Source organism: Oncorhynchus kisutch, unplaced genomic scaffold, assembly GCF_002021735.2.
Source record: "Oncorhynchus kisutch isolate 150728-3 unplaced genomic scaffold, Okis_V2 scaffold3906, whole genome shotgun sequence".
In the NCBI taxonomy this organism is placed as follows: Eukaryota; Metazoa; Chordata; class Actinopteri; order Salmoniformes; family Salmonidae; genus Oncorhynchus; species Oncorhynchus kisutch.
In genome coordinates, this window is record NW_022265851.1 from 241,520 (window position 1) to 305,262 (window position 63,743).

General features: G+C 39.5%; 2 protein-coding genes across 2 annotated transcripts; one reads left to right on the forward strand and one right to left on the reverse strand.

Annotated features, from left to right (window-relative positions):
* Positions 1-22,974: 22,974 nt before the first annotated feature.
* On the reverse strand, positions 22,975-25,288 carry LOC116372087 (piggyBac transposable element-derived protein 4-like). Its single transcript, XM_031821177.1, has 2 exons — positions 24,343-25,288; positions 22,975-23,993 (listed from the first exon to the last, which is right to left on the reverse strand). The coding sequence occupies exons 1-2, from the start codon at positions 25,286-25,288 to the stop codon at positions 22,975-22,977; spliced, it is 1,965 nt and encodes a 654-aa protein (XP_031677037.1).
* A 2,366-nt stretch (positions 25,289-27,654) lies between these two features.
* Positions 27,655-52,698, forward strand: LOC116372088 (interleukin-17 receptor A). The gene is made up of 14 exons (XM_031821178.1): positions 27,655-28,040; positions 29,249-29,273; positions 30,233-30,379; positions 31,793-31,914; positions 32,005-32,131; positions 32,269-32,316; positions 33,599-33,753; positions 36,556-36,630; positions 36,778-36,844; positions 37,300-37,434; positions 38,903-39,144; positions 40,969-41,298; positions 50,478-51,186; positions 51,308-52,698. Exons 1-14 carry the CDS (start codon positions 27,942-27,944, stop codon positions 52,042-52,044), a joined length of 3,018 nt encoding a protein of 1,005 aa, XP_031677038.1. The 5' UTR covers positions 27,655-27,941; the 3' UTR covers positions 52,045-52,698.
* Positions 52,699-63,743: the final 11,045 nt, after the last annotated feature.

A 63,743-nucleotide genomic window follows, 5' to 3' on the forward strand; every position in this document is an offset into this window, starting at 1 on the left:
TTAACTGGCCTAGGAACAGTGGGGTTAACTGGTCTAGGAACAGTGGGTTAACTGCCTAGGAACAGTGGGGTTCACTGCCTAGGAACAGTTGGTTAACTGGCTAGGAACAGTGGGTTAACTGCCTAGGAACAGTGGGTTAACTGGCTAGGAACAGTGGGTTAACTGCCTAGGAACAGTGGGTTAACTGCCTAGGAACAGTGGGTTAACTGGCTAGGAACAGTGGGGTTAACTGCCTAGGAACAGTGGGTTAACTGCCTAGGAACAGTGGGTTAACTGGTCTAGGAACAGTGGGTTAACTGGTCTAGGAACAGTGGGTTAACTGGTCTAGGAACAGTGGGGTTAACTGCCTAGGCACAGTGGGTTAACTGCCTAGGAACAGTGGGTTAACTGCCTATCAACAGTGGGGCTAACTGCCTATCAACAGTGGGTTAACTGCCTAGGGAACAGTGGGTTAACTGCCTAGGAACAGTGGGGTTAACTGCCTAGGAACAGTGGGGTTAACTGCCTTGTTCAGGGGCAGAACAACAGATGTTTTACCTTGTCAGCTCAGAGTGTGATCTTAGTGCCAGCCTCAATTAGTGGTGGTAAATAGACAGCTACCATTAAAATATAGATGAAAACTCTGTCTGTAAATAGTGTGGTCTGCAGCTTATCATGAGGCACTCTATCTCGGGTGAGCAGAAACTCAAGACTTCCTTAATATTAAAGAACCAGCTGTTGTTAACAGAGAGACACACCCCTCCCCCCTTTAGCTTACCCCCAGCTACCGTTTGGGTCCTGCCTATGCATAGAAAAACCAGCTAGATGGACCAGCTCCACATCGAAGGTTAGCGATCGCTGTCCCGATGTCCTGAAACTCTTTCTGGTCGTAGGAATCGATGGTGGAAACATTATGTCAAAGGAAGTTCAAGATCAGTTCAAGACAAAAAAACACACAAGAAAGCAGAACTGGTCAGGAGCGAGTAAAACGGCAGAGCAGAGACTCTGTCATGGGGGCTGTTCAGAGAGATTGTTTAATGCCTAATATCAAACCTGGGAGTCACCGTGCCTCTCCACTAGAGCAGAGACTCTGTCATGGGGGCTGTTCAGAGAGATTGTTTAATAATGCCTAATATCAAACCTGGGAGTCACCGTGCCTCTCCACTAGAGCAGAGACTCTGTCATGGGGGCTGTTCAGAGAGATTGTTTAATGCCTAATATCAAACCTGGGAGTTGTGTGCTGCTACCCACAGCAGGTACAGGTGTTCTCACTGTTGTTATGGGACAGGACATGGGCTGATGAAGAGGAGCATCTCACTGTTGTTATGGGACAGGACATGGGCTGATGAAGAGGAGCATCTAGCAGGTGGGGCTGAGATGTTTAGACAGGGCTTGAAGTGTGTGTGTGTGTGTGTGTGTGTGTGTGTGTGTGTGTGTGTGTGTGTGTGTGTGTGTGTGTGTGTGTGTGTGTGTGTGTGTATGTTACAGTAATATTCGTTGTAGGCTATCATTAATCCTTATTGGAGACAGATTAGTTTCCACTGGGCAGCTGCTGTTTCCACTGGGCCGCTGCTGTTTCCTCCGGGCCGCTGCTGTTTCCACTGGGCCTCCTCTGTTTCCACTGGGCCTCCTCTGTTTCCACTGGGCCTCCTCTGTTTCCACTGGGCCTCCTCTGTTTCCTCCGGGCCGCTGCTGTTTCCACTGGGCCTCTGCTGTTTCCACTGGGCCTCCTCTGTTTCCACTGGGCCTCCTCTGTTTCCACTGGGCCGTTGCTGTTTCCACTGGGCCGTTGCTGTTTCCACTGGGCCGCTGCTGTTTCCACTGGGCCGTTGCTGTTTCCACTGGGCCGTTGCTGTTTCCACTGGGCAGCTGCTGTTTCCACTGGGCCTCCTCTGTTTCCACTGGGCCGCTGCTGTTTCCACTGGGCCTCCTTGTTTCCACTGGGCCGCTGCTGTTTCCACTGGGCAGCTGCTGTTTCCACTGGGCCATTGCTGTTTCCACTGGGCCGCTGCTGTTTCCTCTGGGCCTGCTACTGTTTCCACTGGGGCGCTCCCCAGGGCTTGAGTCCTGGGGGTGTTGATGGCAATTGTGTGTGTGTGTGTGTGTGTGTGTGTGTGTGTGTGTGTGTGTGTGTGTGTGTGTGTGTGTGTTACAGTAATATTCGTTGTAGGCTATCATTAATCCTTATTGGAGACAGATTAGTTGAATCATGAATCACTATTAATTTGCCTGTTTCCACTGGGCAGCTGCTGTTTCCACTGGGCCGCTGCTGTTTCCTCCGGGCCGCTGCTGTTTCCACTGGGCCTCCTCTGTTTCCACTGGGCCTCCTCTGTTTCCACTGGGCCTCCTCTGTTTCCACTGGGCCTCCTCTGTTTCCTCCGGGCCGCTGCTGTTTCCACTGGGCCTCTGCTGTTTCCACTGGGCCTCTGCTGTTTCCACTGGGCCTCCTCTGTTTCCACTGGGCCTCCTCTGTTTCCACTGGGCCTCCTCTGTTTCCACTGGGCCTCCTCTGTTTCCACTGGGCCTCCTCTGTTTCCACTGGGCCTCCTCTGTTTCCACTGGGCCTCCTCTGTTTCCACTGGGCCGTTGCTGTTTCCACTGGGCCGTTGCTGTTTCCACTGGGCCGTTGCTGTTTCCACTGGGCCGTTGCTGTTTCCACTGGGGCGTTGCTGTTTCCACTGGGCAGCTGCTGTTTCCACTGGGCCTCCTCTGTTTCCACTGGGCCGCTGCTGTTTCCACTGGGCCTCCTCTGTTTCCACTGGGCAGCTGCTGTTTCCACTGGGCCATTGCTGTTTCCACTGGGCCGCTGCTGTTTCCTCTGGGCCTGCTACTGTTTCCACTGGGGCGCTGCTGTTTCCATTGGAGTGCTGCTATTTCCTAACGGTGCCATATTCCCAACATAGTGCACTAATTTTGACCAGAGCCCCATAGGCCCTTGTCAAAAGTAGTGCACTAAATAGGGAATAGGGTGCCATTTGGGACAAAGACCTAGTGCTCCACCACATAAGATGGCATTATAATTAAAGCAGTAAGGCATGGGGGGGGGTGGTATATGGCCAATATACCACGGCTTAGGGATGTTCTTAGGCACAACGCAGGAATCATAGTCTTGACTGACAGGACTGTTAGGATGTTAGTAGTCTGGGTTGTCAGGTCATATAGAGGAATCATAGTAGTAACTGACAGGACTGTTAGGATGTTAGTAGTCTGGGTTGTCAGGTCATATAGAGGAATCATAGTAGTAACTGACAGGACTGTTAGGATGTTAGTTAATTTAGTAGTCTGGGTTGTCAGGTCATATAGAGGAATCATAGTAGTAACTGACAGGACTGTTAGGATGTTGGTTAATTTAGTAGCCTGGGTTGTCAGGTCATATAGAGGAATATATATGTGTGTTGTCACTTATTAAGCATCCTAAGTATTGGGTTGTCAGGTCATATAGAGGAATCATAGTAGTAACTGACAGGACTGTTAGTATGTTAGCTAATTTAGTAGTCTGGGTTGTCAGGTCATATAGAGGAATATATATGTGTGTTGTCACTTGTTAAGCATCCTGAGTAGTATATATGTGTTTTAGTCCACTTAAAGGATGACTGTAGATCATGAGTTAGTCGTTTTATTTTTTGCCATTATTTCATTTTTTGGACGTGTTAATTTTATTTTCTGAGATTTTCGAAGAATTCTGAAAATATTTTTTTTTGTAGTTTTCAATATCGGTCCGGAATATCAGGAAATCGTCTGCAAATTAGTTTAGTTTATATTCATGTTTACCAGTACTGACACCTGTTACGTTTGTGTCCTGTCTAATTATTCTGTAAGCGGTTCAATTGCCAGTGGAAACAGGAGGGGAGAGAGAGGACATCCCTGTCTTGTGCCCCTTTTCTAAAGTCATTTCATCTGATAATGTATTATTTGTGTATGTTTTGCTTTAGGACATTTTATATCATATTTTTATCAAATTGTATTTTTTCAGCTGGAAAATTGAAAGCTTCCAAAGTTTTGCTTTAAAAAAAGCGAATTTGATATTCTGGAAAGACATCAACAGTCGTGATTGACGAATCTATATCCTGTTTTTTAGCGTACTGTATTAAACTGAAACATGTTCTTGTGTTCGTTTGTCTATTTTTAACAGACAATTTAATCCATTTAATTGTCTGATTGATATGTACAGTGCTTTCGTAAAGTTTTCCCGATTTTATCTATTTTAGAATAAGGCCGTAAGAATAAGGCTGTAAGAATAAGGCCAAAGAATAAGTCCGTAAGAATAAGTCCGTAAGAATAAGTCCGTAAGAATAAGTCCGTAAGAATAAGTCCGTAAGAATAAGGCCAAAGAATAAGTCCGTAAGAATAAGGCCGTAAGAATAAGGCCGTAAGAATAAGTCCGTAAGAATAAGGCCGTAAGAATAAGTCCGTAAGAATAAAGCCGTAAGAATAAGGCCGTAAGAATAAGGCCGTAAGAATAAAGCCGTAAGAATAAGTCCGTAAGAATAAGTCCGTAAGAATAAAGCCGTAAGAATAAAGCCGTAAGAATACGGCCGTAAGAATAAAGCCGTAAGAATAAGTCCGTAAGAATAAGGCCGTAAGAAAAAGGCCGTAAGAATAAAGCCGTAAGAATAAGGCCGTAAGAAAAAGGCCGTAAGAATAAAGCCGTAACGTCAAATAAAATGTGGAAAAAGTCAAGGAGTCTGAATACTTCCCCGAATGCCCTGTATCAAGTCTGACTGCATCCTTATGACCCAATACCTCTGTGAATGTTCTGTCTCTCTGCACAAGGATCTATCTCATTCAGTCATTAACATGTCTCATTTTCAATGTGATTTAATAGGAAAAACTGAGACTGTGCAGGGGTCAGTTCAGGTTCTTTGTCATTCTTAAAAATAAAAATAAAATCTTCAATAGAGTATAGATGGAATCAGCTCAACTGTTCATTTTTCAGACATGGTCTTCTGCCACCTGGTGGCTCAATCGCTTGCATTACATCCCAGGCGACAAACTCATTCCACCGAGGGGCGAGTGTCTGCGGGTTTTCAACCCTCCCTTGTAATTGATTGACGAATTAAGGTCACTGATTAGTAAGGAACTCTCCTCACCTGGTTGTTTTAGGCCTCGATACTCTGACCCTGGGGGAATACTACCATCTACTGGTCAATGGGACGAAATGCACCCTACACTGAAAGCTCAGCAGTTGTCAAATATACAGTATGTCGGTGTTCTACTTCCTCTGGTAGTCAGCCTACACTCTTAGAATAAATAATCTAGTTCTACACAGTAGAACACAGTTATCTAGTTATATATATTTATCTAGTTATACATAGTTATATATAGTTATACATAGTTATAAATAGTTATATATCGTTATATACAGTTCTCTAATTATACATAGTTATATATAGTTATCTAATTATACATAGTTATATATAGCTATCTAATATATATAGTTATCTAATTATATATAGTTATATATAGTTATCTAATTATACATAGTATATAGTTATACATAGTTATATATAGTTATATATAGTTATATAGTTATATAGTTATACATAGTTATACATAGTTATACATAGTTATACATAGTTATACATAGTTATATATAGTTATATAGTTATACATAGTTATATAGTTATACATAGTTATACATAGTTATACATAGTTATACATAGTTATACATAGTTATACATAGTTATATATAGTTATATAGTTATACATAGTTATATAGTTATACATAGTTATATAGTTATACATAGTTATATAGTTATACATAGTTATATAGTATACATAGTTATATAGTTATACATAGTATATAGTTATATAGTTATACATAGTTATACATAGTTATACATAGTTATATAGTTATACATAGTTATATAGTTATATAGTATTACATAGTTATATAGTTATATAGTTTATATAGTCTATACATAGTTATATAGTTATACATAGTTATATAGTTATACATAGTTATACATAGTTATATAGTTATATAGTTATACATAGTTATACATAGTTATACATAGTTATATAGTTATACATAGTTATATAGTTATATAGTTATACATAGTTATATAGTTATATAGTTATATAGTTATACATCAGTTATATAGTTATACATAGTTATATAGTTATACATAGTTATATAGTTATACATATTATATAGTTATATAGTTATACATAGTTATACATAGTTATACATAGTTATATAGTTATACATAGTTACACTAGTATATAGTTATACATAGTTATATCGTTTACATAGTTATATAGTTATACATAGTTATATAGTTATATAGTTATACATAGTATATAGTTATATTAGTATACAAGTTATATAGTTATACATAGTTATATAGTTATACATAGTTATATAGTTATATAGTTATACATAGTTATACATAGTTATACATAGTTATATAGTTATACATAGTTACATAGTTATATAGTTATACATAGTTATATAGTTATACATAGTTATATAGTTATACATAGTTATATAGTTATATAGTTATACATAGTTATATAGTTATATAGTTATACATAGTTATATAGTTATACATAGTTATATAGTTATACATAGTTATATAGTTATACATAGTTATATAGTTATATAGTTATACATAGTTATACATAGTTATATAGTTATACATAGTTATATAGTTATATAGTTATACATAGTTATACATAGTTATATAGTTATACATAGTTATATAGTTATACATAGTTATATAGTTATACATAGTTATATAGTTATACATAGTTATATAGTTATACATAGTTATATATAGTTATACATAGTTATACATAGTTATATAGTTATACATAGTTATATAGTTATACATAGTTATATAGTTATACATAGTTATATAGTTATACATAGTTATATATAGTTATACATAGTTATACATAGTTATATAGTTATACATAGTTATATAGTTATATAGTTATACATAGTTATACATAGTTATATAGTTATACATAGTTATATAGTTATACATAGTTATATAGTTATACATAGTTATATAGTTATACATAGTTATATAGTTATACATAGTTATATAGTTATATAGTTATACATAGTTATATAGTTATACATAGTTATACATAGTTATATAGTTATATATAGTTATATAGTTATACATAGTTCTATAGTTATACATAGTTATACATAGTTATATAGTTATATAGTTATACATAGTTATATAGTTATACATAGTTATACATAGTTATACATAGTTATACATAGTTATACATAGTTATACATAGTTATATATAGTTATATATAGTTATATAGTTATACATAGTTATATAGTTATACATAGTTATACATAGTTATACATAGTTATACATAGTTATACATAGTTATATATAGTTATATAGTTATACATAGTTATATAGTTATACATAGTTATATAGTTATACATAGTTATATAGTTATACATAGTTATATAGTTATACATAGTTATATAGTTATACATAGTTATATAGTTATATAGTTATACATAGTTATACATAGTTATACATAGTTATATAGTTATACATAGTTATATAGTTATACATAGTTATATAGTTATACATAGTTATATAGTTATACATAGTTATATAGTTATATAGTTATACATAGTTATACATAGTTATACATAGTTATATAGTTATACATAGTTATATAGTTATACATAGTTATATAGTTATACATAGTTATATAGTTATATAGTTATACATAGTTATATAGTTATATAGTTATACATAGTTATATAGTTATACATAGTTATATAGTTATATAGTTATACATAGTTATATAGTTATATAGTTATATAGTTATACATAGTTATACATAGTTATATAGTTATATATAGTTATATAGTTATATAGTTATATAGTTATACATAGTTATACATAGTTATATAGTTATATATAGTTATATAGTTATACATAGTTATATAGTTATACATAGTTATACATAGTTATATAGTTATACATAGTTATATAGTTATACATAGTTATATAGTTATACATAGTTATATAGTTATATAGTTATACATAGTTATATAGTTATATAGTTATACATAGTTATACATAGTTATATAGTTATACATAGTTATATAGTTATACATAGTTATATAGTTATACATAGTTATATAGTTATATAGTTATACATAGTTATATAGTTTATATAGTTATAACATAGTTATATAGTTATATAGTTATACATAGTTATATAGTTATACATAGTTACATAGTTATATAGTTATACATAGTTATATAGTTATATAGTATATAGTTATATAGTTATACATAGTTAATAGTTTATAGTTATACATAGTTATATAGTTATATAGTTATATAGTTATACATAGTTATACATAGTTATATAGTTATATATAATTATATAGTTATATAGTTATACATAGTTATATAGTTATACATAGTTATATAGTTATACATAGTTATATAGTTATATAGTTATACATAGTTATATAGTTATACATAGTTATATAGTTATACATAGTTATATAGTTATACATAGTTATATAGTTATATAGTTATACATAGTTATATAGTTATACATAGTTATACATAGTTATATAGTTATATATAGTTATATAGTTATACATAGTTCTATAGTTATACATAGTTATACATAGTTATATAGTTATATAGTTATACATAGTTATATAGTTATACATAGTTATACATAGTTATACATAGTTATACATAGTTATACATAGTTATACATAGTTATATATAGTTATATATAGTTATATAGTTATACATAGTTATATAGTTATACATAGTTATACATAGTTATACATAGTTATACATAGTTATACATAGTTATACATAGTTATATATAGTTATATAGTTATACATAGTTATATAGTTATATAGTTATCATAGTTATATACGTTATACATATTATATAGTTATACATAGTTATATAGTTATACATAGTTATATAGTTATACATAGTTATATAGTTATATAGTTTATAGCATAGTTATACATAGTTATACATAGTTATCATAGGTTATACATAGTTTATATAGTTATATAGTTATACATAGTTATATAGTTATATAGTTATTATAGTTATATAGTTTATCATAGTTAATAGTTATACATAGTTATATAGTTATATAGTTTACCATAGTTATATAGTTATATAGTTTCATAGTATATAGTTATATAGTTATACATAGTTATACATAGTTATACATAGTTATACATAGTTATACATAGTTATATAGTTATACATAGTTATATAGTTATATAGTTATACATAGTTATATAGTTATATAGTTATACATAGTTATATAGTTATACATAGTTATATAGTTATATAGTTATATAGTTATATAGTTATACATAGTTATATAGTTATATAGTTATATAGTTATATAGTTATACATAGTTATATAGTTATACATAGTTATATAGTTATATAGTTATATAGTTATATAGTTATACATAGTTATATAGTTATACATAGTTATATAGTTATACATAGTTATATAGTTATACATAGTTATATAGTTATACATAGTTATATAGTTATACATAGTTTAATGTATAGTTATATAGTTATACATAGTATATAGTTATATAGTTATATAGTTATACATAGTTATACTAGTTATACATAGTTATTAATAGTTATATAGTTATATAGTTATACATAGTTATATAGTTATATAGTATACATAGTTATATAGTTATATAGTTATACATAGTTATATAGTTATATAGTTAATAGTTATACATAGTTATATAGTTATATAGTTATACAGTTATATCGTTATAGTTATATAGTTATATAGTTATACTAGTATATAGTATACATAGTTATAGTTATATAGTTATACATAGTTATACATAGTTCTATAGTTATACATAGTTATATAGTTATATAGTTATACATAGTTATATAGTTATATAGTTATACATAGTTATATAGTTATATAGTTATATAGTTATACATAGTTATATAGTTATACATAGTTATATAGTTATACATAGTTATACATAGTTATACATAGTTATATAGTTATACATAGTTATACATAGTTATATAGTTATACATAGTTATACATAGCTATATAGTTATATATAGTTATATAGTTATACATAGTTCTATAGTTATACATAGTTATACATAGTTATATAGTTATACATAGTTATATAGTTATATATAGTTATATAGTTATACATAGTTCTATAGTTATCTAGTTATACATAGTTATACATAGTTATATAGTTATACATAGTTATACATAGTTATACATAGTTATATAGTTATATAGTTATACATAGTTATATAGTTATACATAGTTATATAGTTATACATAGTTCTATAGTTATCTAGTTATACATAGTTATATAGTTATATAGTTATACATAGTTATATACAGTTCTCTAGTTATACATAGTTATATATAGTTATCTAATTATGCATAGTTATATATAGTTCTCTAGTTATACATAGTTATATATAGTTCTCTAGTTATACATAGTTATATATAGTTCTCTAGTTATATATAGTTCTCTAGTTATACATAGTTATATATAGTTATACATAGTTATATATAGTTATCTAGTTATACATAGTTATATATAGTTCTCTAGTTATATATAGTTCTCTAGTTATACATAGTTATATATAGTTATACATAGTTATATATAGTTCTCTAGTTATACATAGTTATATATAGTTCTCTAGTTATATATAGTTCTCTAGTTATACATAGTTATATATAGTTATACATAGTTATATATAGTTATCTAGTTATACATAGTTATATATAGTTCTCTAGTTATATATAGTTCTCTAGTTATACATAGTTATATATAGTTATACATAGTTATATATAGTTATACATAGTTATATATAGTTATACATAGTTATATATAGTTATACATAGTTATATATAGTTATATATAGTTCTCTAGTTATATATAGTTCTCTAGTTATACATAGTTATATATAGTTAACTAATTATACATAGTTATATATAGTTCTCTAGTTATATATAGTTCTCTAGTTATACATAGTTATACATAGTTATATAGTTATACATAGTTATACATAGTTATACATAGTTATACATAGTTATATAGTTATATAGTTATACATAGTTATATAGTTATACATAGTTATATAGTTATACATAGTTATATAGTTATATAGTTATACATAGTTATATAGTTATACATAGTTATATAGTTATACATAGTTATATAGTTATACATAGTTATATAGTTATATAGTTATACATAGTTATATAGTTATACATAGTTATATAGTTATATAGTTATACATAGTTATATAGTTATACATAGTTATATAGTTATACATAGTTATACATAGTTATATAGTTATACATAGTTATACATAGTTATACATAGTTATATAGTTATACATAGTTATACATAGTTATATAGTTATACATAGTTATACATAGTTATATAGTTATATATAGTTATATAGTTATACATAGTTCTATAGTTATACATAGTTATACATAGTTATATAGTTATACATAGTTATATAGTTATATATAGTTATATAGTTACACATAGTTATACATAGTTATACATAGTTATATAGTTATATAGTTATACATAGTTATATAGTTATATAGTTATACATAGTTATATAGTTATACATAGTTATATAGTTATACATAGTTATACATAGTTATATATAGTTATATAGTTATACATAGTTCTATAGTTATCTAGTTATACATAGTTATACATAGTTATACATAGTTATATAGTTATATAGTTATACATAGTTATACATAGTTATATATAGTTATATAGTTATATAGTTATACATAGTTATATAGTTATACATAGTTATACATAGTTATACATAGTTATATAGTTATACATAGTTATATAGTTATACATAGTTCTATAGTTATCTAGTTATACATAGTTATACATAGTTATACATAGTTATACATAGTTATATAGTTATATATAGTTATCTAGTTATACATAGTTATACATAGTTATATAGTTATATATAGTTATATAGTTATACATAGTTATATAGTTATATAGTTATCTAGTTATACATAGTTATACATAGTTATACATAGTTATACATAGTTATATAGTTATATAGTTATCTAGTTATACATAGTTATACATAGTTATATAGTTATATATAGTTATATAGTTATACATAGTTATATAGTTATCTAGTTATACATAGTTATATAGTTATACATAGTTATACATAGTTATACATAGTTATACATAGTTCTCTAGTTATACATAGTTATATAGTTATACATAGTTATATAGTTATCTAGTTATACATAGTTATACATAGTTATATAGTTATATATAGTTATATAGTTATACATAGTTATATAGTTATCTAGTTATACATAGTTATATAGTTATATATAGTTCTCTAGTTATATATAGTTATCTAATTATACATAGTTATATATAGTTCTCTAGTTATATATAGTTATCTAGTTATACATAGTTATATAGTTATATATAGTTCTCTAGTTATATATAGTTATCTAATTATACATAGTTATACATAGTTCTCTAGTTATACATAGTTATATAGTTATACATAGTTATATAGTTATCTAGTTATACATAGTTATACATAGTTATATAGTTATATATAGTTATATAGTTATACATAGTTATATAGTTATCTAGTTATACATAGTTATATAGTTATATATAGTTCTCTAGTTATATATAGTTATCTAGTTATACATAGTTATATATAGTTCTCTAGTTATACATAGTTATATATAGTTCTACATAGTTATACATAGTTCTCTAATTATACATAGTTATATAGTTATCTAATTATATATAGTTATATATAGTTATCTAATTATACATAGTTATATATAGTTCTCTAATTATACATAGTTATATATAGTTATATATAGTTATATATAGTTATATATAGTTATCTAGTTATACATAGTTATATATAGTTATATATAGTTATATATAGTTATATATAGTTATCTAGTTATACATAGTTATACATAGTTATATATAGTTATATATAGTTCTCTAGTTATACATAGTTATACATAGTTATATATAGTTCTCTAATTATACATAGTTATATATAGTTATCTAATTATATATAGTTATATATAGTTATCTAGTTATACATAGTTATATATAGTTATATATAGTTATCTAGTTATACATAGTTATATATAGTTATCTAATTATACATAGTTATATATAGTTCTCTAGTTATACATAGTTATATATAGTTATCTAATTATACATAGTTATATATAGTTATATATAGTTATACATAGTTATATAGTTATATAGTTATACATAGTTATATAGTTATACATAGTTATATAGTTATACATAGTTATACATAGTTATATAGTTATACATAGTTATACATAGTTATACATAGTTATATAGTTATACATAGTTATACATAGTTATATAGTTATACATAGTTATACATAGTTATATAGTTATATATAGTTATATAGTTATACATAGTTCTATAGTTATACATAGTTATACATAGTTATACATAGTTATATAGTTATACATAGTTATATAGTTATATATAGTTATATAGTTACACATAGTTATACATAGTTATACATAGTTATATAGTTATATAGTTATACATAGTTATATAGTTATATAGTTATACATAGTTATATAGTTATACATAGTTATATAGTTATACATAGTTATACATAGTTATATATAGTTATATAGTTATACATAGTTCTATAGTTATCTAGTTATACATAGTTATACATAGTTATACATAGTTATATAGTTATATAGTTATACATAGTTATACATAGTTATATATAGTTATATAGTTATATAGTTATACATAGTTATATAGTTATACATAGTTATACATAGTTATACATAGTTATATAGTTATACATAGTTATATAGTTATACATAGTTCTATAGTTATCTAGTTATACATAGTTATACATAGTTATACATAGTTATACATAGTTATATAGTTATATATAGTTATCTAGTTATACATAGTTATACATAGTTATATAGTTATATATAGTTATATAGTTATACATAGTTATATAGTTATATAGTTATCTAGTTATACATAGTTATACATAGTTATACATAGTTATACATAGTTATATAGTTATATAGTTATCTAGTTATACATAGTTATACATAGTTATATAGTTATATATAGTTATATAGTTATACATAGTTATATAGTTATCTAGTTATACATAGTTATATAGTTATACATAGTTATACATAGTTATACATAGTTATCTATCATACAGTTCTCTAGTTATACATAGTTATATATTATACAAGGTTATATAGTTATCTAGTTATACATAGTTATAACATAGTTATATAGTTATATATAGTTATATAGTTATACATAGTTATATAGTTATCTAGTTATACATAGTTATATAGTTAATATAGTTCTCTAGTTATATATATGTTATCTAATTATACATAGTTATATATAGTTTCTAGTTATATATAGTTATCTAATTATACATAGTTATATATAGTTATCTAATTATACATAGTTATATAGTTATATATAGTTATATAGTTATATATAATTATATATAGTTATATAGTTATACATAGTTATATAGTTATATATAGTTATATATAGTTATACATAGTTATATAGTTATCTAGTTATACATAGTTATATAGTTATATATAGTTCTCTAGTTATATATAGTTATCTAGTTATACATAGTTATATATAGTTCTCTAGTTATACATAGTTATATATAGTTCTACATAGTTATACATAGTTATATAGTTAATATAGTTCTCTAGTTATATATAGTTATCTAGTTATACATAGTTATACATAGTTCTCTAATTATACATAGTTATATAGTTATCTAATTATATATAGTTATATATAGTTATCTAATTATATATAGTTATATATAGTTCTCTAATTATACATAGTTATATATAGTTATCTAATTATATATAGTTATAATAGTTATCTAGTTATACATAGTTATATATAGTTATCTAATTATATATAGTATATATAGTTATCTAGTTATACATAGTTATATATAGTTATATATAGTTCTCTAGTTATACATAGTTATACATAGTTATATAGTTCTCTAATTATATATAGTTATATATAGTTATCTAGTTATACATAGTTATATATAGTTATCTAATTATATATAGTTATATATAGTTATCTAGTTATACATAGTTATATATAGTTATATATAGTTATCTAGTTATACATAGTTATATATAGTTATATATAGTTCTCTAGTTATACATAGTTATACATAGTTATATATAGTTCTCTAATTATATATAGTTATATATAGTTATCTAGTTATACATAGTTATATATAGTTATATATAGTTATCTAATTATATATAGTTATATATAGTTATCTAGTTATACATAGTTATATATAGTTATATATAGTTATCTAGTTATACATAGTTATATATAGTTATCTAATTATACATAGTTATATATAGTTATATATAGTTATATATAGTTCTCTAGTTATACATAGTTATACATAGTTATACATAGTTATATATAGTTATATATAGTTATCTAGTTATACATAGTTATATATAGTTATCTAATTATACATAGTTATATATAGTTATATATAGTTATATATAGTTCTCTAGTTATACATAGTTATATATAGTTATACATAGTTATATATAGTTATATATAGTTATCTAGTTATACATAGTTATATATAGTTATACATAGTTATACATAGTTATATATAGTTATCTAATTATACATAGTTATATATAGTTATATATAGTTATATATAGTTCTCTAGTTATACATAGTTATACATAGTTATACATAGTTATATATAGTTATCTAATTATACATAGTTATATATAGTTCTCTAGTTATACATAGTTATACATAGTTATATATAGTTCTCTAGTTATACATAGTTCTCTAGTTATACATAGTTATACATAGTTCTCTAGTTATATATAGTTATACATAGTTATACATAGTTATATATAGTTATACATAGTTATACATAGTTATATATAGTTCTCTAGTTATACATAGTTCTCTAGTTATACATAGTTATACATAGTTCTCTAGTTATATATAGTTCTCTAGTTATACATAGTTATATATAGTTATCTAATTATACATAGTTATATATAGTTCTCTAGTTATACATAGTTATATATAGTTATATATAGTTATATATAGTTCTCTAGTTATACATAGTTCTCTAGTTATACATAGTTATACATAGTTCTCTAGTTATATATAGTTCTCTAGTTATATATAGTTATACATAGTTATATAGTTATATATAGTTATATATAGTTCTCTAGTTATACATAGTTATATATAGTTATCTAATTATACATAGTTATATAGTTCTCTAGTTATACATAGTTATACATAGTTATCTAATTATACATAGTTATATAGTTCTCTAGTTATACATAGTTATACATAGTTATATATAGTTATCTAATTATACATAGTTATATAGTTCTCTAGTTATACATAGTTATACATAGTTATATATAGTTATATATAGTTATATATAGTTCTCTAGTTATACATAGTTATATAGTTATCTAGTTATACATAGTTATATAGTTATCTAGTTATACATAGTTATATATAGTTATACATAGTTATACATAGTTATACATAGTTATATATAGTTATACATAGTTATACATAGTTATCTAGTTATACATAGTTATACATAGTTATATATAGTTATACATAGTTATACATAGTTATCTAGTTATACATAGTTATATATAGTTATACATAGTTATATATAGTTATATAGTTATATAGTTATACATAGTTATATATAGTTATACATAGTTATACATAGTTATCTAGTTATATAGTTATACATAGTTATATATAGTTATACATAGTTATACATAGTTATCTAGTTATACATAGTTATATATAGTTATACATAGTTATACATAGTTATATAGTTATCTAGTTATACATAGTTATATATAGTTATATAGTTATATAGTTATACATAGTTATACATAGTTATACATAGTTATACATAGTTATACATAGTTATCTAGTTATACATAGTTATACATAGTTATATAGTTATCTAGTTATACATAGTTATATATAGTTATACATAGTTATACATAGTTATACATAGTTATCTAGTTATACATAGTTATACATAGTTATATAGTTATCTAGTTATACATAGTTATATATAGTTATACATAGTTATATATAGTTATACATAGTTATACATAGTTATACATAGTTATATATAGTTATACATAGTTATATAGTTATACATAGTTATATATAGTTATACATAGTTATACATAGTTATCTAGTTATATATAGTTATACATAGTTATCTAGTTATACATAGTTATACATAGTTATCTAGTTATATATAGTTATACATAGTTATCTAGTTATACATAGTTATATATAGTTATACATAGTTATACATAGTTATCTAGTTATACATAGTTATACATAGTTATATAGTTATACATAGTTATATATAGTTCTCTAGTTATATATAGTTCTCTAGTTATACATAGTTATACATAGTTATATATAGTTCTCTAGTTATACATAGTTATATATAGTTCTCTAGTTATATATAGTTCTCTAGTTATACATAGTTATATATAGTTATATATAGTTCTCTAGTTATATATAGTTATATATAGTTATCTAATTATACATAGTTATATATAGTTATACATAGTTATACATAGTTATATATAGTTCTCTAGTTATACATAGTTATATATAGTTATATATAGTTATATATAGTTATATATAGTTCTCTAGTTATACATAGTTATATATAGTTATCTAATTATACATAGTTATATATAGTTCTCTAGTTATACATAGTTATTATAGTTATATATAGTTTCTAGTTATACATAGTTATACATAGTTATATATAGTTCTTAATTATACATAGTTATACATAGTTATATATAGTTATACATAGTTATACATAGTTATACATAGTTATATATAGTTCTGCTAGTTATACATAGTTATACATAGTTATATATAGTTATATATAGTTCTCTAGTTATACATAGTTATATATAGTTCTCTAGTTATACTAGTTATATATAGTTCTCTAGTATACATAGTTATATATAGTTATATATAGTTCTCTAGTTATACATAGTTATAGATAGTTATATTATAGTTCTCTTTATACATAGTTATACATAGTTATACATAGTTATACTAGTTATACATAGTTATACATAGTTACTAGTTATACATAGTTATACATAGTTATACATAGTTATTAGTTATATATAGTTATACATAGTTATCTAGTTATACATAGTTATATATAGTTATACATAGTTATACATAGTTATCTAGTTATATATAGTTATACATAGTTATCTAGTTATACATAGTTATATATAGTTATACATAGTTATATATAGTTATATATAGTTATATATAGTTCTCTAGTTATACATAGTTATATATAGTTATACATAGTTATCTAATTATACATAGTTATATATAGTTATACATAGTTCTCTAATTATACATAGTTATATATAGTTATATATAGTTATATATAGTTATACATAGTTATATATAGTTATACATAGTTATATATAGTTATATATAGTTATCTAATTATACATAGTTATATATAGTTCTCTAGTTATACATAGTTATATATAGTTCTCTAGTTATATATAGTTCTCTAGTTATACATAGTTATATATAGTTATATATAGTTCTCTAGTTATACATAGTTATATATAGTTATCTAATTATACATAGTTATATATAGTTATATATAGTTATACATAGTTATACATAGTTATACATAGTTATATATAGTTTCTCTAGTTATACATAGTTATACATAGTTATATATAGTTATATATAGTTCTCTAGTTATACATAGTTATACATAGTTATACATAGTTATATATAGTTCTCTAGTTATACATAGTTATACATAGTTATATATAGTTATATATAGTTCTCTAGTTATACATAGTTATACATAGTTATATATAGTTATATATAGTTCTCTAGTTATACATAGTTATACATAGTTATATATAGTTATATATAGTTCTCTAGTTATACATAGTTTATACATAGTTATACATAGTTATACATAGTTATATATAGTTATATATAGTTATACATAGTTATATAGTTATATATAGTTATATATAGTTATATATAGTTATACATAGTTATATATAGTTATCTAATTATACATAGTTATATATAGTTATATATAGTTATATATAGTTCTCTAGTTATACATAGTTATATATAGTTATCTAATTATACATAGTTATATATAGTTCTCTAGTTATACATAGTTATACATAGTTATATATAGTTATATATAGTTATATATAGTTTATATAGTTCTCTAGTTATACATAGTTATATATAGTTATATATAGTTATATATAGTTCTCTAGTTATACATAGTTATATATAGTTATATATAGTTCTCTAGTTATACATAGTTATACATAGTTATACATAGTTATATATAGTTCTCTAGTTATACATAGTTATATATAGTTATATATAGTTCTCTAGTTATACATAGTTATACATAGTTATACATAGTTATATATAGTTCTCTAGTTATACATAGTTATATATAGTTATATATAGTTCTCTAGTTATACATAGTTATATATAGTTATATATAGTTCTCTAGTTATACATAGTTATACATAGTTATACATAGTATATATAGTTCTCTAGTTATACATAGTTATACATAGTTATACATAGTTATACATAGTTTATATATAGTTATATATAGTTCTCTAGTTATACATAGTTATACATAGTTATATAGTTATATATAGTTCTCTAGTTATACATAGTTATACATAGTTATACATAGTTATACATAGTTATATATAGTTATATAGTTATACATAGTTATATATAGTTATACATAGTTATATATAGTTATATATAGTTATATATAGTTCTCTAGTTATACATAGTTATATATAGTTATATATAGTTATATATAGTTATACATAGTTATATATAGTTCTCTAGTTATACATAGTTATATATAGTTATATATAGTTATATATAGTTATATATAGTTATATAGTTATACATAGTTATACATAGTTATATATAGTTATATATAGTTCTCTAGTTATACATAGTTATACATAGTTATACATAGTTATACATAGTTATATATAGTTATATAGTTATACATAGTTATATATAGTTATACATAGTTATATATAGTTATATATAGTTATATATAGTTCTCTAGTTATACATAGTTATATATAGTTATATATAGTTATATATAGTTATACATAGTTATATATAGTTCTCTAGTTATACATAGTTATATATAGTTATATATAGTTATATATAGTTATATATAGTTATATATAGTTATATATAGTTATACATAGTTATATATAGTTATATATAGTTATATATAGTTATATATAGTTCTCTAGTTATACATAGTTATATATAGTTATATATAGTTATATATAGTTCTCTAGTTATATATAGTTATCTAGTTATACATAGTTATATATAGTTCTCTAGTTATACATAGTTATATATAGTTATATATAGTTATCTAATTATACATAGTTATATATAGTTCTCTAGTTATACATAGTTATATATAGTTCTCTAGTTATATATAGTTCTCTAGTTATACATAGTTATATATAGTTATATATAGTTCTCTAGTTATACATAGTTATATATAGTTATCTAATTATACATAGTTATATATAGTTATATATAGTTATACATAGTTATACAAGTTATACATAGTTATATATAGTTCTCTAGTTATACATAGTTATACATAGTTATATATAGTTATATATAGTTCTCTAGTTATACATAGTTATACATAGTTATACATAGTTATATATAGTTCTCTAGTTATACATAGTTATACATAGTTATATATAGTTATATATAGTTCTCTAGTTATACATAGTTATACATAGTTATACATAGTTATACATAGTTATACATAGTTATATATAGTTATATATAGTTATACATAGTTATATAGTTATATATAGTTATATATAGTTATATATAGTTATACATAGTTATATATAGTTATCTAATTATACATAGTTATATATAGTTATATATAGTTATATATAGTTCTCTAGTTATACATAGTTATATATAGTTATCTAATTATACATAGTTATATATAGTTCTCTAGTTATACATAGTTATACATAGTTATATATAGTTATATATAGTTATATATAGTTATATATAGTTCTCTAGTTATACATAGTTATATAGTTATATATAGTTATATATAGTTCTCTAGTTATACATAGTTATATATAGTTATATATAGTTCTCTAGTTATACATAGTTATACATAGTTATACATAGTTATATATAGTTCTCTAGTTATACATAGTTATATATAGTTATATATAGTTCTCTAGTTATAACATAGTTATACATAGTTATACATAGTTATATATAGTTCTCTAGTTATACATAGTTTATATATAGTTATATATAGTTCTCTAGTTATACATAGTTATATATAGTTATATATAGTTCTCTAGTTATACATAGTTATACATAGTTATACATAGTTATATTATAGTTCTCTAGTTATACATAGTTATACATAGTTATACATAGTTATACATAGTTATATATAGTTATATATAGTTCTCTAGTTATACATAGTTATACATAGTTATATATAGTTATATATAGTTCTCTAGTTATACATAGTTATACATAGTTATACATAGTTATACATAGTTATATATAGTTATATAGTTATACATAGTTATATATAGTTATACATAGTTATATATAGTTATATATAGTTATATATAGTTCTCTAGTTATACATAGTTATATATAGTTATATATAGTTATATATAGTTATACATAGTTATATATAGTTCTCTAGTTATACATAGTTATATATAGTTATATATAGTTATATATAGTTATATATAGTTATATAGTTATACATAGTTATACATAGTTATATATAGTTATATATAGTTCTCTAGTTATACATAGTTATACATAGTTATACATAGTTATACATAGTTATATATAGTTATATAGTTATACATAGTTATATATAGTTATACATAGTTATATATAGTTATATATAGTTATATATAGTTCTCTAGTTATACATAGTTATATATAGTTATATATAGTTATATATAGTTATACATAGTTATATATAGTTCTCTAGTTATACATAGTTATATATAGTTATTATATAGTTATATATAGTTATATAGTTATATAGTTATATATAGTTATATAGTTATACATAGTTATATATAGTTATATATAGTTATATATAGTTATATATAGTTCTCTAGTTATACATAGTTATATATAGTTATATATAGTTATATATAGTTCTCTAGTTATATATAGTTATCTAGTTATACATAGTTATATATAGTTATCTAGTTATACATAGTTATATATAGTTATATATAGTTATATATAGTTATCTAATTATACATAGTTATATATAGTTCTCTAATTATACATAGTTATATACAGTTGAAGTCGGAAGTTTACATACACTTAGGTTGTCATTAAAGTCATTAAAGTCATTAAAACTCATTTTTCAACCACTCCACAAATTTCTTGTTAACAAACTATAGTTTTGGCAAGTCGGTTAGGACATCTACTTTGTGCATGACACAAGTCATTATTCCAACAATTGTTTACAGACAGATTATTTCACTTATAATTCACTGTATCACAATTCCATTGGGTCAGAAGTTTACATACACTAAGTTGACTGTGCCTTTAAACAGCTTGGACAATTCCAGAAAATGATGTCATGGCTTTAGAAGCATCTGATTAACCCTCCCGTTGTCCTCCTATTATGCCTAGCACACAGTGTCCCCCCCGGGTCACCCTGTCCCGTCTTGGCTAAAGGCCCAGTGGGCACAAGTTTGACAGTATGCGTGTGAACAGCCTTTGCAGATGTATTTGTTACACCTGCAGCACGCGGTGTAGGTCTTGGCGTCCTTCTTGGGTGGGCAGAGCTGACACCTCTTCCTCTTACTCGCCACCGGCGGGGCGGCTGGGGCGGCGGCGGCCGGGCCAGCGGCTTGCTCCCGGGCTGGCGGACGAGCCTCGGCGGTGGCACTCTGTAGGACTTTGACAAGTGCGGACGCGGCTTGGGTGCGGGGGAGCCGCTGCCTTCTTTGTATCAAGGGCTTCACGAGTGCCTTTCCGAGCTGCTCCAGGAACACCCTCCTCTTGTTCCGCTTCCCAGGCATCCAGTCGGGCTTGATCTCTCGCCATATGACAAAGGCGTTGTAGGAGGACACGTCGAGGATGTTGTGGAAGATGACCAGGGGCCAGCGGGCGGTCATCCGTCTGCAGCTGTAGGTCCCGACCACCTTGTCTAGGTTGTCCACGCCGCCCTTGTTGCAGTTGTAGTCTAGGATGAGGGCCGGCTTCCGGTCGCGGCGATCGCTAACGTCGGGCTCCGCGTGCAGCGTGCTCAGAAGTAGCACGTTCTTATTTCTCTTTGCCAGGTAGGACACTAGAGTGGCGGTGGGCGTGAAGGCGAACCTGGAGGACAGGACCTGTCTGCCCTTTGACTGGAGCAGCGCGGGCGGGAGCTCGGCCTTGTTCTTTCTCACCGTGCCCACCATGGTGAGGTTCCTCTCGAGGAGCCGCTGGCCCAGTTCGTAGGAGGTGAAGAAATTGTCACACGTGACGTTGTGACCGGCCGGCAGTCCCTCGGTCAGATCGAGGACGACGCGGGCGCCCTGGTTCTTCTCGGGGCCTCCGCCGGCCGCCTTGCCGGTGTAGACTTGCATCTTCCAAGCGTAGCTGGACTTGGCGTCGCAGGCCACCCACGACTTGATGCCGTATTTGGCCGGCTTGCTGGGAATGTACTGCCGGAAAGGACAGCGTCCTTTCGGTGGTGAGAAGGGAGGGGAGAGGAGATTAGCAGCGTCATCGTTAAAGCGGGGACACTGCGTTTATGTTACACAAATCAAATCAAATCAAATGTATTTATATAGCCCTTCGTACATCAGCTGATATCTCAAAAGTGCTGTACAGAAACCCAGCCTAAAACCCCAAACAGCAAGCGATGTAGGTGTAGAAGCACGGAGCCGCCGCCGCCGCCGCCGCCGCCGCCGCTTACTACTGCCCATTGCTACTACTGCGGATTGCTACTACTGCCAAATTGCTACTACTGCCCACGCTACTAGTGCTACCTCTCTATGCTACACGCACATACACAGATACATAGACGGTACCTCTGAACGGGACCAGTTGTTCGTCCACCGTCAGGTCGGGCCCCGGGTTGTAGAGGGCCGGCAGCCGCTCCTCCCACAGGTCCCATACCTCTCTTATGGCCGCCAGTCTGTCGGTGGCGAGTCTGGCGGGTCTCGACTGGCGGTCGTCGAATCGCAGCAGCCTCGAGTACTTGTGAAACACCTTGAGCGGCATGGTGGCGCGGAACACGGTCCTGCCGCTCTCGGCGTCCCACAGGCTGGCCGCGGCCTCGCCTCGGGACCTGTAGACGCCGGCTAGGATCAGCAGCCCTACGTAGGCGCGCAGGTCGGTGGAGTCCATGGGTCGCCAGCCGTCGCCGTATTTTCTCACCCCCTGCAGATTTGTCATGTCCACAATGATCCTTTCTATCGCCGGTGTGACAAACAGCCGGAAGGCGGACTCGATGTCGAGCGCTCGCGACGCGGCGTAGGCCGTGGGGCCCGGCGTCACGATGGAGCCGGGGCGGCGGATGGCGCGGGGCCGGTCCGGGCCGCGATAGGCCACGGAGGACCATTTGATTTTGCCGTTCTTTGACAGCAACGTCTCCCTTTGGGCTCGGGCGGCTGCCGCCGCGTCCTCTCTGTCTCGCTCTGGCTCTCTGGCTGTGTCTCGCTCTCGGGCAGCGGCCGTGTCTCCCTCTCGCTCTCCCTCTCGCTCTTCCTCCGAAGAGGAGCACGACCGTGAGGCCGAGTCGTCGTCGTCGTCGTCGTCGTCGTCGTCGTCGTCCGCATCACGCTCGGGGTTGTATTCCTCACCGTCTTCATCTTCCGAAACGTCCTCCTCTTCGGATTCCATGTAGTCTTCCTCGTCTTCTTGGTCGACACTGGAGGATATCTGTTCCAGGACCTGAGCCGCGCTCAAACAAGGACTGCGAGGCGTCGTAGGCGGAGGGCTCGCGCTCGGCGGGGTCGTATTCCTCCTCATCATCGTCCTCATCATAGTCCTCATCTTCTTCTGCTTCTTCTTCTTCTTCCTTCTTCTTCTCCTTCTTCTTCCTGACAATATTAGTAGCCTCTGTACGGCCGGCTTACAGTCGTAGGCGGAGGGCTCACGCTCGGCGGGGTCGTATTCCTCCTCGTCGTTGTCCTCGTCTTCTTCTTCTTCCTTCTTCTTCCTTCTTCTTCTTCCTGACAATATTAGTAGCCTCTCTACGGCGGCCTTACAGTGGCCACGTGAATAGGACGAGGCACGCGAACGGACGAGGCACGCGAGCGGTCGGCCCTGTCTGCTCCTTCGGACCCTTCGGCCCGTCCGGTACGCTTGGCAGGCCTCCCCGTGTGATTGCAACGAGGTCTTGCACTGAGTTCTTGTGGACAAGTGGTGCCAGGGTCACTCTGACCCGGCCCAGACACAGGGGAACAACTTGTAACACAGGGCCAGGGTTACTCTGACCCAGACCAGACAGTGGTAGGAGGGTTACAACATAAACCTTGCTAACGCTGCCGGGGTCACTCTGACCCACACAGACAGGGGGGGGAATCAACTCGTAACGCTGGCCGGGGTCACTATGACCCGGCCCAGACAGGGGTAGGAGGCTTACGACATACACCTTGATAAGGCTGCCGGGGTCACTCTGACCCACACAGACAGGGGGGGGAATCAACTCGTAACGCTGGCCGGGGTCACTATGACCCGGACCAGACAGGGGTAGGGTATTGTAACAACAACCATACCCAAAAGGCACAATTTCCACAACCAAAGGAAGACAGTGTAGCAGGGGGGCGTTTTTAGAATCAATACCCAAACTCACACGGGGCAGCACACGTTTCGTGGGCAGCACACGTTTCGCACACAGGGCCCTTGCCCGGAATGTGGCGGGTGTCAATTCTGGGGCAGGACCTTTGACTAGTGTCCACCAGATGGTAGTGTTGGGTCACTATGACCCAGACCAGACAGTGGTAGGAGGGTTACGACATTCACCTTGATAAGGCTGCCAGGGTCACACTGACCCACACAGACACGGGGAATCAACTCGTAACTTTGCCCGGGGTCACTCTGACGTCACTATGATCCCGCCCACACAGGGGGGGAGGGTTACAACATACACCTTGCTGTTTGACTAGTATCCACCAGGTGGTAGTGTTGGGTCACTATGACCCGGACCAGACAGGGGTAGGAGGGTTACAACATACACCTTGCTAAGGCTGCCAGGGTCTCTCTGACCCACACAGACACGGGTGATCAACTCGTAACCCTGCCCGGGGTCACTCTGACCCACACAGACACGGGGGATCAACTCGTAACCCTGCCCGGGGTCACTCTGACCCGCCGAGACAACAGGAGGGTTAATTGACATCATTTGAGTCAATTGGAGGTGTACATGTGGATGTATTTCAAGGCCTACCTTCAAACTCAGTGCCTCTTTGCTTGACATCATGGAAAAATCTAAAGAAATTAGTCAAGACCTCAGAAAACAATTGTAAACCTCCACAAGTCTGGTTCATCCTTGGGAGCAATTTCCAAACGCCTGAATGTACCACGTTCATCTGTACAAACAATAGTACTTAAGTATAAACACCGTGGGACCACACAGCCATCATACCGCTCAGGACGGAGACGCGTTCTGTCCCCTAGAGATTAACGCACTTTGGTACGAAAAGTGAAAATCAATCCCAGAACAAGAGCAAAGGACCTTGTGAAGATGCTGGAGGAAACAGGTACAAAAGTAAAGCTGAAATTAATCATTCTCTCTACTATTATTCTGACATTTCACATTCTTAAATAAAGTGGTGATCCTAACTGACATAAGACAGGGATTTGTTACTATGATTAAATGTTAGGAATTATGAAAAACTGATGTTTAAATGTATTTGGCTAAGGTATATGTAAACTTCAACTGTATCTAGTTATACATAGTTATATAGTTATGTAGTTATAGTTGTTTTTAGTTATTTAATTATACATAGTTAGATAGTTATATATAGTTATCTAGTTATATATAGTTATCTAGTTATATAGTTATACGTAGTTGTAGAATCTAAAAAGGTTATCAAATACAAATATAATAACTTGGAGTGAAACAAGTGAAACTGGAAATACAAATATGCAATGACTATATTACACGCGTACTGTATGAAACCTTCCCAAATGGTGCACTACTTCTGGCCCGATCCCTATTGGACCTGGTTAAAAGTAGTGCACTACACAGGAAATAGGGTGCCATTTTTGGGAGAACGCCTATATACCCACGCACCTGACACACACAGAGTGGAAGGAAAGAAAACAATATTTCCAGTAGGTCAGGTGTTCTTTTCATTTGCATAACCACCAGGAAGTTACAGTAAGTTAACCATTTAGACTTTGTACCGACCTTCCTTCACGGGTAGTTCTGGGGATTTACCTTCATGAGACATTTCGTGGACTCCTCGTGTGAATGGCATCTAATTTATTGTCTGTCTAAGTATAGCCTACTGTATTGTACAGTAAATGCGCGTTTGCAGATGAGAGAGTTTTTATTTGTTTCAATCGTGACGTGTGCGCTACATTTATGATTCCCAATGACAATTGGAAATGTGTTGTTGTTTTTGAGCTGTGAAAATGATTCGCGGAAGGAAAGCTACTTGCTTTTGACCTAACGAAAATGAAGTTACTTCTCACGGTGGGATTGTTGTTGGCGTTTGTCTCTACTTCATCAAGTCTACGGATCTTGGAATGGCCCACACTAAACTGTACTCAAGAGGTAAATGACGACTAACTGTTAAAAATGTATTCGGCAAAAGAGTCAAACTCTCTCAGTGCATTTGCATCAGTACATCCGGCGGTGATTGGGAGTCCCGTAGTGCGGCGCACAATGGCCCCAGAGTCGTCCGGGTTTGTCCGGGGTAGGACGTTATTGTAAATAAGAATTTGTTCTTAATTAACTGACTTGCTTAGTTAAATAAAAGTTACATAAAAAATAAAATATGTAATTGCCGTATCTATAATCCGTCCATCAGGCTGACTTGAATTATGCCTCAGGCTACTCATTTACTTGATCATGATAAGATAAATGTCTTATCAAAATAGATGACTACTCATTCTATCATTCTTTGAAATTGTCATATTAACAAAAGAATACCACTAATCTCAGCAAGTACATTTATTTGTAAATAATTCAAAACTATTAAAGGACAAATGCAGCTGTTTAAAAAATAATAATAATCTAATTTACAGCCTTGTGATGTCACTGGGCAGGCCTTGTGATGTCACTGGGCAGGCCTTGTGATGTCACTGGGCAGGCCTTGTGATGTCACTGGGCAGGCCTTGTGATGTCACTGGTCAGGCCTTGTGATGTCACTGGGCAGGCCTTGTGATGTCACTGGGCAGGCCTTGTGATGTCATTGGGCAGGCTTGTGATGTCACTGGGCAGGCCTTGTGATGTCACTGGGCAGGCCTTGTGATGTCACTGGGCAGGCCTTGTGATGTCACTGGGCAGGCCTTGTGATGTCACTGGGCAGGCCTTGTGATGTCACTGGGCAGGCCTTGTGATGTCACTGGGCAGGCCTTGTGATGTCACTGGGCAGGCCTTGTGATGTCACTGGGCAGGCCTTGTGATGTCACTGGGCAGGCCTTGTGATGTCATTGGGGCAGGCCAACATTTCCAGTGGTCTTTTATGAACTAGTTTACCACCTGGCAGGCCAAAACTCCCACTAAAACGGGGAGCCATTTCAGGAAGGCTTTTCAAACAGCTCTTTATACTAAACGGGCATTATCATCATTTTCACAATTTCACAATATTATTCCAACCTCATAGTGTGGAAATATATCTAAAACAGAGAGAAGTCACGTTTGCGCCAGACTTAACAGAAATACACGATTAGTCCATCGTACATTCTAAGTTGTTGTTGTTTCTTGTTCTATGGTTTTCACTTGCTCATGTGCCTGTGTGCATTCCTCTTTTTGTGCAGGGTTTGAGATGCGAAACCAACATCAGTGAGTAGTATCTCTAAACGTCCCGTAGACTGTTACTATTGGTCCACACAGTGTTTTGTGGTTGTTGTGTTCAGACCAGCTGGGATCACAGTTGCCTGGTTCCTTTATGATGTGATTGTCGATCACTTCCTTCATCAATAAGTGTAATAAAGATGGAAAACATTTATGTTCAAAGTAGACATATTGGATTAAAATGCCCTCCGCTCCCCTCCCCCCTCCGCTCTGCTCCCCTCTCCCCTCCGCTCTGCTCCCCTCCCCCTACACTCTGCTCCTCATCTCCTCCTCCCCCTCCCATCTCCTCCCCTCTCCCCGCCTCCCCTCCCATCTCCACCCCTCTCCCGCCTCCCCTCCCATCTCCTCCCCTCTCCCGCCTCCCCTCCCATCTCCTCCCCTCTCCCTCCCATCTCCACCCCTCTCCCGCCTCCCCTCCCATCTCCTCCCCTCTCCCCCCTCCCCTACCATCTCCTCTTCTCTTCTCTTCTCTCCTTCCCTTCCCTCTCCCCCTCCACTCCCATCTCCTCGTCTCTCCTCCCCTCCCCTCCCATCTCCACCCCTCTCCCTCTCCCCTCCCATCTCCTCGTCTCTCCTCCCCTCCACTCCCATCTCCACCCCTCTCCCCTCCCATCTCCTCGTTTCTCCTCCCCTCCCCTCCCCTCCCATCTCCACCCCTCTCCTCCCTCCTCCCTCCCCCCTCCCCCCTCCCCTCCCATCTCCACGCCTCTCCCCCTCCCCTCCCATCTCCTCGTCTCCCCTCTCCTCCCATCTCCACCCCTCTCACCCCTCCCCCATCCCATCCCTTCTCCCCTCCCCTCCCATCTCCACGCCTCTCCCCCCTCCCCTCCCATCTCCTCGTCTCCCCTCCCATCTCCACCCCTCTCCCCCCTCCCATCTCCTTGTCTCCCCTCCCATCTCCACCCCTCTCCCTCTCCCTCTCCTCCCCCCTCCCCTCCCCTCCATAGATAACTGTCTGGATCCTGGGTGGTTGAAGCCTTGGCGCTACACTCCTAGCAGCCCAGTGAACCTCGAGGTGGAGCTGGACACTAGAAAAGATAAGGAGGGACACCTGGTGCCTGTTTTAGTGGCCCGATGGAAAGCTCAGGATGACGGTGGGTTGACTGGCCACTATCACAATGTGACATGACCTTGCCTCCCTATTAAAGCTCACTAAGCCATAGGGTGCTGTTTGTTACATGTGTAATAGGTGGAAAGGAGCACTAGAAGTATATCAGCACTTTGTGACTTTTACGTTTCTTCTTCACCTTCTTCGTCACCTTCACCTTCTTACTCTTCTTCACCTTCTTCACCTTCTTACTCTTCTTCACCTTCTTCTTCACTTTCTTCTTCTTCACCTTCTTCACATTCTTACTCTTCTTCACCTTCTTCACCTTCTTCTTCACCTTCTTCACCTTCTTACTCTTCTTCACCTTCTTCTTCACCTTCTTCACCTTCTTACTCTTCTTAACCTTCTTCTTCACTTTCTTCTTCTTCACCTTCTTCTTCACCTTCTCCTTCACTTTCTTCTCCTTTCACCTTCTTCTTCACCTTCTTCTTTACCTTCTTCACCTTCTCCTTCACCTTCTTCTTCTCCTTCACCTTCTTCTCCTTCTTCACCTTCTTCTCCTTCACCTTCTTCTTCACCTTCTTCTTCTCCTCTTTCTTTACCTTCTTCATCTTCTTTGTCACCTTCTTCTTCTCCTTCTTCTTCACCTTCTTCTCCTTCTTCTTCCTCTCCTTCACCGTCTTCTTCTTCTTATCCTTCACCATCTTCTCCTTCTCCCTCACCTTCTTCTTCACCTTCTTCTTCACCTTCTACTTCTCCTTCATCTTCTTCTTCACCTTCTTCTTCACCTTCTTTACCTTCTTCTTCACCTTCTTCTCCTTCACCTTCTTCTTCTTATAATTCACCTTCTTCTTCACCTTCTTCTTCTCCTCCTTCTTTACCTTCTTCACCATCTTCTTCTTATCATTCACCTTCTTCTTCACCTTCTTCTTCTCCTCCTTCGTTACCTTCTTCACCTTCTACTTCACCTTCTTCTTCCCCTTCTTATTCACCTTCTTCTTCTTCTCCTTCACCTTCTTCTTCTTCACCTTCTTCTTCTCCTTCACCTTCTTCTTCTTCACCTTCTTCTTCACCTTCTTCTTCTCCTCCTTCTTTCCCTTCTTCTTCACCTTCTTCTTCTTATTCACCTTCTTCTTCTCCTTCTTCTTATCCTTCACCTTCTCCTTCACCTTCTTCCCCTTCACCTTCTTCTCCTTCACCTTCTTCTTCACCTTCTTCTCCTTCACCTTCTTCTTCTTATCCTTCACCTTCTTCTTCTCCTTCTTTACCTTCTTCACCTTCTTCTCCTTCACCTTCTCCTTCTTCTTCACCTTCTTCGTCTTCACCTTATTCTTATCCTTCACCTTCTTCTTCACCTTCTTCTTCTCCTTCACCTTCTTCTTCACCTTCTTCTTCATCTACTTCTCCTTCACCTTCTTCTCCACCTTCATCTTCTTCTCCTCCTTCTTCTTCTCATCAGGAAGCATTAGTTCCCTGAAAGGAACAGAGCTTCATGTTTTGAAGGAAGCCACAAACCAGAATCTGTGTGTTCGGTACGAATTCTTCGACAAGATGCCCATGCGTAATCCAGCATATGAAAAGGTAGGACGGCATTACAAGTGATCAATTTAATGGTAAATATCCATTCTTACGTGACTCACCCTAGTAAACAGACTATCTATTTTCTCTCAGTGGTCTTTCTCCCTGGATCGAGTGGTGGTTGAACCCGGCTTGTCATACGTTGTCTCAGTCTCCAACCTCCCCAAACCCAACCTGAAACACTCTGGTTACAACATCGATAAACATATCACTGTGCCCGGTGAGAACCATACATTTTGGTGAGATTAGTAAAACACAGTGTAGAGACTTTGTACAGTAGTCTACTGTCTGTTCCTACTGCACATCGGATTGGCATCAACAGCTTTTCATTCAATACCTGATGTTATTTAACCTTAGATTGTAAAGATCCCAAGATTCAGAGGAGCAGGGTGTGTTTGGAGAGCGGTGAGTGACCAATCACATTACTGTTATATTATATGAGTGACCAATCACATTACTATTATATTATATGAAGTGGTGATTGACCAATCACATTACTGTTATATTATATGAAGTGGTGAGTGGCCAATCACATTACTGTTATATTATATGAAGTGGTGAGTGGCCAATCACATTACTGTTATATTATATGAAGTGGTGAGTGGCCAATCACATTACTGTTATATTATATGAAGTGGTGAGTGGCCAATCACATTACTGTTATATTATATGAAGTGGTGAGTGACCAATCACATTACTGTTATATTATATGAAGTGGTGAGTGGCCAATCACATTACTGTTATATTATATGAAGTGGTGATTGACCAATCACATTACTGTTATATTATATGAAGTGGTAGTATATTATAGTATATTATGACCGGTTCTTGACTTGGACTGAAACAGGTTCCAGTCCTCATTTTGGGTGCCAGTACTGTTTATACTTAGTTGCAGGAACTCCTCAATACCTTTATATAAATAAATCAAATAAATAGACAATAATAATCAAATCTAATATTCTATAAGAGGTGTACGAACACAAGTAGTAGAACATTCCAGTAGTAGAACATTCCAGTAGTAGAACATTCCCGTAGTAGAACATTCCAGTAGTAGAACATCCCAGTAGTAGAACGTTCCAGTAGTAGAATGTTCCAGTAGTAGAACGTTCCAGTAGTAGAACATCCCAGTAGTAGAACATTCCAGTAGTAGAACATCCCAGTAGTAGAACGTTCCAGTAGTAGAATGTTCCAGTAGTAGAACGTTCCAGTAGTAGAACATCCCAGTAGTAGAACGTTCCAGTAGTAGAATGTTCCAGTAGTAGAATGTTCCAGTAGTAGAATGTTCCAGTAGTAGAACGTTCCAGTAGTAGAATGTTCCAGTAGTAGAACGTTCCAGTAGTAGAACGTTCCAGTAGTAGAACGTTCCAGTAGTAGAACATTCCAGTAGTAGAACATTCCAGTAGTAGAACGTTCCAGTAGTAGAATGTTCCAGTAGTAGAATGTTCCAGTAGTAGAATGTTCCAGTAGTAGAACGTTCCAGTAGTAGAATGTTCCAGTAGTAGAACGTTCCAGTAGTAGAACGTTCCAGTAGTAGAACATTCCAGTAGTAGAACATTCCAGTAGTAGAATGTTCCAGTAGTAGAATGTTCCAGTAGTAGAACGTTCCAGTAGTAGAACGTTCCAGTAGCAGAACATTCCAGGATGCTGCTACTCAGTGCTGACATGGTTCCTTTGTTGCTGTGTGAAGGGAGTCTGTGGAGACCTAACACTACGCTGGAGCGGTCTACTGGATCACAAGGCAGAACCACGCTCACTGTTGGGTTCAGTACAGACCAGCACTCACACAACTACAGAGTCTCACTACTGTGCTCCAGCAACAGACAATGGCAGGACACAGACATGGTACGGTTATTAATGTTATGAAGAGCTTATGAATGCCTTATGAATGCCTTATGAAGTCAATAGATATATGTAGGTTCCCTTTAACTAATTAGTCCTCCCGAGTGGTGCAGCGGTCTAAGGCACTACATCTCAGTGCTAGAGGCGTCACTACAGACCATGGTTTGATCCCGGGCTGTATCACAACTGGTCGTTGATCGGGAGTCCCGTAGGGCGGCGCACAATTGGCCCGGCGTCGTCCGGTTTAGGGGAGGGTTTGTCCGGAGTAGGCCGTCATTGTAAAATAACAATTTGTTCTTAACTGACATACCTAGTTAAATAAAAAATAAATAAACGAAAGGCGTATCCCAAATGACACCCTAGTCCCTATCAAGTGAACTACTTGTAGGCTTCTGGTCAAAAGTAGTGCACTGTATAGGGAATAGGGTGCTCTATTCGTTTTTATTTTACATCCTTCTCATTGCGTAAAGAACTGCATCATCAGCAGAATTGTGTTTGTATCTCGCTACGTCAAAGGACATCGCTTCAGGAGACGTGTTGTTTTCCCTTCCAGTGGTTTGACCTAGAACATTTAGGTTTTCAAAGCGAGACACTGCACATCCTGTGTCACACTTCATCGCTGTGGTTCTGCCCCACATTCTAATCTTCTTCACGCGTACAGAGCATTCGGACTGCTGGACTCTTTTACACATTTTGTTACGTTACAGCCTTATTTTAAAATGGATTACATTGTTTTTTTTACTCATCAATCTACACACAATACCCCATAATGACATCACAATACGCCATAATGACATCAAAATATCCCATAATGACATCACAATACGCCATAATGACATCACAATACCCCATAATGACATCACAATACCCCATAATGACATCACAATACCCCATAATGACATCACAATACGCCATAATAACATCACAATACCCCATAATGACATCACAATACGCCATAATGACATCACAATACGCCATAATGACATCACAATACGCCATAATGACATCACAATACCCCATAATGACATCACAATATCCCATAATGACATCACAATACCCCATAATGACATCACAATACCCCATAATGACATCACAATATCCCATAATGACATCACAATACCCCATAATGACATCACAATACGCCATAATAACATCACAATACCCCATAATGACATTACAATACGCCATAATGACATCACAATACGCCATAATGACATCACAATACGCCATAATGACATCACAATACCCCATAATGACATCACAATATCCCATAATGACATCACAATACCCCATAATGGCATCACAATACCCCATAATGACATCATAATATCCCATAATGACATCACAATACCCCATAATGACATCACAATACGCCATAATGACATCACAATACGCCATAATAACATCACAATACCCCATAATGACATCACAATACGCCATAATGACATCACAATACGCCATAATGACATCACAATACGCCATAATGACATCACAATACCCCATAATGACATCACAATATCCCATAATGACATCACAATACCCCATAATGACATCACAATACCCCATAATGACATCACAATATCCCATAATGACATCACAATACCCCATAATGACATCACAATACGCCATAATGACATCACAATACCCCATAATGACATCACAATATCCCATAATGACATCACAATACCCCATAATGACATCACAATATGCCATAATGACATCACAATACCCCATAATGACATCACAATACCCCATAATGACATCACAATACCCCATAATGACATCACAATACCCCATAATGACATCACAATACCCCATAATGACATCACAATACGCCATAATGAAAAAGCAAAAACAGTTTTTTAGAAATTGTATTTAAATTGCTTGGTTTTTGCTCTGACATGCACTGTCAACTGTGGAACCTTATATAGACAGGTGTGTGTCTTTCCAAATATATGTCCAATCAATTGAATTTACCACAGGTGGACTCCAATCAAGTTGTAGAAACATCTCAAGGATGATCAATGGAAACAGGATGCAGCTGAACTCATTGTACAGTCTCATAGCAAAGGGTCTGAATCCTGATGTAAATAAACTATTTCTGTTTTTTATTTGTAATACATTTGCCAAAATTCCTAAAACCATCTTTTTGCTTTGTCATTATGGGTTATTGTGATGTCATTATGGGGTATTGTGATGTCATTATGGGGTGTTGTGATGTCATTATGGGTTATTGTGTGTAGATTGCTGAGATTTTATTTATTTATTTAATCCATTTTAGAATAAGGCTGTAACTATGGGGTGTTGTGATGTCAGTATGGGGTGTTGTGATGTCATTATGGGGTATTGTGATGTCATTATGGGGTATTGTGTGTAGATTGCTGAGATTTTATTTATTTATTTAATCCATTTTAGAATAAGGCTGTAACTATGGGGTGTTGTGATGTCAGTATGGGGTGTTGTGATGTCATTATGGGGTATTGTGATGTCATTATGGGGTATTGTGATGTCATTATGGGGTGTTGTGATGTCATTATGGGGTATTGTGATGTCATTATGGGGTGTTGGGATGTCATTATGGGGTATTGTGATGTCATTATGGGGTATTGTGATGTCATTATGGGATATTGTGTTTAGACTGAGGCACAAATGATTCAATCCATTTTAGAACAAGGCTGTAACGTAACAAAATGTGGAAGAAGTCAAGGGGTATGAATACTTTCCCAAGGCACTGTACCTGTAGTCTATGATGTAGAGATCAAGTAGAATGATAAGGGAGTTCATATCTTATGTTTTCCCTTTAAGACCAACCAGACATGGCTGACTGTAGTGTTTGACCTGGAGAAGTGGCCCCAGACCTGTTGCTATTTTGATGTGGAGGTAAGTCCTCCTTTACAACTTTACAACCTACTTGTGTTTCCGTCAAATTTGCTCGGCAAGCGTTCCGCAACGCTAGACGTTTATGTTGTTGACCTGTTGTGTGTACCTGATAGTGTCCTAGTAAAAGCTTCGTTTTCGTCCTACTAGATCCATCCGTTTTTTAGCCGTTGCAACAACGACTGTGTACGAAGAAGGAAAACGTTTAACATATGTGGTAGGTTCATCAACAAGTCTATTATATTACATGGTAGAAATAGGATAGATTTCATGTTCTCCACTACCAACATACTGATGTGATTACAGAGACCTCTCCAACTGTGTTAATGGGAGATTCTCCACTAACAACATACTGATGTGATTACAGAGACCTCTCCAACTGTGTTAAAGGGAGATTCTCCACTAACAACATACTGATGTGATTACAGAGACCTCTCCAACTGTGTTAACGGGAGATTCTCCACTAACAACATACTGATGTGATTACAGAGACCTCTCCAACTGTGTTAACGGGAGATTCTCCACTAACAACATGCTGATGTCATTACAGAGACCTCTCCAACTGTGTTAACGGGAGATTCTCCACTAACAACATGCTGATGTGATTACAGAGACCTCTCCAACTGTGTTAACGGGAGATTCTCCACTAACAACATACTGATGTGATTACAGAGACCTCTCCAACTGTGTTAACGGGAGATTCTTCATCTCCTAAAGTCTTCACGGCCATAGCAGCCGCGGTGGTGCTGCTGGTCGGTGGAATGGTCTGTTGTCTCGTCTGTCAACTACGGACACGGAGAAAGAAAGGTGAGTTGAGGAGAGATGCCATTATCGCTCACTTATTATCTCTCACTTATTATCTCTCACTTATTATCGCTCACTTATTATCGCTCACTTATTATCTCTCACTTATTATCTCTCACTTAATATCTCTCACTTATTATCTCTCACTTATTATCTCTCACTTATTATCTCTCACTTATTATCTCTCACTTATTATCGCTCACTTATTATCTCTCACTTATTATCTCTCACTTATTATCGCTCACTTATTATCTCTCACTTATTATCTCTCACTTATTATCTCTCACTTATTATCTCTCACTTATTATCTCTCACTTATTATCTCTCACTTATTATCGCTCACTTATTATCTCTCACTTATTATCTCTCACTTATTATCGCTCACTTATTATCTCTCACTTATTATCGCTCACTTATTATCGCTCACTTATTATCTCTCACTTATTATCTCTCACTTATTATCTCTCACTTATTATCGCTCACTTATTATCTCTCACTTATTATCGCTCACTTATTATCGGTCACTTATTATCGCTCACTTATCTCTCACTTATTATCTCTCACTTATTATCTCTCACTTATTATCTCTCACTTATTATCGCTCACTTAATATCTCTCACTCAAAATGTATTGGAAATCGGTTATTCGGTGCGCCTTAGTGACAAACAAGTTATTTTGGCAAGTCTCTATTTGACTTACTTTGGCTGTTCAGAAATGAAGGCATTTATAATATGTATATAATATGCTTCATTACTGCACGGTCATGTAGCCATAACTAAATGCATGACATTAATTAAGACATTGGCAGAATATGATGGTTAAGAAATGACGATGGATTTGGGGACTAAATGGTCCGTGGGAGGAGAGGAGGAGCATCCATCTGACTTCCTGTTTCATAGTTTCATCTTTCTAGTTGATACTTTTATTGTTATCTTCTTGTTCTCTTTTTTCATTTTCTCATTATTCTCTTTATCGCTCTTTCTCCTCTTCTCCCTCCCCTCTCTCTCTCTCTCTCCCTCCCTTCCCTCTCTCTCTCTCTCCCTCCATCTCTCTCTTAACCGTCCCCTCCTTCCCTCTCTGTCTTTCTCTGTCTCTCCCTCCCTTCCCCTCTCTCTCTCCCTCCCTACCTCTATCTCTCTCTTTCCCTCCCCTCCTTCCCTCTCTGTCTCTCCCTCCCTTCCCTCTCTCGCTCCCTCCCTACCTCCATCTCTCTCTCTTTCCCTCCTTCCCTCTTTCTCTCCATCTCTCCCTCCCTACCTCCACCTCTCTCTCTTTCCCTCCCCTCCTTCCCTCTCTGTCTTTCCGTCTCTCCCTCCCTTCCCTCACTCTCTCCCTCCCTACCTCCATCTCTCTCTCTTTCCCTCCCCTCCTTCCCTCTTTCTCTCCATCTCTCCCTCCCTCCCTTCCCTCTCTCTCTCCCTCCATCTCTCTCTCTTTCCCTCCCCTCCTTCCCTCTCTGTCTCTCCTTCAGTCCCACCAGGCCCCTATCCCCCAGCTGTAGAGCCAGAGGTCCAGACTCCTCATCTCCCCAGGGTTCCTCCCAAGGTGTTGGTGATCTACTCTCAGGACCATCCTCTCTACAGGAAGATAGTCCTGAAGCTCTGTGCCTTCCTCCAGGCCAAGTGTGGAACTGAGGTTGTGTTGGACCTTCTAGACACAACCTGGCTGGGCACTGTGGGGAGACTACCCTGGCTGGAGTGGCAGAGACAACAGGTGGGTAGACACCAGGAGTGCTGATCTAGGATCAGGATCACCTTGTTCATGTAATATCCACCAATATAATCTAAAAGGCTAAACTGCTCCTAGATCAGTTGTCCTACTATACATACAGGCCCAGTAGAGAAGAGGACTAGACGGTTAGGAAGTAAAAGTGTTGTTGGTTTCAGACCCTGTACCGTTGTTCCCTTTAGCAAGGAAAGAAATCTGTTTCCACAGATGGATAGATTGATGAATCTGTCTCTCCTCTCCTCTCTTGTCCTCTCCTCCCCCTCTCTCCTCCCCCTCTCTCCTCTTCTCTCCTCTCCTCCCCCTCTCTCCTCTTCTCTTCTCTCCTCTCCTCTCCTCTCTTGTCCTCTCCTCCCCCTCTCTCCTCCCCCTCTCTCCTCTCCTCTTCTCTCCTCTCCTCTCTTGTCCTCTTCTCCCCTCTCTCCTCCCCCTCTCTCCTCTTCTCTCCTCTCCTCCCCCTCTCTCCTCTTCTCTTCTCTCCTCTCCTCTCCTCTCTTGTCCTCTCCTCCCCCTCTCTCCTCCCCCTCTCTCCTCTCCTCTTCTCTCCTCTCCTCTCTTGTCCTCTTCTCCCCTCTCTCCTCCCCCTCTCTCCTCTTCTCTCCTCTCCTCCCCCTCTCTCCTCTTCTCTCCTCTCCTCTCTTGTCCTCTCCTCCCCCTCTCTCCTCTCCCTCTCTCATCCCCCTCTCTCCTCTTCTCTTCTCTCCTCCCCCTCTCTCCTCCTCTCTTCTCTCCTCCCCCCCTCTCTCCTCTTCTCTTCTCTCCTCCCCCTCTCTCCTCTTCTCTTCTCTCCTCCCCCCTCTCTCCTCTTCTCTCCTCTTCTCTCCTCTCCTCCCCCCTCTCTCCTCTTCTCTCCTCTCCTCCCCCCTCTCTCCTCTTCTCTTCTCTCCTCCCCCCTCTCTCCTCTCCTCTTCTCTTCTCTCCTCCCCCTCTCTCCTCTTCTCTCCTCCCCCCTCTCTCCTCTTCTCTTCTCTTCTCTCCTCTCCTCCCCCTCTCTCCTCTTCTCTTCTCTCCTCTTCTCTCCTCTCCTCCCCCCTCTCTCCTCTTCTCTTCTCTCCTCCCCCTCTCTCCTCTTCTCTTCTCTCCTCTCCTCTCTTGTCCTCTCCTCCCCCTCTCTCCTCCCCCTCTCTCCTCTCCTCTTCTCTCCTCTCTTGTCCTCTCCTCCCCCTCTCTCCTCCCCCTCTCTCCTCTTCTCTTCTCTCCTCCCCCCTCTCTCCTCTTCTCTTCTCTCCTCTTCTCTCCTCTCCTCCCCCTCTCTCCTCTTCTCTCCTCTCCTCCCCCCTCTCTCCTCTTCTCTTCTCTCCTCCCCCTCTCTCCTCTTCTCTCCTCTCCTCTTCTCTTCTCTCCTCCCCCCTCTCTCCTCTTCTCTTCTCTTCTCTCCTCTCCTCCCCCCTCTCTCCTCTTCTCTTCTCTCCTCTTCTCTCCTCTCCTCCCCCCTCTCTCCTCTTCTCTTCTCTCCTCCCCCTCTCTCCTCTTCTCTTCTCTCCTCTCCTCTCTTGTCCTCTCCTCCCCCTCTCTCCTCCCCCTCTCTCCTCTCCTCTTCTCTCCTCTCTTGTCCTCTCCTCCCCCTCTCTCCTCCCCCTCTCTCCTCTTCTCTTCTCTCCTCCCCCCTCTCTCCTCTTCTCTCCTCTTCTCTCCTCTCCTCCCCCCTCTCTCCTCTCCTCTTCTCTTCTCTCCTCCCCCCTCTCTCCTCTTCTCTTCTCTCCTCCCCCCTCTCTCCTCTTCTCTTCTCTCCTCCCCCCTCTCTCCTCTTCTCTTCTCTCCTCCCCCTCTCTTCTCTCCTCTCCTTTCCCTCTCTCCGCTTCTCTCCGACAGGTCAACAAATCATCAGACAAGATCCTGGTCCTCTGTTCTCGTGGCGTCCAAGCCAAGTGGAGGGCGATGTGTGGCCAGAGTCGTGTGACGTTAAGAGAGGACCTCCGGTCGCCCATCGACGACATGCTGACGCCGGCCCTCAACCTCTTCCTGCCCGACATGCAACAGGCCGCCGCGATGGGGAAGTACATGGTGGCCTACTTTGACGAGGTCGGCAGTGAGCGAGACGTGCCGTCTGTCTTCGACATCGCTGTGAAGTACAAGCTGATGAAGCACTTTGAGGAGCTCTGCTTCAGGATCCTGGACCAGGAGAAGTACGCACCGGGACAGGTCAGTTTGTTGATGGGATCTCCCTATGCTTCCTGCCTGGTCTGTAGTTCTGTACCCTAGTGTATGGGACAGGTACGACCAGTCTGGTCCCAGCTTTCTAACGGTAATGATGCACGATATATCGGTGAACACATCGGACTCGGACGATATTAGCTCAAAAATAACGACATCTGTATCGGCCCGATGTCTAGTTTAACGTCGATGTTAACAACCGGATGTCATAGCTGACGTGCAAACCTACATAACGTAGGTACATGACGTAATGACGCCACGTAAAATGTTACGCTACACCTGCAACACAGCATTCCTAACCTCGCCCACAATGTCTGCCGTGTGGATCGAGCAGTCAACAAGTCCAGCAGCCATTTGAAAGAGTTTCGGTCTTTGCGTGTCAAAAAAAAAGACACGTTAAATAACACAGTTCTAATGTTGTGTGTTCTGAATTTGCACGTTCAAGCCAAGCGCCACCACGACTATCAGTAGCACTGGTCGAGCACCGGTACACACTACATACAAAGTGCGCTATTTTTCAGATGCTGCCTTACCAGAGTAACACAGTAATAGTGTCACTGCTATTAGCTTCACGACATACTACGGAACGCCGTTTGGGTCTTTGCGTGTCAAAGAGATACAGTAGCTCTGTCAAAGCTGTACAAAGAAGTCTGCAACACAGTATAGTAGATACAGTAGCTCTGTCAAAGCTGTACAACACAGTATAGTAGATACAGTAGCTCTGTCAAAGCTGTACAACACAGTATAGTAGATACAGTAGCTCTGTCAAAGCTGTACAACACAGTATAGTAGATACAGTAGCTCTGTCAAAGCTGTACAACACAGTATAGTAGATACAGTAGCTCTGTCAAAGCTGTACAACACAGTATAGTAGATACAGTAGCTCTGTCAAAGCTGTACAACACAGTATAGTAGATACAGTAGCACCAGATACAAGCAAACACCGGCCACGAACGATGTGTTTACAAGACCGCGTTGGTAATAAAGCATCATCTGTTCAACCGCAACTTCTGGGGTAGCTAGCTTTAGCTTGGTACCTAGCTAGCTTTAGCTTGGTACCTAGTTAGCTTTAGCTTGGTACCTAGTTAGCTTTAGCTTGGTACCTAGCTAGCTTTAGCTTGGTACCTAGCTAGCTTTAGCTTGGTAGCTAGCTAGCTTTAGCTTGGTAGCTAGCTAGCTTTAGCTTGGTACCTAGCTGGCTTTAGCTTGGTACCTAGCTGGCACCAATACAACCAGCCTGAAAACTATGACCAGTAGAAACTGCAGCCATTTTCATTATTCTTAGCAATGATTGAGGAATCCTTGTGAGTAAGTATTAGCTAGGTAGCCACTTGTTGTTTGACTATTGAAATTGAACTTCAGTTCATGAAAATAAATAGCTAGCCAGCTACTTAACCCTGTTGCCCAAAGCTAACGTTATAAGCAGCCATCTGGCTAGTGAGGCTCGACCGGACCGGGTTATGTGTTGTGAAGCTAGCCACAATAAGGATTAGGCACAATAGTGGACTTTGCTGGTTGCCTTCAAAATAAAAGTATCTTTTGAAAGTGAGGCAGAAGGTTACAATTGGTGGAGTCATGGCATATTTAGACTAGATAATGTTAAACAAGGCTGGAATGTGAAGCAATGAAATGGGGTATCAGTCTACTCGGTGACATCCTGCCCAAAAATGTTCTATGGGATTGAGGTCAGGGCTTTGTGATGGCCACTCCAATACCTTGACTTTGTTGTCCTTAAGCCATTTTGCCACGACTTTGGAAGTATGCTTGGGGTCATTGTCCATTTGGAAGACCCATTTGCGACCAAGTTTTAACTTGATGTCTTGAGATGTTGCTTCAATATATCCACATAAGTTTCCCCCCTCATGATGCCATCTATTTTGTGAAATGCACCAGTCCCTCCTGCAGCAAAGCACCCCCACAACATGATGCTGCCACCCCTGTGCTTCACGGTTGGGATGGTGTTCTTCGGCTTGCAAGCCTCCCCCTTTTCCTCCAAACATAACGACGGTCATTATGGTCAAACAGTTATATTTTTGTTTCATCAGACATTTCTCCAAAAAAGTACGATCTTTGTCCCCATGTACAGTTGCAACACCGTAGTCTGGCTTTTTTATGGCGGTTTTGGAGCAGTGGCTTCTTCCTTGCTGAGTGGCCTTCCAGGTAATGTCGATATATGACTGGTTTGACTGTGGATAGATACTTTTGTACCTGTTTCCTCCAGCATCTTCGCAAGGTCCTTTGCTGTTGTTCTGGGATTGATTTGCACCTTTCGCACCAAAGTACGTTCATCTCTAGGAGACAGAACGCGTCTCCTTCCTGAACTGTATGACGGCTGCGTGGTCCCATGGTGTTTATACATGCGTACTATTGTTTGTACAGATGAATGTGGTACATTCAGTCATTTGGAAATTGCTCCCAATGATGAACCAGACTTGTGGAGGTCTAAAAAAACAATTCTGAGGTCTTGGCTGATTTCTTTTGATTTTCCCATGATGTCAAGCAAAGAGGCACTGAGTTTGAAGGTAGGCCTTGAAATACTTCCACAGGTACACCTCCAATTGTCTCAAATGATGTCAATCAGCCTATCAGAAGCTTCTAAAGCCATGACATCATTTTCTGGAATTTTCCAAGCTGTATAAAGGCACAGTCAACTTAGTGTAGGTAAACTTCTGACCCACTGCAATTGTGATACAGTGAATTATAAGTGAAATAATCTGTCTGCAAACAATTGTTCGAAAAATGACTTGTGTCATGCACAAAGTAGATGTCCTAACCGACTTGCCAAAACTATAGTTTAACAATAAATTTGTGGAGTGGTTGAAAAACGAGTTTTAATGACTCCAACCTAAGTGTATGTAAACAACTGACTGACTTCAACTGTAGCTATATATGTAGCAGCTAACGATAGCTACTGAAACAGATGTCGTTTTGCATCCATGATGAGCTAGCTAGCTTTTTGACCAGCACTGAAGGTACGCGAGAACTTTACCAGCATCATAGCAAACTGTATCGATGAATCGTTGTGACATATGAAATACGATCGATTGTGTAATCAATGTGTCATAACTACGTAAAAAAAATAATGAATGCGTTAAATTAAAGTGACGCGCGTCATATTCAGAACCTGATTGGTCAAATAGTGTATATTTATCATTTTTGACACGCAAAGACCCAAACAGCGTTCCATAGAAATCCTGGTTGAAAATGAAACGACGGAACAAGTGAACAGCGAAACAGCACAGTAAGTGAAAGAAACAGGTTTTGATGATGTTTTACTGGTAATGGGGACGTACGTAAATGACAACAAAATAACTTTGAGGGTCAGTGGTGTGTGTGTGTGTGTGTGTGTGTGTGTGTGTGTGTGTGTGTGTGTGTGTGTGTGTGTGTGTGTGTGTGTGTGTGTGTGTGTGTGTGTGTGTGTGTGTGTGTGTGTGTGTGTGTAAGCCTTTATTTAACTAGGCAAGTCAGTTAAGAACAAATTCTTATTCACAATGACAACCTACCCAGGCCACTTGTGCGCCGCCCTATGAGACTCCCAATCACGGCCGGATGTGATACAGCCTGGATTCGAACCAGGGACTGTAGTGACGTCTCTTGCTCTGAGATTCCGTCCCTTTGACCTCTGCGTCCATATGTGTGTTAACTATTTAACTTACAAGGCTGCTAAAAGTTTAAATATCGGTTATTGGTATCAGGGTTTGTTTGGCAAGGAAAATATCGCTTACCGGCCAAAAATGTCATATCGGTTCATCACTAGTAGCAGTGAGGCCCACAGTGGAAATAAGATGCTAGCTTCTCCATTATGTTGAATGCATCACTAGTAGCAGTGAGGCCCACAGTGGAAATAAGATGCTAGCTTCTCCGTTATGTTGAATGCATCACTAGTAGCAGTGAGGCCCACAGTGGAAATAAGATGCTAGCTTCTCCGTAATGTTGAATGCATCACTAGTAGCAGTGAGGCCCACAGTGGAAATAAGATGCTAGCTTCTCCGTTATGTTGAATGCATCACTAGTAGCAGTGAGGCCCACAGTGGAAATAAGATGCTAGCTTCTCCGTTATGTTGAATGCATCACTAGTAGCAGTGAGGCCCACAGTGGAAATAAGATGCTAGCTTCTCCGTTATGTTGAATGCATCACTAGTAGCAGTGAGGCCCACAGTGGAAATAAGATGCTAGCTTCTCTGTTATGTTGAATGCATCACTAGTAGCAGTGAGGCCCACAGTGGAAATAAGATGCTAGCTTCTCCGTTATGTTGAATGCATCACTAGTAGCAGTGAGGCCCACAGTGGAAATAAGATGCTAGCTTCTCCGTTATGTTGAATGCATCACTAGTAGCAGTGAGGCCCACAGTGGAAATAAGATGCTAGCTTCTCCGTTATGTTGAATGCATCACTAGTAGCAGTGAGGCCCACAGTGGAAATAAGATGCTAGCTTCTCCGTTATGTTGAATGCATCACTAGTAGCAGTGAGGCCCACAGTGGAAATAAGATGCTAGCTTCTCCGTTATGTTGAATGCATCACTAGTAGCAGTGAGGCCCACAGTGGAAATAAGATGCTAGCTTCTCCGTTATGTTGAATGCATCACTAGTAGCAGTGAGGCCCACAGTGGAAATAAGATGCTAGCTTCTCCGTTATGTTGAATGCATCACTAGTAGCAGTGAGGCCCACAGTGGAAATAAGATGCTAGCTTCTCCGTTATGTTGAATGCATCACTAGTAGCAGTGAGGCCCACAGTGGAAATAAGATGCTAGCTTCTCCGTTATGTTGAATGCATCACTAGTAGCAGTGAGGCCCACAGTGGAAATAAGATGCTAGCTTCTCCGTTATGTTGAATGCATCACTAGTAGCAGTGAGGCCCACAGTGGAAATAAGATGCTAGCTTCTCCGTTATGTTGAATGCATCACTAGTAGCAGTGAGGCCCACAGTGGAAATAAGATGCTAGCTTCTCCGTTATGTTGAATGCATCACTAGTAGCAGTGAGGCCCACAGTGGAAATAAGATGCTAGCTTCTCTGTTATGTTGAATGCATCACTAGTAGCAGTGAGGCCCACAGTGGAAATAAGATGCTAGCTTCTCCGTTATGTTGAATGCATCACTAGTAGCAGTGAGGCCCACAGTGGAAATAAGATGCTACCTTCTCCGTTATGTTGAATGCATCACTAGTAGCAGTGAGGCCCACAGTGGAAATAAGATGCTAGCTTCTCCGTTATGTTGAATGCATCACTAGTAGCAGTGAGGCCCACAGTGGAAATAAGATGCTAGCTTCTCCGTTATGTTGAATGCATCACTAGTAGCAGTGAGGCCCACAGTGGAAATAAGATGCTAGCTTCTCCGTAATGTTGAATGCATCACTAGTAGCAGTGAGGCCCACAGTGGAAATAAGATGCTAGCTTCTCCGTTATGTTGAATGCATCACTAGTAGCAGTGAGGCCCACAGTGGAAATAAGATGCTAGCTTCTCCGTTATGTTGAATGCATCACTAGTAGCAGTGAGGCCCACAGTGGAAATAAGATGCTAGCTTCTCCGTTATGTTGAATGCATCACTAGTAGCAGTGAGGCCCACAGTGGAAATAAGATGCTAGCTTCTCCGTTATGTTGAATGCATCACTAGTAGCAGTGAGGCCCACAGTGGAAATAAGATGCTAGCTTCTCCGTTATGTTGAATGCATCACTAGTAGCAGTGAGGCCCACAGTGGAAATAAGATGCTAGCTTCTCCGTTATGTTGAATGCATCACTAGTAGCAGTGAGGCCCACAGTGGAAATAAGATGCTAGCTTCTCCGTTATGTTGAATGCATCACTAGTAGCAGTGAGGCCCACAGTGGAAATAAGATGCTAGCTTCTCCGTTATGTTGAATGCATCACTAGTAGCAGTGAGGCCCACAGTGGAAATAAGATGCTAGATTCTCCGTTATGTTGAATGCATCACTAGTAGCAGTGAGGCCCACAGTGGAAATAAGATGCTAGCTTCTCCGTTATGTTGAATGCATCACTAGTAGCAGTGAGGCCCACAGTGGAAATAAGATGCTAGCTTCTCCGTTATGTTGAATGCATCACTAGTAGCAGTGAGGCCCACAGTGGAAATAAGATGCTAGCTTCTCCGTTATGTTGAATGCATCACTAGTAGCAGTGAGGCCCACAGTGGAAATAAGATGCTAGCTTCTCCGTAATGTTGAATGCATCACTAGTAGCAGTGAGGCCCACAGTGGAAATAAGATGCTAGCTTCTCCGTTATGTTGAATGCATCACTAGTAGCAGTGAGGCCCACAGTGGAAATAAGATGCTAGCTTCTCCGTTATGTTGAATGCATCACTAGTAGCAGTGAGGCCCACAGTGGAAATAAGATGCTAGCTTCTCCGTTATGTTGAATGCATCACTAGTAGCAGTGAGGCCCACAGTGGAAATAAGATGCTAGCTTCTCCGTTATGTTGAATGCATCACTAGTAGCAGTGAGGCCCACAGTGGAAATAAGATGCTAGCTTCTCCGTTATGTTGAATGCATCACTAGTAGCAGTGAGGCCCACAGTGGAAATAAGATGCTAGCTTCTCCGTTATGTTGAATGCATCACTAGTAGCAGTGAGGCCCACAGTGGAAATAAGATGCTAGCTTCTCCGTTATGTTGAATGCATCACTAGTAGCAGTGAGGCCCACAGTGGAAATAAGATGCTAGCTTCTCCGTTATGTTGAATGCATCACTAGTAGCAGTGAGGCCCACAGTGGAAATAAGATGCTAGATTCTCCGTTATGTTGAATGCATCACTAGTAGCAGTGAGGCCCACAGTGGAAATAAGATGCTAGCTTCTCCGTTATGTTGAATGCATCACTAGTAGCAGTGAGGCCCACAGTGGAAATAAGATGCTAGCTTCTCCGTTATGTTGAATGCATCACTAGTAGCAGTGAGGCCCACAGTGGAAATAAGATGCTAGCTTCTCCGTTATGTTGAATGCATCACTAGTAGCAGTGAGGCCCACAGTGGAAATAAGATGCTAGCTTCTCCGTTATGTTGAATGCATCACTAGTAGCAGTGAGGCCCACAGTGGAAATAAGATGCTAGCTTCTCCATTATGTTGAATGCATCACTAGTAGCAGTGAGGCCCACAGTGGAAATAAGATGCTAGCTTCTCCGTTATGTTGAATGTATTATTGTACCAGTACTCTCATGGCTGAGGAAGCTCTTTATGTACTACACCAATATATATATATATATATATATTATTTTTTTCCTCAAATGTTGTTCACAAATTTGTTTTACATCCCTGTTAGTGAGCATATTCTCTTTTGCCAAGATAATCCATCCACCTGACAGGTGTGGCATATCAAGAAGCCGATTAAACTTTATGATCATTACACAAGTGCACCTTGTGCTGGGGACAATAAAAGGGCCACTTTAAAAATGTGCTGAGGAATATTTCTGTCTGTAATAAAACCCTTTTGTAGGGGAAAAACACATTCTGATTAACTGGGCCTGGCTCCTTAGTGGGTGGGCCTGGCTCCTTAGTGGGTGGGCCTGGCTCCTTAGTGGGTGGGCCTGGCTCCTTAGTGGGTGGGCCTGGCTCCTTAGTGGGTGGGCCTGGCTCCTTAGTGGGTGGGCCTGGCTCCTTAGTGGGTGGGCCTGGCTCCTTAGTGGGTGGGCCTGGCTCCTTAGTGGGTGGGCCTGGCTCCTTAGTGGGTGGGCCTGGCTCCTTAGTGGGTGGGCCTGGCTCCTTAGTGGATGGGCCTGGCTCCTTAGTGGGTGGGCCTGGCTCCTTAGTGGGTGGGCCTGGCTCCTTAGTGGATGGGCCTGGCTCCTTAGTGGATGGGCCTGGCTCCTTAGTGGATGGGCCTGGCTCCTTAGTGGGTGGGCCTGGCTCCTTAGTGGATGGGCCTGGCTCATTAGTGGGTGGGCCTGGCTCATTAGTGGGTGGGCCTGGCTCCTTAGTGGATGGGCCTGGCTCCTTAGTGGGTGGGCCTGGCTCCTTAGTGGATGGGCCTGGCTCCTTAGTGGATGGGCCTGGCTCCTTAGTGGGTGGGCCTGGCTCCTTAGTGGGTGGGCCTGGCTGCCAAGTGGGTGGGCCTGGCTCCTTAGTGGATGGGCCTGGCTCCTTAGTGGATGGGCCTGGCTCCTTAGTGGGTGGGCCTGGCTCCTTAGTGGGTGGGCCTGGCTCCTTAGTGGGTGGGCCTGGCTCCTTAGTGGATGGGCCTGGCTCCTTAGTGGGTGGGCCTGGCTCCTTAGTGGATGGGCCTGGCTCCTTAGTGGGTGGGCCTGGCTCCTTAGTGGGTGGGCCTGGCTCCTTAGTGGATGGGCCTGGCTCCTTAGTGGATGGGCCTGGCTCCTTAGTGGATGGGCCTGCCTGCCAAGTGGGTGGGCCTGGCTCCTTAGTGGGTGGGCCTGGCTGCCAAGTGGGTGGGCCTGGCTCCTTAGTGGGTGGGCCTGGCTCCTTAGTGGATGGACATGGCTGCCAAGTGGGTGGGCCTGGCTCCTTAGTGGGTGGGCCTGCCTGCCAAGTGGGTGGGCCTGCCTGCCAAGTGGGTGGGCCTGGCTGCCAAGGGGGTGGGCCTGGCTCCTTAGTGGGTGGGCCTGGCTCCTTAGTGGGTGGGCCTGCCTGCCAAGTGGGTGGGCCTGCCTGCCAAGTGGGTGGGCCTGCCTGCCAAGTGGGTGGGCCTGGCTGCCAAGGGGGTGGGCCTGGCTCCTTAGTGGATGGGCCTGGCTCCTTAGTGGATGGGCCTGCCTGCCAAGTGGGTGGGCCTGGCTCCTTAGTGGGTGGGCCTGGCTGCCAAGTGGGTGGGCCTGGCTCCTTAGTGGGTGGGCCTGGCTCCTTAGTGGATGGGCCTGGCTCCTTAGTGGATGGGCCTGGCTCCTTAGTGGATGGGCCTGGCTCCTTAGTGGATGGGCCTGGCTGCCAAGTGGGTGGGCCTGGCTACTTAGTGGGTGGGCCTGGCTGCCAAGTGGGTGGGCCTGGCTCCTGATTAACTGGGCCTGGCTGCCAAGTGGGTGGGCCTATGCCCCCCACCCACAGCTGAGCCCCTGCCCAGTCATGTGAAATCCACAGATTATGGCCCAATAAATGTATTTCCATTGACTGATTTCCTGATATGAACTGTAACTCAGTAAAATCTTCAAAGTTGTTGCGTTTATATATATTTTTGTTCAGTATCAAATAAAATGAATGATTTAATTCAAATCAGGTCAGCCACATCGAGGGGATCGGAGTGGAAGAGTACTTCAAATGTCCACCGGGGAGAGATCTGCGAGACGCCATCGAAGCCTTCCAGGCGTTCCAGTTAGAGAACCCAGACTGGTTTGAACAGGAGTGTGTTGACATCAACGCAGAGGAGGAAGTGTTCGCAGTAACAGAGTATGACGCTCTACTGGAAAAGCCGGTCGCGCCTGTTCTAGAGTTTGTTCCAGAGTTCAGGAATGGGCCACCTGTTCTAGAGTTTGTTCCAGAGTTCAGGAATGGGCCACCTGTTCTAGAGTTTGTTCCAGAGTTCAGGAATGGGCCACCTGTTCTGGAGCTTGTTCCAGAATACAGGAATGGGCCACCTGTTCTAGAGTTTGTTCCAGAGTTCAGGAATGGGCCACCTGTTCTAGAGTTTGTTCCAGAGTTCAGGAATGGGCCACCTGTTCTAGAGTTTGTTCCAGAGTACAGGAAGGGGCCTCCTGTTCTAGAGTTTGTTCCAGAATACAGGAAGGAGCCTCCTGTTCTGGAGTTTGTTCCAGAATACAGGAAGGGGCCTCCTGTTCTGGAGTTTGTTCCAGAATACAGGAAGGGGCCTCCTGTTCTAGAGTGTGTTCCAGAATACAGGAAGGAGCCTCCAATCTCCAGCTATGATGTAGAGATCAATGAAGACAGCCAGGGAGTCCAGGTCTCGACTCCTGAAGTGAAACTGGAAGGTAAGGTTATCAGAGGGGAGTGGAATGATAGCACAAACAGACTGGTGCCCAGGCTAAAGGGGTTTGGTACAACAGAAGACATGTCTGTCTGGTAGGTATTAATAAAGTCTTCTCCTTCCAGGTCACGGGACGTGTGTGCTGGAGCTTCTTCCAGGGGTCAACTCCGACAGCCACCAGGTGTACCCAACATACCCAGTCGTTGAGGCCCCACCCAGGGTACTTATCTCTGATCTGCACCCCCATGCCCTGGAGAGTCAACCCTGTGGGTTGTCAGATCTTCTCCCGAGTGAGCCACCCTTGGCCAGAGAGAACTGTCTCCGCCTACAGGAGAGGTGGGGAACAGCAGACCGTTGCCCTCTAGAGAACGAGGAAGAGGAGGAGGCATACAGTCCTTCTTGTCAACCCTCTGTTGACACCCTGGAACAACTCATGTCTCTCCAGCTGTCACTCTGTGGTCTCAGTGGTATCCCAGAAATCACCTCTGTGTCCACAGAGAACGGCTACCTATCACAACCGCGTGGAGAGATGGACCTATCACTTCCTGTCAAGATGGGCCAATCACGACTGTCCTTCAGCTCCATCCAGGTTACCCCACCTGTACCGATGGATCGTCAGATTCAGTACCTCCCTCCCCTGCCAGATATAACCCACTCCCAGCCGGTAGAGATGGAGGAAGGTGGGGAGGTGATGAAGCCTGCTGCCCAGGAGAAGAGACCCGTCAGTGGGTCAGACCTGGGCTATATCTCCAGGAGCTCCTTCCAACAGGACTCTTCTGTCCACTACCCTGTAGGAGAGGACAGCGACAATCCACTGGTGGCACTGGCCAGGCTACAACAGGCTCTCTACCTAAACCATTAAATACTCTGGCTTCTGCAATAAAATGCCGAGAGAACGTTCTAGAAAACAGGTGTTAATCATATACTCTGGATCATAAACACTTTAGTTGTTCAGCATCGTCTATTCATATTGTTATAACACTATTGTCTATAAAAGTTTTCCTGATTTCCTGTTTGAAATGATGAACAAACCTGGAGTCAATGAATCAGCAAATGGGTTTGTACAGCATAATCCATATATTTAGTTCTGACATCACTTCCTTATATCTGGTTGTACACAACATTCTACACATAGAATTTTCTTTCTGTAAACAATAACCCGTTTCTGTTTTCCTGTACACTATTTGGGAATCAAGATTTTTGTCCCAAATAGCACACCTAATTCCCTACATAGTGCACTACTTTTGACCAGAGCCCTGTGGCCACAAGCCTCAAATAGAAAATCCCATTTAATGGGTTCAAGAAAACATAGAAAACGTTCATGCTGAAAACAGAAGTGTAGTATCTGTTAAATATAAATACCATGTTAACAAATCAAAATGGAGTCAGTCAGAGTTAGTCTTGGTCTCTTTTAACACGTATTCTAGATCCAAGAAAGAAAGCCCTTGGTGGTTCAGTGCTTCTTCTATTGGCCTATAACTGGACATAAAATATATCTTTTTTGTTGTTGTCAGTACATACATTGTTACAACCTGTCTTTTATCTAGCCTGGGTACCTGTCTGATTGTGTTGTTATGACAACTCATGACAATGAGAAATGGAGTTGGTGAGAGCACAAACAGATCCTGGGGGGCCCAGGCTATCTTGTATCATCTCTAAACAGATCCAGGGGGCCAGGCTATCTTGCATCATCTCTAAACAGATCCAGGGGGCCAGGCTATCTTGTATCATCTCTAAACAGATCCGGGGGCCAGGCTATCTTGTATCATCTCTAAACACATCCAGGGGGCCAGGCTATCTTGTATCATCTCTAAACACATCCAGGGGGCCAGGCTATCTTGTATCATCTCTAAACAGATCCAGGGGCCCAGGCTATCTTGTATCATCTCTAAACAGATCTGGGTGCCCAGGCTATCTTGTATCATCTCTAAACAGATCCAGGGGGCCAGGCTATCTTCTATCATCTCTAAACTCCAAGCACAAATTGTAACCTTTTCAATATCTCAATATGCGGCCGTGTAATCGGCACGTAAATAATATGTGAAAAGTATACAAACACTGTAAATACGTTGGCTTGATTGATTAGGAACAAACAGAAGCAAGAAAGAGCCATTCCAGTTTTATTTGAGGTCAAATCAGCCAACATAAGGCTAGGTAGAAGGACACCTCAGTCCCATCAGCCAACATAAGGCTAGGTAGAAGGACACCTCAGTTCAATCAGCCAACATAAGGCTAGGTAGAAGGACACCTCAGTCCCATCAGCCAACATAAGGCTAGGTAGAAGGACACCTCAGTTCAATCAGCCAACATAAGGCTAGGTAGAAGGACACCTCAGTCCCATCAGCCAACATAAGGCTAGGTAGAAGGACACCTCAGTTCAATCAGCCAACATAAGGCTAGGTAGAAGGACACCTCAGTCCCATCAGCCAACATAAGGCTAGGTAGAAGGACACCTCAGTTCAATCAGCCAACATAAGGCTAGGTAGAAGGACACCTCAGTCCCATCAGCCAACATAAGGCTAGGTAGAAGGACACCTCAGTTCAATCAGCCAACATAAGGCTAGGTAGAAGGACACCTCAGTCCCATCAGCCAACATAAGGCTAGGTAGAAGGACACCTCAGTTCAATCAGCCAACATAAGGCTAGGTAGAAGGACACCTCAGTCCAATCAGCCAACATAAGGCTAGGTAGAAGGACACCTCAGTCCAATCAGCCAACATAAGGCTAGGTAGAAGGACACCTCAGTCCCATCAGCCAACATAAGGCTAGGTAGAAGGACACCTCAGTTCAATCAGCCAACATAAGGTTAGGTAGAAGGACTCCTCAGTCCCATCAGCCAACACAAGGCTAGGTAGAAGGACACCTCAGTCCCATCAGCCAACATAAGGCTGGGTAGAAGGACACCTCAGTCCCATCAGCCAACATAAGGCTGGGTAGAAGGACACCTCAGTCCCATCAGCCAACATAAGGCTAGGTAGAAGGACACCTCAGTCCCATCAGCCAACATAAGGCTAGGTAGAAGGACACCTCAGTCCCATCAGCCAACATAAGGCTAGGTAGAAGGACACCTCAGTCCCATCAGCCAACATAAGGCTAGGTAGAAGGACACCTCAGTTCAATCAGCCAACATAAGGCTAGGTAGAAGGACACCTCAGTCCCATCAGCCAACATAAGGCTAGGTAGAAGGACAACCTCAGTCCCATCAGCCAACATAAGGCTAGGTAGAAGGACAACCTCAGTCCCATCAGCCAACATAAGGCTAGGTAGAAGGACAACCTCAGTCCCATCAGCCAACATAAGGCTAGGTAGAAGGACACCTCAGTTCCATCAGCCAACATAAGGCTAGGTAGAAAGACACCTCAGTTCCATCAGGCAACATAAGGCTAGGTAGAAGGACACCTCAGTTCCATCAGGCAACATAAGGCTAGGTAGAAGGACACCTCAGTTCAATCAGCCAACATAAGGTTAGGTAGAAGGACTCCTCAGTCCCATCAGCCAACACAAGGCTAGGTAGAAGGACACCTCAGTCCCATCAGCCAACATAAGGCTGGGTAGAAGGACACCTCAGTCCCATCAGCCAACATAAGGCTGGGTAGAAGGACACCTCAGTTCAATCAGCCAACATAAGGCTAGGTAGAAGGACACCTCAGTCCAATCAGCCAACATAAGGCTAGGTAGAAGGACACCTCAGTCCAATCAGCCAACATAAGGCTAGGTAGAAGGACACCTCAGTCCCATCAGCCAACATAAGGCTAGGTAGAAGGACACCTCAGTTCAATCAGCCAACATATGGTTAGGTAGAAGGACTCCTCAGTCCCATCAGCCAACATAAGGCTAGGTAGAAGGACACCTCAGTCCCATCAGCCAACATAAGGCTAGGTAGAAGGACACCTCAGTCCCATCAGCCAACATAAGGCTAGGTAGAAGGACACCTCAGTTCAATCAGCCAACATAAGGCTAGGTAGAAGGACACCTCAGTCCCATCAGCCAACATAAGGCTAGGTAGAAGGACAACCTCAGTCCCATCAGCCAACATAAGGCTAGGTAGAAGGACAACCTCAGTCCCATCAGCCAACATAAGGCTAGGTAGAAGGACAACCTCAGTCCCATCAGCCAACATAAGGCTAGGTAGAAGGACACCTCAGTTCCATCAGCCAACATAAGGCTAGGTAGAAAGACACCTCAGTTCCATCAGGCAACATAAGGCTAGGTAGAAGGACACCTCAGTTCCATCAGGCAACATAAGGCTAGGTAGAAGGACACCTCAGTTCAATCAGCCAACATAAGGTTAGGTAGAAGGACTCCTCAGTCCCATCAGCCAACACAAGGCTAGGTAGAAGGACACCTCAGTCCCATCAGCCAACATAAGGCTGGGTAGAAGGACACCTCAGTTCAATCAGCCAACATAAGGCTAGGTAGAAGGACACCTCAGTCCAATCAGCCAACATAAGGCTAGGTAGAAGGACACCTCAGTCCAATCAGCCAACATAAGGCTAGGTAGAAGGACACCTCAGTCCCATCAGCCAACATAAGGCTAGGTAGAAGGACACCTCAGTTCAATCAGCCAACATAAGGTTAGGTAGAAGGACTCCTCAGTCCCATCAGCCAACACAAGGCTAGGTAGAAGGACACCTCAGTCCCATCAGCCAACATAAGGCTGGGTAGAAGGACACCTCAGTCCCATCAGCCAACATAAGGCTGGGTAGAAGGACACCTCAGTCCCATCAGCAAACATAAGGCTAGGTAGAAGGACACCTCAGTCCCATCAGCCAACATAAGGCTAGGTAGAAGGACACCTCAGTCCCATCAGCCAACACAAGGCTAGGTAGAAGGACACCTCAGTTCAATCAGCCAACATAAGGCTAGGTAGAAGGACAACCTCAGTCCCATCAGCCAACATAAGGCTAGGTAGAAGGACACCTCAGTTCCATCAGGCAACATAAGGCTAGGTAGAAGGACACCTCAGTCCCATCAGCCAACATAAGGCTAGGTAGAAGGACAACCTCAGTCCCATCAGCCAACATAAGGCTAGGTAGAAGGACAACCTCAGTCCCATCAGCCAACATAAGGCTAGGTAGAAGGACAACCTCAGTCCCATCAGCCAACATAAGGCTAGGTAGAAGGACACCTCAGTTCCATCAGCCAACATAAGGCTAGGTAGAAAGACACCTCAGTTCCATCAGGCAACATAAGGCTAGGTAGAAGGACACCTCAGTTCCATCAGGCAACATAAGGCTAGGTAGAAGGACACCTCAGTTCAAATCAGCCAACATAAGGCTAGGTAGAAGGACACCTCAGTTCAATCAGCCAACATAAGGCTAGGTAGAAGGACACCTCAGTCCCATCAGCCAACATAAGGCTAGGTAGAAGGACAACCTCAGTCCCATCAGCCAACATAAGGCTAGGTAGAAGGACAACCTCAGTCCCATCAGCCAACATAAGGCTAGGTAGAAGGACACCTCAGTTCCATCAGCCAACATAAGGCTAGGTAGAAAGACACCTCAGTTCCATCGGGCAACATAAGGCTAGGTAGAAGGACACCTCAGTTCCATCAGGCAACATAAGGCTAGGTAGAAGGACACCTCAGTTCAATCAGCCAACATAAGGTTAGGTAGAAGGACTCCTCAGTCCCATCAGCCAACACAAGGCTAGGTAGAAGGACACCTCAGTCCCATCAGCCAACATAAGGCTGGGTAGAAGGACACCTCAGTCCCATCAGCCAACATAAGGCTGGGTAGAAGGACACCTCAGTTCAATCAGCCAACATAAGGCTAGGTAGAAGGACACCTCAGTCCAATCAGCCAACATAAGGCTAGGTAGAAGGACACCTCAGTCCAATCAGCCAACATAAGGCTAGGTAGAAGGACACCTCAGTCCCATCAGCCAACATAAGGCTAGGTAGAAGGACACCTCAGTTCAATCAGCCAACATAAGGCTAGGTAGAAGGACACCTCAGTCCCATCAGCCAACATAAGGCTAGGTAGAAGGACACCTCAGTTCAATCAGCCAACATAAGGCTAGGTAGAAGGACACCTCAGTCCCATCAGCCAACATAAGGCTAGGTAGAAGGACACCTCAGTTCAATCAGCCAACATAAGGCTAGGTAGAAGGACACCTCAGTCCCATCAGCCAACATAAGGCTAGGTAGAAGGACACCTCAGTTCAATCAGCCAACATAAGGCTAGGTAGAAGGACACCTCAGTCCCATCAGCCAACATAAGGCTAGGTAGAAGGACACCTCAGTTCAATCAGCCAACATAAGGCTAGGTAGAAGGACACCTCAGTCCCATCAGCCAACATAAGGCTAGGTAGAAGGACACCTCAGTTCAATCAGCCAACATAAGGCTAGGTAGAAGGACACCTCAGTCCAATCAGCCAACATAAGGCTAGGTAGAAGGACACCTCAGTCCAATCAGCCAACATAAGGCTAGGTAGAAGGACACCTCAGTCCCATCAGCCAACATAAGGCTAGGTAGAAGGACACCTCAGTTCAATCAGCCAACATAAGGTTAGGTAGAAGGACTCCTCAGTCCCATCAGCCAACACAAGGCTAGGTAGAAGGACACCTCAGTCCCATCAGCCAACATAAGGCTGGGTAGAAGGACACCTCAGTCCCATCAGCCAACATAAGGCTGGGTAGAAGGACACCTCAGTCCCATCAGCCAACATAAGGCTAGGTAGAAGGACACCTCAGTCCCATCAGCCAACATAAGGCTAGGTAGAAGGACACCTCAGTCCCATCAGCCAACATAAGGCTAGGTAGAAGGACACCTCAGTCCCATCAGCCAACATAAGGCTAGGTAGAAGGACACCTCAGTTCAATCAGCCAACATAAGGCTAGGTAGAAGGACACCTCAGTCCCATCAGCCAACATAAGGCTAGGTAGAAGGACAACCTCAGTCCCATCAGCCAACATAAGGCTAGGTAGAAGGACAACCTCAGTCCCATCAGCCAACATAAGGCTAGGTAGAAGGACAACCTCAGTCCCATCAGCCAACATAAGGCTAGGTAGAAGGACACCTCAGTTCCATCAGCCAACATAAGGCTAGGTAGAAAGACACCTCAGTTCCATCAGGCAACATAAGGCTAGGTAGAAGGACACCTCAGTTCCATCAGGCAACATAAGGCTAGGTAGAAGGACACCTCAGTTCAATCAGCCAACATAAGGTTAGGTAGAAGGACTCCTCAGTCCCATCAGCCAACACAAGGCTAGGTAGAAGGACACCTCAGTCCCATCAGCCAACATAAGGCTGGGTAGAAGGACACCTCAGTCCCATCAGCCAACATAAGGCTGGGTAGAAGGACACCTCAGTTCAATCAGCCAACATAAGGCTAGGTAGAAGGACACCTCAGTCCAATCAGCCAACATAAGGCTAGGTAGAAGGACACCTCAGTCCAATCAGCCAACATAAGGCTAGGTAGAAGGACACCTCAGTCCCATCAGCCAACATAAGGCTAGGTAGAAGGACACCTCAGTTCAATCAGCCAACATATGGTTAGGTAGAAGGACTCCTCAGTCCCATCAGCCAACATAAGGCTAGGTAGAAGGACACCTCAGTCCCATCAGCCAACATAAGGCTAGGTAGAAGGACACCTCAGTCCCATCAGCCAACATAAGGCTAGGTAGAAGGACACCTCAGTTCAATCAGCCAACATAAGGCTAGGTAGAAGGACACCTCAGTCCCATCAGCCAACATAAGGCTAGGTAGAAGGACAACCTCAGTCCCATCAGCCAACATAAGGCTAGGTAGAAGGACAACCTCAGTCCCATCAGCCAACATAAGGCTAGGTAGAAGGACAACCTCAGTCCCATCAGCCAACATAAGGCTAGGTAGAAGGACACCTCAGTTCCATCAGCCAACATAAGGCTAGGTAGAAAGACACCTCAGTTCCATCAGGCAACATAAGGCTAGGTAGAAGGACACCTCAGTTCCATCAGGCAACATAAGGCTAGGTAGAAGGACACCTCAGTTCAATCAGCCAACATAAGGTTAGGTAGAAGGACTCCTCAGTCCCATCAGCCAACACAAGGCTAGGTAGAAGGACACCTCAGTCCCATCAGCCAACATAAGGCTGGGTAGAAGGACACCTCAGTTCAATCAGCCAACATAAGGCTAGGTAGAAGGACACCTCAGTCCAATCAGCCAACATAAGGCTAGGTAGAAGGACACCTCAGTCCAATCAGCCAACATAAGGCTAGGTAGAAGGACACCTCAGTCCCATCAGCCAACATAAGGCTAGGTAGAAGGACACCTCAGTTCAATCAGCCAACATAAGGTTAGGTAGAAGGACTCCTCAGTCCCATCAGCCAACACAAGGCTAGGTAGAAGGACACCTCAGTCCCATCAGCCAACATAAGGCTGGGTAGAAGGACACCTCAGTCCCATCAGCCAACATAAGGCTGGGTAGAAGGACACCTCAGTCCCATCAGCAAACATAAGGCTAGGTAGAAGGACACCTCAGTCCCATCAGCCAACATAAGGCTAGGTAGAAGGACACCTCAGTCCCATCAGCCAACACAAGGCTAGGTAGAAGGACACCTCAGTTCAATCAGCCAACATAAGGCTAGGTAGAAGGACAACCTCAGTCCCATCAGCCAACATAAGGCTAGGTAGAAGGACACCTCAGTTCCATCAGGCAACATAAGGCTAGGTAGAAGGACACCTCAGTCCCATCAGCCAACATAAGGCTAGGTAGAAGGACAACCTCAGTCCCATCAGCCAACATAAGGCTAGGTAGAAGGACAACCTCAGTCCCATCAGCCAACATAAGGCTAGGTAGAAGGACAACCTCAGTCCCATCAGCCAACATAAGGCTAGGTAGAAGGACACCTCAGTTCCATCAGCCAACATAAGGCTAGGTAGAAAGACACCTCAGTTCCATCAGGCAACATAAGGCTAGGTAGAAGGACACCTCAGTTCCATCAGGCAACATAAGGCTAGGTAGAAGGACACCTCAGTTCAAATCAGCCAACATAAGGCTAGGTAGAAGGACACCTCAGTTCAATCAGCCAACATAAGGCTAGGTAGAAGGACACCTCAGTCCCATCAGCCAACGTACGGCTAGGTAGAAGGACAACCTCAGTCCCATCAGCCAACATAAGGCTAGGTAGAAGGACAACCTCAGTCCCATCAGCCAACATAAGGCTAGGTCGAAGGACAACCTCAGTCCCATCAGCCAACATAAGGCTAGGTAGAAGGACAACCTCAGTCCCATCAGCCAACATAAGGCTAGGTAGAAGGACACCTCAGTCCCATCAGCCAACATAAGGCTAGGTAGAAGGACACCTCAGTTCAAATCAGCCAACACAAGGCTAGGTAGAAGGACACCTCAGTCCCATCAGCCAACATAAGGCTAGGTAGAAGGACAACATCAGTCCCATCAGCCAACATAAGGCTAGGTAGAAGGACACCTCAGTCCCATCAGCCAACATAAGGCTAGGTAGAAGGACACCTCAGTCCCATCAGCCAACATAAGGCTAGGTCGAAGGACAACCTCAGTCCCATCAGCCAACATAAGGCTAGGTAGAAGGACACCTCAGTTCAAATCAGCCAACACAAGGCTAGGTAGAAGGACAACCTCAGTCCCATCAGCCAACATAAGGCTAGGTAGAAGGACACCTCAGGCCCATCAGCCAACATAAGGCTAGGTAGAAGGACAACCTCAGTCCCATCAGCCAACACAAGGCTAGGTAGAAGGACAACCTCAGTCCCATCAGCCAACATAAGGCTAGGTAGAAGGACACCTCAGTCCCATCCAGCCAACATAAGGCTAGGTAGAAGGACAACCTCAGTCCCATCAGCCAACATAGGCTAGGTAGAAAGGACAATCATCAGTCCCACATCAGCCAACATAAGGCTAGGTAGAAAGGACAACTCAGTCCCATCAAGCCAACCATAAGGCTAGGTTAGAAGGACAACATCAGTCCCAATCAGCCCAACATAAGGCTAGGTAGAGGACAACCTCAGTCCCATCAGCCAACCAAGGGTAAACCTCATCATCAGCAAATAAGGCTAGGTAGAAGGACACCTCAGTCCCATCAGCCAACATAAGGCTAGGTAGAAGGACAACCTCAGTCCCATCAGCCAACATAAGGCTAGGTAGAAGGACACCTCAGTCCCATCAGCCAACATAAGGCTAGGTAGAAGGACACCTCAGTCCCATCAGCCAACATAAGGCTAGGTAGAAGGACACCTCAGTCCCATCAGCCAACATAAGGCTAGGTAGAAGGACACCTCAGTCCCATCAGCCAACATAAGGCTAGGTAGAAGGACACCTCAGTCCCATCAGCCAACATAAGGCTAGGTAGAAGGACACCTCAGTCCCATCAGCCAACATAAGGCTAGGTAGAAGGACACCTCAGTCCCATCAGCCAACATAAGGCTAGGTAGAAGGACACCTCAGTCCCATCAGCCAACATAAGGCTAGGTAGAAGGACACCTCAGTCCCATCAGCCAACATAAGGCTAGGTAGAAGGACACCTCAGTCCCATCAGCCAACATAAGGCTAGGTAGAAGGACACCTCAGTCCCATCAGCCAACATAAGGCTAGGTAGAAGGACACCTCAGTCCCATCAGCCAACATAAGGCTAGGTAGAAGGACACCTCAGTCCCATCAGCCAACATAAGGCTAGGTAGAAGGACACCTCAGTCCCATCAGCCAACATAAGGCTAGGTAGAAGGACACCTCAGTCCCATCAGCCAACATAAGGCTAGGTAGAAGGACACCTCAGTCCCATCAGCCAACATAAGGCTAGGTAGAAGGACACCTCAGTCCCATCAGCCAACATAAGGCTAGGTAGAAGGACACCTCAGTCCCATCAGCCAACATAAGGCTAGGTAGAAGGACAACCTCAGTCCCATCAGCCAACATAAGGCTAGGTAGAAGGACACCTCAGTCCCATCAGCCAACATAAGGCTAGGTAGAAGGACACCTCAGTCCCATCAGCCAACATAAGGCTAGGTAGAAGGACAACCTCAGTCCCATCAGCCAAAAGGCTAGGTAGAAGGACAACCAGTCCCATCAGCCAACATAAGGCTAGGTAGAAGGGACACCTCAGTCCCATCAGCCAAGAAAGCTAGGTAGAAGGAACCTCAAGTCCCATCAGCCAACATAAGGCTAGGTAGAAGGACACCTCAGTCCCATCAGCCAACATAAGGCTAGGTAGAAGGACACCTCAGTCCCATCAGCCAACATAAGGCTAGGTAGAAGGACACCTCAGTCCCATCAGCCAACATAAGGCTAGGTAGAAGGACACCTCAGTCCCATCAGCCAACATAAGGCTAGGTAGAAGGACACCTCAGTCCCATCAGCCAACATAAGGCTAGGTAGAAGGACACCTCAGTCCCATCAGCCAACATAAGGCTAGGTAGAAGGACACCTCAGTCCCATCAGCCAACATAAGGCTAGGTAGAAGGACACCTCAGTCCCATCAGCCAACATAAGGCTAGTAGAAGGACACCTCAGTCCCATCAGCCAACATAAGGCTAGGTAGAAGGACACCTCAGTCCCATCAGCCACATAAGGCTAGGTAGAAGGACACCTCAGTCCCATCAGCCAACATAAGGCTAGGTAGAAGGACACCTCAGTCCCATCAGCCAACATAAGGCTAGGTAGAAGGACACCTCAGTCCCATCAGCCACATAAGGCTAGGTAGAAGGACACCTCAGTCCCATCAGCCAACATAAGGCTAGGTAGAAGGACAACCTCAGTCCCATCAGCCAACATAAGGCTAGGTAGAAGGACACCTCAGTCCCATCAGCCAACATAAGGCTAGGTAGAAGGACAACCTCAGTCCCATCAGCCAACATAAGGCTAGGTAGAAGGACACCTCAGTCCCATCAGCCAACATAAGGCTAGGTAGAAGGACACCTCAGTCCCATCAGCCAACATAAGGCTAGGTAGAAGGACACCTCAGTCCCATCAGCCAACATAAGGCTAGGTAGAAGGACACCTCAGTCCCATCAGCCAACATAAGGCTAGTAGAAGGACACCTCAGTCCCATCAGCCAACATAAGCTAGGTAGAAGGACACCTCAGTCCCATCAGCCAACATAAGGCTAGGTAGAAGGACACCTCAGTCCCATCAGCCAACATAAGGCTAGTAGTAGAAGACACCTCAGTCCCATCAGCCAACATAAGGCTAGGTAGAAGGACACCTCAGTCCCATCAGCCACATAAGGCTAGGTAGAAGGACACCTCAGTCCCATCAGCCAACATAAGGCTAGGTAGAAGGACACCTCAGTCCCATCAGCCAACATAAGGCTAGGTAGAAGGACACCTCAGTCCCATCAGCCAACATAAGGCTAGGTAGAAGGACACCTCAGTCCCATCAGCCAACATAAGGCTAGGTAGAAGGACACCTCAGTCCCATCAGCCAACATAAGGCTAGGTAGAAGGACACCTCAGTCCCATCAGCCAACATAAGGCTAGGTAGAAGGACACCTCAGTCCCATCAGCCAACATAGGCTAGGTAGAAGACACCTCAGTCCCATCAGCCAACATAAGGCTAGGTAGAAGGACACCTCAGTCCATCAGCCAACATAAGGCTAGGTAGAAGGAC

Coding starts and splice junctions, on each gene's coding strand:
- LOC116372087 (XM_031821177.1), bottom strand. CDS start 25,288: ATGATGAGGAGGAATACGACCCCGCCGAGCGCGAGCCCTCCGCCTACG. Junction 23,994..24,342: donor ACAACTGGTCCCGTTCAGAG/GTACCGTCTATG, acceptor CACCACCGAAAG/GACGCTGTCCTTTCCGGCAG.
- LOC116372088 (XM_031821178.1), top strand. CDS start 27,942: ATGAAGTTACTTCTCACGGTGGGATTGTTGTTGGCGTTTGTCTCTACT. Junction 33,754..36,555: donor AATGGCAGGACACAGACATG/GTACGGTTATTA, acceptor TTTCCCTTTAAG/ACCAACCAGACATGGCTGAC. Junction 36,845..37,299: donor GAAAACGTTTAACATATGTG/GTAGGTTCATCA, acceptor ATGTGATTACAG/AGACCTCTCCAACTGTGTTA.